Genomic DNA, 72,089 nt, shown 5'->3' with positions numbered 1-72,089 from the left:
AAAACCAATTTATACAGCCAAAGCTCCTATCCCCATTGCACTACCTTTAACAACAATGATTTAATTGAAATTTTCCCCAAATAAAAATGCCTTAAATCATGACTACATTTTCAGGCTGGCATTAATGCTGACATTAAATTAAATATATATTGTTTATATGCACTCAAGATTTAGACTATTCATCACGAGCAACCCATACAAATAATTTTTTTCAAATTGACCTTTTAAACCCCTGCCACTTCCATGTAAATCATCCATGACATGTGGTCATCCCACATACTTGGTACTGACAAACCTTTAATTTGCAAATGGGGATGAGATGACTTAATAGGTAATTTTTTTCTTTCATTTAAGTAGTAATCGTTTTTTAAAGTATTTTGTCTAAGTTAGCAACCAAAGTTAAATCCGCAGGGTATAAAAAGAGTTTCATTTACTGAAAACAAAAAAAAAATACTTTTCCACATCATTCTTCTGCAGTGCATCTGCCTCTGAATAATAGCTGGGTTATAAATAGAAGATGCAAGAATGACTAATTCTGTTTTGATTCCATCGCTTCAATGACAAAGGAAATCCTCTACAAACACATTAAGCTAAACCAGAACAGCTGGACTTGAGGAATTTTATCTAGAACAACTACATTATCAACTTAAGTGTGCCAACCTTGAAGATGCACAAATAACTCCCCAAGGAACCTAATTTTATAATCATCAACTCAGAGGACTTGTGATTTAAAAGAAAGATTTAAATACAGATTTGTTTTAAGAGAATATTCCTTTGAAATCATCACAGCTAATAAAATGAAAGAGAAATTTACCCATGCTCCCCCTCCCCCCCAATTACTTTGTCCTGGAAAAATCTGTCTGTTGTGACTGAGAGACCATATGCACGATTTATTGCTAGAACCTTCCTTTTAGAAACTTAGTTATTCCTTCAGAAATTTGTCAGCTAAATTAAGCCCTCAAGCTCTGTACAGAGAAGTGTTGTGGCAGAATACCAGGAAGAGAATGAATGAAAGACTGGATTGAATTTTCCATGGAAGCCCACAATTAAAAATGTTTTCTTTGGTATATCCCTCTCTGTCAGTTGTTTTTGTGGTCTCCAAAAGAAGAGGAAAAAAAAAAAAGTTAAGAAGCCTGATTCAGTCATTTCCAAATCTCACTTCTAGTTTCCATCTCATTAAAGACATGACTTAACTTTAATGTGTGTAACATAAACAGAATCATAAAAAGGGAAAGAATGAGAACAGTCTGGAAGAGTCAGTATCCAAAGCGGGGGAAAAATGCCCCAGCTGATCTGCTTGCTTTCAGGTTGTTGTTCTTTTGTATTGTTTACTGTAAGGAGAATTTCTCCACAGCTCTGCTGCTGGTTCCTCGCCCTCCAATACAATCACTGGGAATTCCAACTTCACAAAGTTATTACAATATGGCCACAAATAATCCATCTTGTCAAGTCCATCTTCGGGACCGAAGATAAAGTTGGAGCTGAGTTGCTACACACATCTGGAGAAGGTTCGTTACTTGTAATGGTGAGCCTCTGTGTTAATGCACCCATGAGAAAGAGGCTGACAGGCTGCATATTTCTGCAAACTGTTCCCAGAAAGAACCAATTTCCTGACTTGCATGTGGTGTCAATAATGGAGGCAGGAGATGGAGCAGTGCTTATGAAATATTAAATCTGCTTACAGGACCAGCTAGAAGCAAATTCAGACCACCTGTGAGAGAGAGGCTGGCACTGGACATTCATAGTTTGGTATACACATGGCACATGGCAGCGATGTGTTCTGATGTATATATTTGCCACAAAACTTCCAGGTTGTAGTAGTATGAGGGAATAAAGGAGAGAAGGAAAGAGACAGACAGACAAACCAAACACAGAGATGCAGAGAGAGAGAGACAGAGACAGAGAGAGGCAGTAAAATGCATTTCTGCACATTTAGAATTGAAACAGTTCAAGTCATTATTAAATTTACTGTCACAAGCAGCCAAAGTTCATCTTATTCATCAGGAAAAGAAGTGACTGATGTTTCATGACATTAGTATTAGATCATTTTGGTACTTGCCAACCAAAACAAAGCATTAGTGTTTCAATGTTTTAATATCATGATTTAATTCTCTCAATGATCTTAAGATCAAGAAGCTCAAACCAACATGAAGACCCCATCAAAATTCTTGAGTCACAAACTCGGGTTCTGCAATGAGTTCACCATCCTGACCTCCTGTTTCACAGTATATATTTTACGCTTCTGACTTTCCAAATATGGGCTCTTAACATTGCAAATATAAAGTTTTATATCACTAACTTGTATTTCAAGGGTTTGCCTAAGTAAATAGAAAAACATCTGGGCTCTTTTTACTGGCAACAGCAAGAGATATTTGACCTAAGATCAGATTCTGAGACTTGAATGTTAACTTGGTCTTTCCACAGAACGTCTCTAATTTTCCACAACTCTGCTGAGAGTTCAGCTCAGTTCTTTCAGGGGAAGAATACAACAACGAAGCATGTGTCCCAACAAGATATATGTTCCAGTTGGCTTCCCTCACCCAAACTTTTACCCACAAGACTAACCCATTCTTAGCTAAACAAAAGGTACTCATTGGAGGTTAATTTAGTTCTTCAAAAGCAGGTAGATTCTAGATTCCTCCAAGAAGGAGGATGTTCAGGATGCTGCTTCAGCTAACACTTACTTAAGCCTTCTGGTCTGTCCCAGAAGCTTTGCAAAGGTACCATATGTAATTTTGAGACTGAGATTCCTTGAGTTAAAACCAGACTCCTAGGCTTCCCCAGATCCAGAGCTATTACAGTTGGCACTGTTACCCCAGGCCTCAGTTCTATTTCTGCCTGAGCCCAGAAGAATAGAACAGGTTCTACTTCCAGGGACAGTGTGGACCTACTCAAGAGGACTACCTGTACCACACAACTCTACAAGACACCATTGCCATTGAAGGACTTACCTAGGCACACAATCCCAATGAACAGATGCTTCTTTCAGCAGATGGGCATCGTGGCAGCCCTTGGATTCCAGTCCAACCCTTCTTGAAACTTTTAATGAAAAGCAACAAACTTAATCCCTGATCTACTTTGGACAAAATATATTTCACTCGTTAACTTTTTATTTTAACTGAAAAGTCTGAAAAAGACATAAATATGTTCAATGTAAGTGTGCTTTTTTTAAAACATCCTGTCCCCTGCTAAAATAGAAAAAGTAATCATTTCTTAAGAATAAGAACCAAAGTTAGATTCAGTAATCAACCTCTCCATAAGTTTAATGTTTCTAAGAAATTTATCTTCAGAACTGGAAGGTTACATATTAATCAGTCCACAGAAGGACTTTTTATAGCACCTTTATTGATAATATCCTCAAAGTTGAAATTAACAGTGTACTTCAATCAAGAATACGAAAGTGTCAGATGTCAGTGGCTCACGCCTGTAATCCTATCTACTCAGGAGGCTGAGATCTGAGGATCTTGGTTCATAGCCAGCCTAGGCAGGAAAGTCCATGAGATTCTTATCTCCAATAAACCACCAGAAAACTGGAAGTGGCACTGTGGCTCAAGTGATAGCATGCTTGCCTTAAGCTAAAACGCTGAGGAACTGAGGAACAGCACGCAGGCCCAGAGTTCAAGCCCCCCAACCACCACCAACAACAACAACAAAAAAAAGAATACAAATATATTATCATTTTACATAGTTGAACCTTAAAACATGCTAAGAACCAGGGGCTAATGGCTCATGCCTGTAATCCTAGTTACTTAGGAGGCTGAGATGTTAGGATCAAGGTTCAAAGCCAACTGAGTCAGGGAAGTTCATGAGACTCTTATCCTCAATTAACCACCAAAAATGCCAGAAGTAGAAGTGGTTCAAGTGATAGAGAGCTAGCCTTCAGCACAAAAGTTCAGGGACAGTGTCCACGTCCTGAGCTCAAGCCCTAGGACCAACACACACACACACACACACACACACACACACACGCACACACACGCACACACACATACAAAAACTACAAAATAAAATATGCCAGACACAAAAGACTGCATCCTGTATGATTCTGATATAAAATGTCCAGAAAGACAGATCTATAGGGTTAGAGAGTGGATTCTTGGTTGAGTAGGGATAATGAGTAGCTACAAATGTGCACATCTTTTTTCACAGGTGGGTGGACATATTTCAAGTTTAGATTGTGATGATGGTTATCCAACTCTATAAATTTACTTTAAAATTGTTGTCTTGTTTTCCTAGCTGCTCCAGAAGCTGAGACCTGAGGATTGTAGTTCAAAGCCAGCCCAGGCAGAAAAGTGAGACTCTTATCTCCAATTAACTAGCAAAATGCTAGTTAAAAAGTAGAGTTGTAGCTCCCCTGCTAGAGTACCAGCTTTGAGCAAAAAAGGTAAGGGAGAGCATTCTTGTCCTTAGTTCAAGCCCCAGTAAAGACACACATACACACACACACACACACACACACACACACAATTATTGCATTTCATAAAGCAAACCTTATATAAAAATAATCATGATTAACACATATTGGGCATTTCTCTGTATTAAGAAGCTTTATCCAAGTATTTCCATTTCATTCTCTTATTTAATCTTTACAAAAAATATCCTATTACATAAGTACTATTTTACACTGAAACTCCATCACTAAATAAGTTCCCCAAAGTCAAATAGCTAGTCAATAGAATAAGAACTCCAGTCCAAACTGCCTGGCTCAAAAATTTCATCCCAAAACATATTCTTCAGCATCCTTCTCTGCTCTGAAGTTACTACAGGTGTGACATACAAGTTCTTTCTCTCAGGCAGGACCTTGGGCAGGCAGACCCCACCATCACCATTCCACCCCACCATCACCACTGAACCTCTTCAGTCCAAGCCATGGAAAAGTATCCATTTTGCATACATGCTGTAACCCAAAGCCCCACCCCAGCCTATGATCATGTTGTCTTATATGATGGATGTTCACACTCCTTACAAGAAAGTAAGGTGTTGGATCCAGAATTATACTTAGGGTTTGTGGTAGATAGATCTTTACTTATCCCTCAGGCTCCCTAGCAAGTGTGCTTTCCTGGGTGCTACAGGGCCTTCTGTGTCCTGATGGAATGTTTAACTCAATATCATGAAAGCAATTGTTCTAAAGGCAATAATTTGAGATAAAGGAATGTTGCTTTCAAGAATGTAGGATATAGACTAAAATTCATCTGGGCTTCTACCCTAACATTTTCTCCTGATTATCCAAAGCTCCAGCTCTCTGTCTTCTAGATATCCTTTTGGTCTTATTTTTTGAGACATGCTCTCACTACTTAGCCCAAACTGGTTTCCAACTTGCAATTCTCCGGAGTGCTGAAATTCCAGGTGTGGCACCATTACGCCCAGTCTACACAGCTTTCAATTCCATCCATTTCTTTCTATCTTCATTGCCGTTATACTTGTGTTGGTCATTATCACCTTCCACCTGGACCATCATAATGAGGACAATACTGGACTCTTGGCAACCAGGCTCATCTTCACCACTGACAGCCATGCAGTAGCCAATGTGATTTTCCTAAAGCATGGATAATGTCATGTTGCATCAATCCTAAAGATGTTTCTAACTACAGAGGCAAATCCAAACTCTCATATGGAGTTCTTTCACCTCCACAGTATTCCAACTGCAGAACAGATGGCTTCTAGTTCTATAAGATAAGCTATCATGTGCAGACAATGGGCCTTGAGTATGCTGTGCCCACAGCCTTCTCTGAGGTTCACAGGTTTGTCCAAATGCACAGAAAAACATCAGGATTCTGCTTTCTGCAAAATCAACTTTTGTCTTGTTACCCAACAAAAAAAGACTTTGTCTCACCTCTCCCTTCTGTACCTGGCTAACTCCTATACTCATTCTTCAGAGAGCTGGTAAACTAAGTAAAAACTTAGTTTAGGTATGTGTAATGACAGAGGCAATAACAAATAAACAAATAAACATTGTTCAGTCAAGGATGACCAGATCGGACATGAGTTTTCATTATTGGGTTATTTTACTATCACTCTTTTCATACTAATGTGGTAATGAATACATATCTGAAACACTAAGCAGTCAATTTATAATAACACTAGATATAATAATAATAGAGCTGACCCAATTATTTTATTTCCAATGCAAAGGGTTACCTTTGAATCTGAAATGTAAATTTACCTGAGAATTTGCAAAAATCATAACATAACCAACATGATCTAATCACTTAGTATGTCCAGGTGCTGAGCTAAGCTTTAAATTATTATATCCATTTTACAAAAGAAGAAACCTAGTTTAAAACAACTTTCTAGGAAGTTAAAAGCTAGAGTGATAGTTGATTCTTACGTGTCTACTTGGTTCAGCCATGGTGAACAATTGCTTGGTCAAAGGTATTTTTAAGATATAATCAAATAAAGATGTTATTCTAAATAAAGCAGATTACCCTCCGTAATGGAAATAAATCTTATTCACTCACTGAAAACTTAGAAAGAGAAAACTGAGGTTTCCTGAAAAAACTATTTCTGTCTCCCAACTGAAAACAAAATTCCAACCTTCAAACTCAAGGCAGAACAAAATTTTACTTGAACCTTTGACCTGCTGACTTACCAAAGACTACAAACTTTCTATAAATGGGACAGATATAGATACATAGACACATACATAGATATGAACACATTAGAATGTATGTCCTATAGAAGAATACATATATATGTGTATGTATATATATATATATATATCATGTGTATCTCAAGAGAGAATAAAATGACAGAACAATTAAGAAATAGATAAGATATATTGTCATCAATGAAGGACTGGGTATAATTCAGGGAGTACTAGAGAAACCTCTGTTTGTAGTTCCTGATTCTTGTCATCATCAGAGATAGAATTCAGAGGTGAAACCAAGTAAAGAATTAGCCAGCTTCCCTATGATCCAGCAGTTCCACTCTTAGGCATGTATCCAATAGAACACAAACAAGGCTACACTAAAGCCACAAGTACAACCATGCTCATTGCAGTATTGTTTACCATAGGTAAGATATGGAATCAACCCAGATGCTTCTCAGTAAATGAATGGATCAAGAAAATGTGGTATATATACACAATGGAATTCTATACTTCCATCAGAAAGAATGGTAATGTACCATACAAAGGAAATGGAAAGACTTGGAAAAAATTATATTAAGTGAAGTAAGCCAGACCCAAAGAAACACAAGTTTCATGGCTTACCTATAAATATACAAGTGCCTATAAATATACAAGTAAATATACTGGATGGTAAAAGACAAAAAACACACAGAAATAATAAATTATACAGGACTCTTAGACATTCAAATGGTGAGACCAAAAGATGATATTCTTAGGAGAGGATCACAAAGGTTCAATAGCTATGTACATAAGATCATACAAAATAATGTTTGTCAAAATGAACTCCAAGAAATGGAAACAACCAATTTTTTGTTATTTTGATTTTTGATTTTTTTTCTTCTTTGTCATTGTTTTTGCTTTCTGCACCTTTTTTCTTGTACATAAGTTTAACTGTTTGGGGGAGAGTAAGGAGAGCACAGAAAAGATTAAACAAAGGGTGAAAAAATACAACAGTGATACTCACTAGACACTATGTTGAAAATGAACTATACAATTTGTGTGTGGGAGCTGGAGATTGGGAAGGAAAAACTGGGAGAAAACTAGGGAAGACGTGACACTGTTCAAAAAGAAATGTACTCATTACCTGACTTATGTAATTGTAACCTCTCTGAACATCACCTTTACAATAACAGTTTAAAAAAAAAAATTAGCCAGGCACTGATAGCTCTCATTTGTAAACCTAGCTACATAGGTTAAGATCTGTGGATGGTGTTTTGAAGCCAGCCTGGGCAGAAGAGTCCATGAGAATCTAGTGTCAAATTAACCAGCAAAAAGCCAGAAGTGGAGCTGTGACTCAAGTGGTAAAGCATCAGCCTTGAGCAAAAAAGCTAAGACAGCACTCAAACCCTAGTACAGGCACACATGCACACACACACACACACACACACACACACACACAATAATTGGGGAAAGCCTTTTTAAAAAGTGTATTTTTATTATATTTAAGTAGCTGTTCCAAGGGGTTACCACTTAAGAGATCAGTTAGCAAGTATAAAATACCTTGATTGATATCACCCCTGCCTGCTAACATTCTTCCCATCTCTCTGAAACCATTAGGGAAAGCTTTTGTTTAACACACACACACACACACACACACACACACACACACGGTTAGTACAGCCATTCTCCACACACAGGGTTAGTACAGCCATTCTCCCAGTCAGCCCATCAGCTCAGGTATTGGATAGCATACCTTAGGGCAAACTTTAATAATGGGGAGGATTATGTATTCTCTTTCCCTGTCCTTATATTTAGTCTTCAGATGTGTCATGATTTCAGATGCATGATGGGAACAGTCCAAATGCAACTTTAATAATATGGAAATGCCATTACAATGAAACAGAAGATGGTTAGCAAGTTGTTTGTCTCTCTCAGTGGTCTTGCTCTCTGTTGTTGGAAGTCACATAAAGTCCTGCTATAATACACCCCATATCAGCCCATGACTGCCATTTCAGTTGCCTATTTCCCTGTACTATGTAGCCTGCCTCAGATACATAGGCTGATTTCTTTACAGCCAGAGATAGATAGCTGGTACATACAGATATATATTCTGGTTCTATATCTATGATCATTTCAATCAGTATAGCTAGTAAGTACTAGTGATAAGCCCGTGCTCATAAGTGTTACAAAAACAAAACACATTACCAAATTGCATCTGAGTTGGACCATGGAGGAGACCCCTTGGCTGAAGTTGGACAGGCCACCTGGGCTGGGCATGAGAACATCATGAGCATGACTGACAAGCAGTCAACTCTCCAGGATCAACCTTTGCTTCTCATTGAACAACACTGCTTCATTGTGACTCGACCCTGAGCTCCCAAACCCTTCCCAGTGCCCCCACTTAATGGTAGACTTTGACTGAAACTGAGCCCTGACAATCCACTTCACAATGTTACCAGGCACCCAAAGTGTTCTTCTCTTTCCTCTTAGTCACAGGCCCTGGGTCTCAATCATAACAGTGAGACAGAAATTACCTGTGTCTCTTTGGGAAAGCATGTTGTTATTAAGAAAGAAAAAAGGAGGAGGAAGAGGAGGGGGGGAAAGAGGAGGAGATGAAGAAGAATTAAACTACAGGAGGAAGATTTCTATTCTCATTTTTTAAAGGGGTGAGTTTCAGAAGAAAAAAAAAATCATTAAGTAAAATTATGAATGTTCCTGCCCTGAAAAAAAAAGAATTGAGAACAGGGCTGGTTTATTTCACAGCTTTCTGGGGCATGTTAGGTGTGGCTTACCATAATAGCACAGAGATGTAGTTAGGCCTTCACAAGGTTCCTTTTGGGCCCACCGCCCTTGTCCATAAAGCGGGTCCCTGGTGGGATGGAAGCAAGTACAGGCCTGCTCCCTCTTCCAGACTGAAATGGGTGCCAGCAGGCCTGGGCAAGGGACGCAGGGTGGAGAGTAGCCCCTCTCCCGGCCCTCTGTTTCTGAGCAGTCTCCCAGTATGCGAGTCCTGGCACTCAGCAAGCTTCCTGCTGAGCTGTAAAGTCATTCCAGACAAATCCCTGTGTTTACAGAGATTCCAGAGCAGCGGGGAACCTCTCCGAATACCAGTCTGGACTTGGACATTTGTGTATCTGGGCTAAACTGCTCTCCACACCTGCCCTGCCTGCATCTCCCCTCCTCTCCACACCCTTCTGCGTCTCTCCTCCACTTCCCTCCACATCTGCTCAGGTTTCCTTTACACGGAGCCATTCTGGGATGATAGGCATGAAGTCCTGTAAGAATCAAGTGAAGCCAGGAGTAAAGTGGAAAGAAAGCAAATCAGAGGAATAAATGAGAGAGAGGGAAAGATGGTGAAAGAGCAAGCAGAAGACGTCTCTAGCTCTGGACTAGAGACATTTCCATGTCTTAGGAAGGAGTCAGAAATGGCCTAGTATTGGCCTGTTACATAAAACTGCTCCTTCCATAAGCTGTCTGACCTTATCTCAATGTCACCTGGTCTCTGACCTTGAACTGGAACATTGTGTGTGTGTGTGTGTGTGTGTGTGTGTGTGTGTGTGTGTGTGTGTGTGTGTGTGTGTGTGTGTGTGTGTGTGTGTGTTGGTATGAGGGATTAATCTCAGGGCCAGGACACTGTCCCTGAGCTTTTTTGCTCGAGGCTAGTCCTCTACCACTTGATCCATAGCTCCAATTCTGGCTTTTGGTGGTTGATTAGAAATAAAAGCCTCTAAGACTTTATTGTTTAGGCCGGCTTCAAACTGCAATCCTTAGATCTCAGCCTCCTAATTAACTAGGATTACAGCCACGAACCACTAAACATGTTTTAAACCAGGGGGAAGACTGATTGTAGAACCAAAGACTGGTATAAGGCCTGACTGCAACATTCACCATCCTCACATCTCTGAGCATTAGTTTGCCAGACTCTTTTTTTCTTTGGTCAGTCATGGGGTGTGAACTCAGCCTGGGCACTGTCTCTGAGCTCTTCAACTCAAGGCTAGCGCTCTACTATTTGAGCCATAGCACCACTTTCGGCTTTTTCTGTTTATGTGGTGCTGTGGAATCGAACCCAGGACCTCACACATGCAAGGCAAGCACTCTACCAGTGAGTCACCTTCCCACCCCAGTTTGCCAAACTCTTTAAAAGGAGAATAATAGCCATGTTTGGATAATAGTATTTATGATAGGCTAAAATGAGAGAGAGAGAGTCAGAGAGAGAGAGAGAGAGAGAGAGAGAGAGGTCTTTTAACTATACAAATACATTTTTTCAACTTAACAACAGCATGGATCTCTTATTATTCTATTTTCCAACCTTTAGAAAACCTTTCTGTGCTTCCAGACAGCATAACTGGATTCTTTTTAAAGCTTACACAAAATCTCTACAATGGAAAAGAAAGACTCCAAGTTTCCATGGTCTAGAGTTCTAAGATAGCTCAAAGCATCAGAGTTGTTCTACAAAGTCTGTTCTTCTACATTAATAAAACCCAGTATCCTCAGAGGCAATAGGTACATAATAATTCCAATGTGGTAGCTAATCTTTCTAATACTTTTATAAGACTTATTTTCCTCTTTACACCCTTGTCTCAAGGAGCTTTCCCAGTGAATTCTGTCACCAGGTAATCTAGACTAAGTCTAGCCTCCTGGATTTCAGAGCCCTTGATGAGAAGAAACTAAAAAGAAAGTTGCCAGGGCTCTTGCTAGCCCACATGTGGTACTGTTTAGGACCAAATAACCTGAACTTTGGGGAATGTGCTTATATCAAATGATTATATGTCAGGCCACACCCCTGTGGGTAAGGAGTGGGGTTCCCCCTAAAGGGAATAGATGTTCCCATTGTCAATCATCCTGGAGAAAGGTCAATATCGTGGCAGGAAAGGAAAGTTCAGACATACAGTTTCAATGTTGAAAGGGAGGGACATCCCTCTCCCCCTCTTCATTCCCCTCCCTCTCCCTCTCCCCATCTCCTCTCTCCTTCTTTTCCTCTCCCTCTTTCTCCCTCTTCTTCTCCCTCTCTCTCCCTCTCCTTCTTCCTCTCCCTTCCCCTTCTCTGTCTCTGTCTATCTCTCTGTCTCTATCTGTCTCTCTGTCTCTGTCTCTGTTTCTCTCTCTCTCTTTCTCTCTCCTCTCTCTCTCTCTCTCTCTCCCCATGAGGTTAGATCACAAATGCCCAAGGCAGGGATCTTCCTGGTGCTATCCCAAGCCATATAGGGCCAGATCAAAGAAGGGCAGAAGGCCATCTCAGATTGTAGAGTAATCTAATATCTCCAGACCAATGCTTACCCTTCCCTGAAAGTCACCAAAGCTCTACTGGACTCTGACCCACTCAAGGGTTGACTTATATAAGTAAATAAATAGCCAGGCACTGGCCCAGATGAGAGGAGCAGGATCAGCTGTGCTGCACAGGACAGAGAGCTCCAGTAGTCCCTCGGTGGCCTTTAGGGATTTCTAGGTTTCCTGAGGAGCCAAGCAGTATCCAGGACTGGATATGACATAAAGAGTCTTCTGGGCTACATGTCAAGTAGCAAGTTCCAAGGAAGTAGGTGGAGGGTGAAGTCTAAGATGCTGGATTTTTATCTAATTCTCAGATGATATGAGTGCTATCAGCCTAACCTCCACATCTGTAGCAAAAGTCTAGCTTCAAGGATCAATTGGAGACTGTATGCACAAAGGGCAGCAAGAACTGGTGGAAGCCACCAGCAAACACACTAAGGCTCTTATGCCCAAGGAGAACCCTGGGGAAGGACTAAGGTCCTGTTGATGGAGAAAGTACTGAGTATAACTTGCTGGACTTTCGAGAACCCCTCGCCCAGCAAGCAATGGGCACGACTGTAATACAAATCCCCACGAACCCCATAATCACCATGTGAAAATGACCATCCTTTTTGGCTTAATAGCTAGATTGTGGCAAAACTAAAAAGTACCAATCACAGGACCAGAAAGTTGTCAGAATGGAAGACTCAGAGCTTTCTCTAAAGAATGCAGTCTTACAAGCTGAGTGCCCTTAGTACCTGCCAACCTCCTGCTCCATTCTTGGATTCAAAACTAGTTCCTAAACAGCTACTTTGTAGTTTCCATTCTGACAGGGAACACAATGCTTCAGTGAAAGAAAAATTAGTGAAATAACCATGAAGGAAATAAAGGAGGGTGATTTTTTTTTTTTTGGTTGTCTTTTCTTTTTTGACCCTGAGTATTGAACCCAGGACATTGTACTTGCTAGACAGGTGCTTTGCCACTGAATTACGTCCCAGCCCTAAGAGGGTGATTTTGTAATAGGAAGTAAGTATAGGGCAGTGGCTGCTCTACCTGGAAGTTTTGGAGGTGAGCTCCAGGGGAAGAGAATAGCTCTTTCAAGGTATTTCAGAAAGGAAATATAACAAGGGCCAAAGTTCTGTGCAAAGGAAACCTGTGGTGTGATGGAAAAGAGGCCAAGGTGGTTGAAGAAGTCAGAAGACCATTGAGTGTGGACTGGAATCTTTTGAGTTGTACATGCATGGAAGAGATGATGATGGAGATACCTCAGCAAATGTGTCTATGTTTCTGTGTGTCTGTGAGTTTGGCCTGTCTCAGGGTTTGAACTTGGGGCCTTGGCAAACTCCCAGTCCTTTTGTGCTCAAGGCTAGTGCTCTACCATTTGAGCTATAGCTCCATTTTTGGCTTTCAGCTGGTTAACTGGAAATAAGAGTCTCATAGTCTTTCCTACCCCAACTGGCTTTGAACCATGCTCCACCAATCTCAGTCTCCAGAATGACTAGGATTACAGGCATGAGCCACCACCACACAGCACACCTCTTTATAAAATACCAGATGAGGAATACTTCACACTTGAAGACTAAGAGGCAAAAATCTAGGCTATTATATAAGCACTTATACTGTCCATAGAAGAAAAAAGTTTCCACAGTTTTAATTTACCAGGTTCAAGACATAATAATTGAGAATGGGTTTTCAGTGGAGGGGGCGGTGTTCTTTTAATATACCTCTACTGAATTCTTTAGGAAGGGGTAATGTTTTGTTCAACTGGAGTTCTAAGTTAGTGTTCCTCATCAAAACTGATGGAAATGTTTTCACTTAACCCTGATCTGTAATGAGATATATTTCATCCTCGAAAATATCTGTCACAATGACAAGGTGTTAGCTTTATATCTCTGAGACCAAAGACCTGAGAAAATAAATTTAAAGGAGGGACTTATTTTAGCCCATAAGTTTCAAAAACATGGGATATGGGAAGGAAAGAAACTTACTTGAGATTTTTTCCCCCTTGTGGAGGGAATCAGAGAAAGGGAGCCACAGATAGACAAAGTCACGGTAACCTGGGAGGGAAGGAGGCTCTTATTCTTGCATTTTGCTTTGCTTTGTATTAATTTGTATTTGTTTTCAGAAACCACAAAGCCTTACACCTCTACCAGATCATTCGAATGTAACAGTAACCACAAGAGATCCATGAAGGATGATGCATCCCATATATGTAGCTTTGATTAAAAAAAAAATAGCCAAATAGAGTATTTTCAATGTTTTCATTTACTATTTCAAAATAACATCTCATTGTGAGATTTCAAGTCATGCCCAAGTATTTCCATTCAACGTAGAAACACTCCCATTAAACCCACCTGAGATCTGAACATGAAATTCATCATTACTTTTCTGTGTATAAAAATAGGAAACATATTATAAAATCGCTCTGTATCTGGAGGAAGAGGTTGTTTTGTTTTCATTTTTGTTTTTTGATTTTTGTTTTTTTCTCTTTGTGTTGGTTTTGGGATTTTTGCTCTGCTAGGGTTTGAGCTCTAGGTCACGTGCTTGTTAGGCTCTACTACTTGAGTCACACCACTAGCCTTTTTTTTTTTTTAGTTATTTTTCAGATACAGTCTCATTTTTTTGTCAGAAACCAGCCTCAGATCATAATCTTCTTATTTATTATGCCTTCTATGGAGCTGAGATTACAGATATGAGCCACCACACCCAGCTTACTTATTGAAATAGGGCCTCAATAACTCTAACTTCCCCTTTGTCCCTCCCCCCACCCCACCCCAACCCCAGAGCTGACCTCAAACTATGATCCTGTCAATCTCTGCCTTGCAAGTAGCTAGATTACAGGCATGAGTCACTGTTCCCAACTTATATCTTGATTTTTAACTTAATACTTCATGAATTTTTTTGCCAAGAATATACAGTAGTTAGTCCTTGTTCTTTTACATAGTTGAATAATACTATGAATTTTGTAATTTTAAAGTTGAACATAAGTTGATTGAAGCTCACTTGATTTTTTCTAATTAAAACATGTGAAGTGTAGGCCAAGTGTGGTGGTATAGGCCCATAATTCTAACTGTGTTGTCCCAGCTATCCTAGCTCAAAAACAATCTGGGAGGTGTACCTCAGATTTATAATAACTATATGAGAATTTGAGATAAGAGGGTCTCAGGCCAGCCTCGGTAAAAACACAAGAACTTATCTGAAAAAGAAACCAGGCCAAAGGTCCTGGTAGTATGGCTCAAGTGGCAGAGTGCTTGCCTAGCAAGTACAAGGCTCTGAATTCAATACTCGGGACCGTAAAAGAAAAAAGAAACATATAAATGTGTTATCCCCAATTGTTTTCAAGTTTGCATACACTGAGCTTAATTTAATGAGGCACTGCTAATGATCTGGTGAAAGTTTCTAGCTGTAAAGTCAAATTAAGTAAGGAGGCACGAAAGCTTTTATAGTGTTCAGCCTTCCTTTGGATATTAGACTTCTTTTTAGGATTTAAGGATAAGAAAAACATTGTCTTCTCTTATGACAAGGTAAAGCAATAAAAAGTAAAAAAAAAAACAGCAATTCAGGATAAATGTTTTCAAACTTTCAAAGTCTTCGGTCCCACCAGGAATAAGAACTATCAACATCCACAGATTATCTGTGAACTGACAGGCCTGGTGCACACGTTACGGCATTTAATCACCACCATAATCCCAAGAAACCACTTTAATTGTCCCTAAAAGGTGGAATTTCTTAATGCTAATATCTTTCCCACTCAAGTCTCCATACTTCTAAATACTCAAAGGCTCATGGGCCCAGCTGCTCTTCCTTCCTACGATTTCTTCTTATAGAATGGAGTTCTGGAACTTAGATCTAAATATCTGATTTATATCTAAATTGTCTCTAAAGTCAGTAAAAAAAAAAAAACTGAAGATCATGAAAGAGCCTCTTCAACTCAAAGAAAAATTGCCGACAGGCCTGTAACAGAACCACTTGTAACTCTCCATTCAGACTTCAAAATTCTTCTGTCCATGCCACAATGGAGTTTGCCTTATGAATACCAAGGATGATTTTCCATAAAACTGCACATGACTTAGAAGCATCCAGTTCTTCTTCATCTTTTTAAGTCGATCGCGGGGCCTGAATTCTGGGCCTGGCACTGTCCCTCAGCTCTTCATCTCAAGGCAAGCGCTCTACCACTTGAGCCACAGTGCCACTTCCAGTTTTCTGGTAGTTTATTGGAGATAAGAATCTCATGGACTTTCCTGCCTGGGCTGGCTTTGAACTGCCGTCCTCAGGTCTCAGCCTCCTGAGTAGCTAGAATTAGAGGCATGAGCCACAGGTGCCCACTTTCCCTTCTTTGAAGCTAACACTGTCCCTCCCTTGGCTTAAGCCCAAGATGGTGGCAGTAGGGACTCCTTGTTCTGGTGATCACAGATAGATCCAAGGGTAACTATCCTATGGGGGTGTTAGTGAGAGATGTTAGTGAGGGGGAGTGGGGGAGTATTTTCTGACCCTCATCTGGTATATGAACATCAGCCAGTTTCCTTCTCTTACCATCTTGAGCTCATTCTGATATTGAAAGATGGAGGCTTGAGACATGGACTGCTATCCAGGTCCCACTGGGATGCCATCTGGTGCCCTCTGGGCACAGTGACAATGATGGAGTCCTCACACTGAATTCCACAAGAGTCACCAGCCTCCAGGACCCTTAAAACAGACCTGTCCCTGGAATCAATTCCTTCCACACCCACAACTCTGTGAACTCAGCAAGATTCATCAAGTTGCATGTCATATGATGATGTTGGTTACTTGCTAACTGGGATTTGCACAGCTATTTGAAATACCTAGACATGCCTATTCAACCGATGCATGACATTTATCCTATATGCTAGAACCCTTCAATAAAATTATAGGCTATAAAAGTTTTAGCCAGATGTCATCCACCAATAAATATAATACATATGTACCTAACAATTCTTTGGCCAAAATGAGGGTTGCTATTCTGAATAGATCTACAGTATCTACATACAATATTGCCTTTCTATCTAAATACATCTGACTGTCTCTGAGGAGTTTTAGATTTCCAAATGCCATTTAAAATAGGCCTATTAAAAGTAAGTGATAGGTTGCTTTTAGTGTTTTTTAACTTCTTGGATACTCACAAATCTGTTGAGCCTTATATTTTATGACCTAAAAACATAAAGTCTTCATTTAGAATTTATGCCAAAAAAGTGATTACATTTGCAAATTAAATTTTAAAGAAGAAAAAATCTGGGCACTGGCGGTCACCCTGCTATCCTTAGGAGGCTGAGACTTGGAAGATCATGGTTCAAAGTCAACCTGGGTGGAAATGTCAAGACTCCATCTCCAATTATCCAGCAAAAATCTGGTCTGGCAGTGTGGCACAAGTGGTAGGGCACCAAAGATCACAAGGCCCTGAGTTGAAGGGCCAATATAGCATAAAATAAATAAGAAAATAAATAATAAAAAGTGTTCCATCGCATCTATGATGTCTTCAAGCCTAGAAATTTCATTTTGTTACTCAAAAGACACACGTGTGCACATACACACACACGTTGAGTTTCTACTTTGTGATTTCTACCTACATAGAACAAGCTGACATACTCAAGCAGACATGCTCCCTACCCTTATTTTCTCCAAATAGGTACACAAGCATAGGCCACAAGTTAAAACAAGGTCTAGTCATTTGTACCCCATCATCACTATTTAAGGATTCAGACTACTTTAGGGGAATGTGGTGAATCTGGGGTAGAGTGGCACCCTTGGGAAGCATCTGTCTACCTCAGAATTTTTGACATTCTGGGCTGCATGATTTTTAATTATGAATCTGTCCTATGTGTTACAAGATATTATCTCTATACACAACTGTGACATGATTGTAGCAACTACTCACACACTAATGACAAAAAAAAAGGGGGTGGGAGGTTGGTAAGGTGGCTCAGTGGGAGAGTGCTTGCCTTGCATGCATGAGGCCCTGGGTTCAATTCCTCAGCACCACATAAGCAGAAAAGGCCAGACGTGGCACTGTGGCTCAAGTGGTAGAGTGCTAGCCTAGAGCTGAAGAGCTGAGGGACAGCACCCAGGCCCAGAGTTCAGGCCCACAACCAACAACAACAAAAAATGACTCTAGCCATTAACAAATGCCCCAATTGAGAGCAAGATTTAAGCACTTCATAAATCTAAATTTAAAATTGCCATGAAAAGGAACTGGAGGGCTGGTGTGGTGACATATAATGACACACTTCTGTAATCCTAGCTACTTGTGAGCTGGAGATAGGAGGATCATGGTCCAAAGGCTGGGCAGAAAAATGGGAGCCTTCTCTGCAAACATACAAATGAGAGAAGGATGTGGGGCATGGCTCAGGTGGTAGAGTACTTGCTTAACTATTACAAAGTCCTAAGTTCTAACCTCAGTACCGTAGGAAAGAAAAAGAGACTGTGTTCGGGTCAAGAGTAATTCTTACAGATAGACTTAGCCATAACCAGAGCCATTGGGATAATAAGTGTCTCAGCCCTGTACAGACACCTGGGAAAGACAACATGGCAGCTGTAATACAACCAGGATACTACGGGAGTTCCTACCTCCCAACCCAGTACTTTCATCTCAGGAAGGTTTTTCAGTGTACAGAGTGAGTTCCAAAGAAAGAATGACTGATCTAGTTAAGTGGGGATGGGTGAGAAAGAAAGAGCTAGAGGAAAGAGCTCAAAGAAGCAGAATGATGGAGCTCTATCGCCAACTTAACTTCATCTGTTGCCTACTGTGGTAGACTAAATTTGACGTAAGTTTAGCATTATTGAAAGAGAAGATGAAGTACCTAGGAGGAAGCTTGCAAACTCTTGGAAAAGTAATTTAAAGCTCTGAACCACTTAGTAAAAAAATGAAAACATAAACGAAACAAAAACACTCCTAATAACAAAATTCACCATTCACATAGAAACTAACTTCACTATAGCAGTGCAGAATCAAATACTCCTGTTAAGAATAATTTGAGAAACTAAAAAGGCCAACGAATCTCATTAACACTTAAGTTCTAACTTAAATATATGGAGATTACTCAAATATCCTAGGCCACATGGCAGGTCCAATAAAAATAAGTTACAAATACTCTGAGCTTAATAACTTAAATCTGATATGGTTAATGTAATATACACTGAGTGAGTATCTCAGCATCTTTCATGTAAATTAATAATTAAGGGGTTTCAATTTATAGTTTCAATTTCTGCTCAGAAGAGTGATGTCAGTGTTCTAGCAATGGTGATGACATCCCATAATTTACATCCCATAATTCTACATAGATGTCCAGCCTCTTGATGTACTATAGATTACACTGGACTGAAGGAAATAATCCTTTGTATAAGAGGGTCCATATTCTACGTGCAGATTTTCAGTGGAGCAGGTTTATAATCACAGCTGGGTCCAACCAATGTTTTTTGACTTCTGAAAACAAATCACGAAAGCTCTTTCTAAATGTAAGCAAACTAAAGTTGAAAGTAGGTGACACCAGTTCATTTTTCTCTTTGCATATGACAAGCTTCATGAAGCATTAATTCCCTAGGTACATTGGTTTCGGGACCGTACAGCTGAGATGATCAGCTTTCAAGGCCAGTCCATCTGTTTGAGAACTTAACTAAAAAAAAAAAAAAAAACAATATGGCAAGCTGAGAGTATAGAAGTGAGCAGTGAGCAGAATACAAAAGAAATAGAAAAATCCAGGTACAAGTTCTTGTGTCTCCAAATCATCTCCAACTGATTGAAAAGTGTCCCTTCTACAGGGGCCTATCATGCTTCTAAGCCTTCTTTCATTTATTAATGAGGCAGGGATTCGAGAAGGAAGTTTTTGCACATACCTCTTTGAAACAAAATGGAAATATGCAATAGAAGAGTTCAGCATACCACAGGAAGCTAAATATCTGACGTCTGCCCAGGGCTCCAAGCCAGAGCTCTGACCCCTGTCCTGGGCTCTGATGGCATCTCAAGGCTACTCTTATCAGGCAAGGACCTCTGATTCATTTGAGTTGACATGTTCGCTATGGCCACTCCCTCTGGGCTTATTTTCTTTTCTTTTTTGCTGGTATTAGGGTTTGAACTAAGGGCCTTGTGCTCACTTGGCTTGCTTGCTTGGCTGGTCTCTACCAATGTAGCCATATCTCCAGCTCAGCGCTGTGTGTGTGTGTGTGTGTGTACACTAGTCCTAGGGTTTGAACTCAGGGCCTGAGTGTATTACCTAAGATATTTTTCTCAAGGCTAGCCCTCTACCAACTGGACCACAGCTCCACTTCTGGCTTTTTGGTGGTTAATTGGAGGTAAGAGTCTCTCCACTTTCCTGTCTGGGCTGTCTTCTAACTGCAGTCTCCAGATCTCAGCCTGGAAAGTAGCCAAGATCACAGGCATGAGCCACTGGCCCCCAGCCAGCCCAGCTTTGAGTTAGGCTTCTTCTTTGAAAATGCACTTGTCTGCTGAGACTGGCTTTGAATTCAAATCCTCCAGGGTAACTACACTTCGGGGAGGGAGGGTGTTCATTTCTTTGGTTGTTTGTCTGGAGAGTGTGTATGTGTGTGTGCACGTACAGGTGCACTCTCACCAACACTGGGAATTAAACTCAGGTCCTGGGAACTGTCCCTGAGCTTTTTTACTCAAGGCTCCCATTCTATCACTGAAGCCACAGCTACACTCCAGCTTTTTGGTGATAAATGGAGATAATAGTCTTACAGACTTTCCTGTCTAGGCTGGTTTCAAACCCTGATCCTCATATCTCAGCCTCCTGAGAAGCTAGGATTACAAATGTGAGCTGCTGCACCCAGTAACATTTTTAATGTATTGTCTCATCCAAGGACCCTGCTACTTTGGGGAACTGTGAATATAAATTCTGTATCTCAGACTGAAACCTTTCCTTCAAAACCCCATTTCTAACTACATTTTTAAGCCACTGTTTCTAAGTCGGAGTCAGTGTTAGCAGACACTGACAAAAATATAATAGATCCACAAGGAGACTGTGTTGTGTTCTCGCCTTTAATTAGACATTCCTTCAGACCTTTCTTTTAATAGCCATAGCTAAGTTCTCCTGAGCACTTAGCATGCATCTGTTCTAATCTTGTATGAGTCCATTTTCTGTGGTTATGACAAAAGACCACAGGTAGGCAGCTCATAAAGAAAAGAGACTGATTTGACTCACAAATCTAGAGACTGGAGATTCAAGGGCCTTGGGCTGGTATCAGCCAGGGCTTTTGTACTGAATTTGAACAGGACCAAAAGGTGAGAAGCAGAGTAGAGACAGGGAGAGACATTAGGCTGAATTTTTCCTTAACACAAGAAACATTCCCTCCCCCAAGCAATCACATAGTCCATTCATATGGGCTCCATCTTTAATAGGTTCTACCTCCTGTTGATAGGGAGTCCAGGGTCCAACACATCAATTTAGATCTATACACTAGAACAACAGACAACCCCTTGGGCCAAGTATTGCCTTTTCAATCACAGACAGCAATGCTTTGTCCTTTATTTCACAGACTCCATCGTCACTTAGCCAGAGTCTGATGGAGACACACCTTGAGCCCAGGAAGTATGACTACAGCCCTTGGGTGCCTCTTCTCCTGGCTAGACCCCTCCTGGTGAGGAGGAGGGGGTGAACAGAATGTGGAGGTACTAACACAAAATCGGCCTTTAACCTCTCAGTGAGGGTCAGACACAAAACCTAGCCACATGGTTCTTCCTTGCCAACCAAATCTCACCAAACACAAACAGATTTCATGCACTCGACCCAAAGGACAACTAGCCAGTGAGCTCATCTACAATGTTTGCAGTCAAAAGGGCTGGACCGGGAGCCGGAGGAGCTGGCTGTCCCCGAATCCCACAAGGGAATCCAGCACTAGGAGAGTTTTCCCAGTTTGAATGACTTTTGTTTTGAAATAGGAATGTAAAACTAACTTCAGTTTGCTCTTTTGCCAGGCCAAAATTACTTCCTTTCTACAAACACTCTAAAAATATTGACTGTCTGCTCCATCACCAAGTTGGTGTTTGCTTTAGTTTATGGTTCCAAGTTGAAAGAATAGTGAGGACAGAGGCAGAAAATCTGACTTTGACAAATCCTGGTCACTTGAGCTGAAAAGCTCAGTTTGATGTCCTGGGCCTTTATGCATCTATCCGCAGAGGTAGCAACACTGTGAACAACACACACGGGCCCCTGGCATGGCCATGAGGAACATAGAACAGGCTGAGCAGTCAGCCTCGTCTTTGGCTCCTGACTTACCACTTTCTATGGGGTGTGTGACATTGAACCTGTTATTTCACATCTCTAGGTCTCCATTTTCTCATTTTAAAATAGGGAAAATTATAGTGCCAACCTCCAGGAGGTTATCATAATTAAATAAGTTGTACATTCAGGTTGCTTAACACAGCTCCCAAAACACAGCTCAAAAACATTGCTGTGGCAGGCACCAGTGGCTCGTGCCTATTAGCCTAGATGCTCAGGAGACTGAGATCTGGAGGATCATAGTTCTAAACCAGCCTAGACAAAAAAAAATCCACAAGATTTTCATCTCCAACTAACCAGCAGAAAAAGCTAGGCTAAGCATGATTCAGGTGGTAGAGTGCCAGTTGAGTTCACACCCCCAAAAACTGCCAAAACAAAGCACAGAGAACATTTGCTGCTATTTTTCATCAACATCATTGTTGTCACATGGATTTCCAGAATTATTTATTAAATAAACAGATGATCAAGAACAAACTCTAAACTTATAAAGGTCTGTGTGGAAAAAAAAAGTTAGTATTTTGCTCACTGGTTTTCATCCTCAAATTCTACCACTCAATACTATTCTGCTTTTCTTTGAAATTTCTAAGTATTCAAACAATCATTTTCCAAGGGAAGAAAAAGGTACTCTTGTTTCAATTCACTGAGGTTTCCAAAATTTGTCTTTTATCTATCTACAGAAAATGATTTACAACTTACCTCTTTTGCAAGAAAAAAATCTGTTGGTAAGGGAACTAACAAACTTTAATACTTTCAATGGTATAAGGCAGTCTTCCTTGTCAGTTAGGTTAGGGCTAGAGGGCTATAAGGGGCAAACCCATAAATCTCAATCTCCTAACAGAAGTATTATTATTATTACTATTATTATTCTTTCAGGTATAAAGCAAAACAGGAAAAGTGAAAGCATGGCTCCAGTGGTAGAAAAGCTGCCTAGAAAACATAAGGCCATGTGTTCAAATCTCAGTACTGAGAAATTATAAGAAGCTGGACACTGGTGGCTCACAGCTATAATCCTAATCTTAATGGAACAAGCTAGGCATAGTATTGCACACCTGTCATCATAGCTGTCGCAGGAGGCCTTGAGTGGTTGGACTGCAGTCTAGGCATGGAATCCTAGACACAAAGTGAGATCCTATCTCAAAATAGCCAACGCAAATAAAGGTCTGGAGGTGGGACTCTGTGGTAGAGAACCTGCCTAGTAAGAGCAAAGAGCTGAAGCCAAACTCCCTACTGCCAAAAACAGATCCAGGGTGTGCAGTCTGTGTGGCCTGAGAGACATTACAGAGGAATCTCTGCTATACACAGTCTTCCAAGGATGTGGATCTCAGAAGCTCTTCTATCTTCAACATGGGGCTCCAAAGTAACCCTTGCCTTCGAGATCCAAATGTCAGACAGGGAGAGAAAGGATGGTGAAATCATATATGCTTTTCAACCACATCAACTCAAAAGTGACACTGGAGTTCCATTGGACAGACGGTCCACACAGATGCAAGTTATACATTATCTAGATAATGTCTCTGAACAGCCACGCTAAGCATAAGCAGCTGAAAAACCCCGCCGTATCCTTCTAACAATAGCTATGGCCCTAGATGGAGAGGTTTCATTTCTTTGTCTTCCATCAAATCACTTTTCCACATAAATAAGTGGCAAAGCTGACAAACAGCCTCAGACCTAAACAGATCAAGAGCTGAAGTCTAATTCCCTTGCTCGCCTCATTTTCTTCTTGTGAAAACCAATGGAGCAAAGTCAATATAAATTCAAATGTGATCATCAGTTATTACTCAACATGTCCTCTTATTAAAAGCCTAATCTCCTGCCTCCGAAAAATTCAAGGTATGTTAAACATGGTACCAGAAGTGTGATCATGCTTGATATCAAATAGTCATTACCACTTTTCAGAAATGGAAAATATGAAGTGAAAGAATTTCATATGGAGGGAAGAGTAGGAGCCTGTGGTCCTGTAACCTTCTGAGACCACATTGTTTCAAGCTCCCATGAGCAGTTGTATCTCTGACCAACTAACTGTGCCAGTCCCCCATGGATCAGATCATACTTAGTCCCTTTTAGTCCCTTACTTAGTCTGAATAGCCAGACACAAAGAAGCTCCTAGCACAGATTCTCAATTCCCAGTAATATCACTGTGGGTTTTATTACTTAGACTAAAATCCAGAGGTTTTCAAATCTTCTTTGATAGAGATTTGGCCTTTTCTCTCTGCCTCTTAAGCTTCTCCAAGGGAAAAGTCTGTTGATTGTTTTTCTTGATGGCTTACTCTAGGCCACTCTGAGCCAGCCTTTGTCCCACTATCATTTCTTCACAAACATTCGGCCTAACAGTATCTGCTCCAAGAAAGTTACATTTCCTCCTTCCTACTAAGACATTTTTAATCCAGTATTTCTTTCATCTTCTTCAAGATGATTCAACTGTTAAAATCTTTTAAAGGAAAATATCAGAGGAGAAAATGGGAAGAATAAGCATGCAAGTGAGGGGGGAGGGAGGGAAGGATAGGAGAAAGGAGGGAAGGAGGGAAAGGGAAAGGGAAAAGGGAAGAGAAGGGAAGGGAAAAGGAAAGAGGAGGGAAGGGAAAAGGGAAGGGAAGAAGGAAGACAGGCATATTCAGTGACCCTGGATTTTCAAAAGAAAAACAAATACAATAGGAAGTTAGTAAATTTATTTCTCACTGTCATTTAGTCTCAGTACCAGAATTTAAGAATCAGGCAATTCCTTTATTAAGATCACTTCCAATATGTATTTTACTAAGAAAATTTAAACTATGGTATTAAAGAGATTAATTCAAAAACAAGTCCCTTAGGAAGCATTTTCATTGTAGGTCTGGGAAGGAAAATATCCAGAACAATTTTCTCCTCCAGGTTTTTTATGTCTTCCATTTCAATTAGATAGCCAACATAACAGGGAAACCGAATCGGTTTTTCTTAAATATAAGACATTTCCATCTGTCTGACCATTTTTGTTTAGTTAGGTATTTTTCAATATGGCAGAGCTTTCTGGATTCATTATTACAAAATTCCTGCTCTTGGGACTTAAGAAATGATAAGGAAATGTCCATAGAGTTGACTGAGATGCTCGTAGGAAAAAAAGCATTCCTTAGGACCACCACAGGATATGGAAGGAAGCTATAGCAGTCCAGAGAAGTACCACCACTAGAGACAAGCTTTCATTATTTGGCCCATAGAAATTGCCATTGTAAGAACAACAATAATGTAACCAAAGTGCACCCCCCCCACACACACACACACACCACCACCACCACCAGTTCCCTGATATGCAAAGCCGATTTACTAGTGTGATCGCAAGATGTCAAGTTCAACTTAAAAACTACAAGGCAGTCTACAGATAAGTACCCACTAGTGCCATTGGAATCTACATCATACTGTTAGCCTTCTCTCAACTCATTTGCCTGTTGGCCACTGTAAGCACTCTTTTTTAATTAGAAAAAAGACACAAAATCCTCATCACCATACTGTTCTTCAAATGGAAGGCTATGCATCTCTTTGACCATAGGTCATCCCATCCTGGGAATCTGCTGACTCAACTAAAGCCAGGCCAGAATACACCAGTGGGTATATGGAAGTGTGTGGCAGATCCTCAGAACACTAGCCCATGGCAGAGAAGGGAAAGGTACTCTTTAGTAATGTGTTGGGGTCCAATTAAAACATGCCTTCTTTTGTTTTCTTACTAATCTCAGACTGCTTCTGCAATTCCATTGCCTGGTTTATTGGAGAAGGGGAGGAGGGGAGAATGTTGGAGAAAGGAGATGGCAAAGAATGGACTGTTCCAGTACTTAGGAACGTCATATAGACCTCCTTTCATTTCAAGCTCTCTGGTCCACTCAATCCCTTTTGGTCCAGTAACTTTTCAAAATCTAAATCCCTGACTGTAGTTTTTCCCTAAGAGAACTGCCCTCTCCCTGCTCCATCTTGACCATCCTAATGGGGTCAATGGAGAGGTTCTAATACACACATTACCCTCTGCCCACTGTGTTGTAGGCCCAAGTATCTCCAGTCCTTAGTCCCTGCACTTTTGATACTGTGCAGGTATCTATGGTTGGCATGGCTCAGACTCTCTCCTCTTAGCAGTGACAATGACGGATAATTGCTACTGAGATTCCCAGAGGGCCCCTTCTCAGTTCTCTTGGGTGCTGTGGCTTTGCTGAGGTGTTTCTGCTATGACTTTGCTGTGACCCCATCATGGAAGGCACTGCTTCTCCTCACCTACAAAGTCCTGTCTTCCTGCATCTAATCATCTTGATGGCACGGTCACCAGCAAGCTCCTTCAGCAATTTCCCACAGGCCTCATGAGAAAACAGGAAGACATCTGGACTCCTTAAGTGCCATACTGCCTTTACCAACTGAAGCATACTTCTCTACAGGTACACAGGCAAGTCCTAAAAGTCTCTTCTTAAGCTATAGACAGAAACCCAGGCTTAGATAGCCTCTGCTCCTAGCTATTTCCCAACAATCTGATGTCTCTGGTTCCTTTCCAATATCCCACCTTTGCCCAGACTGAGATTCAGGCACATCTTCACTCTACTTTCTCCCACTAGAAGGTTTCTGCGTCCTCCTCCTGAGTAGAAGGCAGGATCATGCCTTAAGATATCAACTGTCTGGTTGCTGACCAAGCCCACCAACTGGCTGAAATGCTCTGGGACTAGCAAGGGTTTAGGGGTTTGGGGGGGGGGGTGCTGGTGGTGGCAGAGGGAGAAAGAGCAGGCTGTTCCTAGAGGGGGCATCCTACTTCAGAGAGGTGAACTAGTTAGAGTGTCCTGACAAGGGTAGCCTCGAAATGTTCTCCAATGCACAGAACATCAGGTATCTCACTTCCTGTGGGTATACTGAGGAACAGAACTCTTCCAGTATGTATTTCCATTTTGCCCAAAGAGCCATCTTCAAAAGCATGTGTCATTAGTAAACAAAAGAATTCTCAGGAAGTGGAGCTATGGCTCAAGTGGTAGAGCATAAGCCTTGAGCTGAAGAGCTGAGGGACAGCGCCCAGGCCCAGAGTTCAGGCCCCACGACAGACAAAAAAAAAAAAAAAAGAATTCTCAGAAAGAATTATAGGGTACTCACTGCAGGAAATATATGAGGTAGTATCAGAAATTGAGATCTGGACATGGTAAAACAATTAGAAACTGGGTTTCCATCTAGGTTGGAAATACATACACACACACACACACACACACACACACACACACACACACCTACTAAAACCACACTTGGTGAAGTCATGCTGTCATGATGGGAAACTTTTCAATCATTTAGAGATTATTTGGTGTTTTAGCCTAGGGCTTCCTGGCTACCCAAAAACTTGTACCTTGAATTTTTCAATTTTTTTTTTTTTTGGTTGGTCATGGGGCCTGAACTGTGGGCCTGGGCACTGTCCCTCTGCTCTTCAGCTCAAGGCAATCACTCTACCACTTAAGCCACAGTGTCACTTCTGGCTTTTTCTGTTTATGTGGTGCTAAGGAATCAAACCCAGGGCCTCATGCATGAAAGGCAAGCACTCTACCACTGAGCCACCTTCCCAGCCCCTTCAATTTATTTTTAATTCCACTTCTACATTTTCAGCTTGCCATGTTGTTTATTGTTTTGTTTGTTTGATGAAGTTGTCAAACAGATGGAAACTGCCTTTGAAAGAAGAGCATGTAAACTGGATGGTTCAGAAACAATTGTACCTTGGGAATTAATGCTCTATAAAGCACATCATTCATAAAAGGAAGAGAACCAATATCACCTACTTCTTACTGACTTTGTGCACTTTTAGGAAGTGTTTTCATCATTTGTTTTCAGAAGTCAGAACACATTTGTTATGCCAACTGTGATAATAAGCCTGCTCCATTGAAAATATGCATATAGAATTATTTCTTCTCTCAAGTGTAACTGAAATTGATGTGTACATTAGCAGGTTCTACATTTATAATAATAGGATTTCCTCATTATTGCTAGAATACTGACATCATTCTTCAAAGCAGAAGCTGAAACTGTACATTTAAGCCTTATCTTACCTGAAAGAGATAAAAATACATGATATATGTTGTATTAACCATATTATGTTTAAGCTATTACGTTCAGAATCTTTGTAAGTTGCTGTTGTAGGGCTGCTATGTGGCTTAGGCTATTTCCAAAATCTCCATGTGTTTAAAATTGAAACTTTGATTTAACTCAATAAAGTTCTCTTAGTATTTTTTTATTGTGAAAATACTGTACAGAGGGGTTACAATTACATGAGCAAGGAAATGAGTGCATTTCTTATCAAACATTGTTGCCTCCTCCTTTGTTTCCCTTTCCTATCCCTTCCCATCTCCACCCTCCCCCCCTCCACACACACACCCCTGGTATTTGGGGGGTTTTTACATTGTTCTTATGGGCAGTAGTAGATACTACAATGCTATAGTGAAGTTAGTTTCTAGACAAAGAGTGAGTTTTGATGTTGAGGGTCATTTTTTTTTATTGTTTTGGTTTTTCTTTGGTTTGGGGTTGGTAAATGGTCCAGAGCTTTAAGTTGCTTTTCTAGGAGTTCACAACATTCTCCCAGGTACATGGGCTTCTCTTCAATAATGTTAATCCTATGTCAAGTTTTGTCTAACCTAGTAGACAACAGATGAATGCCTCCAGCATTATCCCTCCGTATTTTCAACTCACTTTCAATAATAAATTCCAAGATGATATTTTTAAACAAATCAACATAAAGCCTGAAGTACTAGCTTAATAAAATTAATTTTTAAAAAAACACATCAATTATCTCCTATAAACTTTGACACTTAGTATACCAAACTGGGATCTTCATATTTTAAGGTATATATAATTCATTCGAATTAATATCTATACAGAATCCTTGATCTGTCCACTGAGAAGGTCAAGGAACAATGACACCACAACAGTAATAAGCACATCTAACATGAAAATCTAGATTTTTTTTAAACACCATCATCCATACCTAGGAAGCAGGTTTTCTTGTGTAAAATGGCTGATTTCAGGGCTGGGAAGGTGGCTCAGTGGTAGAGCGCTTGCCTTGAATGCATGAGGCCCTGGGTTCGATTCCTCAGCACCACATAAGCAAAAAGAAAAAAGCCAGAAGTGGCGCTGTGGCTCAAGTGGTAGCGCGCTAGCCTTGAAGTGAAGAGCTGAGGGACAGCGCCCAGAGTTCAATCCCCACAACTGGACCCCCCCCCAAAAAAAAGGCTGATTTCAGATATGGGACAGAGAAGTCATAAAATGAACCATCTCCTTATGCCAGAAAAACAGAAAATGCCTCAAAAATGGCATAGGCACCTGGCCAAAGAACATAGGGACTGGTTTGAGGGCATTTGCTCTGGCCAAATCTAGAAAATTTGAACATCAAAACTATATATACAAAGTTATCTCTCATGAAGTAAAATAGAACTCTCTCAGATCATATTGATACAAATAAAAGATAAAGAAGGGAAAGCATTTCCAGACAGTAGAAAAAATGTAGGTAAATGATGTGAATAGGATAATCAACACTTGGCAACCACCAGAATGGTAGTTGGTTACAGATAGGGGGTCAGGCACCAATGGAGGCCCAGTCTAAGGTTTCTTAGGGACAGTATACATTTTGCAATATGGACTAACTGCACAAAATCTTTACCCACACAGGGAAAATATTAACTTGTCCAGGTGGGCACAACAGTGTTTCTGTGGCCCTCCCATCAAGAAAGCATAATGAGAGTCTGGCTGTATGGACATGTGGAAGGAACTCAGATTGAGGTATGGGGTCATACAAGGTCTATCCTCATTAAGACAGGAACCATTCCAGAAGAGACATGAACACCAAATCCAGTATGTGGTCGTGGATAAAATCTAAATAGAAAATAATAAAAAGATGAAAGAGATAGTTGGTTAGGATTGTTTGCAATTCTGCATGGTCCTTAATTTGGATGCAAATTTTGGGTTGTTGCCTCTAAAGAAGAGAACCACTGGCATGAAGTGAGGCTGGCCTTGTGTTTTGCCTCTTATACTCTGCCCCCATGTGACCTTCCATGTTAGAATGAAGCACCAGATCCTTACCAGTTGCAGCCACTTCATCCTGACCTTCCCCGCCGCCAGAACTAGAAGCCAAAAGGAATGTCTTTACAAGTTAGCAAGCCTCATGTGTCTTGTTACAGCAAAAGGAGACAAAGGCAGATGGGGTCTGAGGACAGGATAGCCACATTGAACCAATGTCAGCTTCCTAGTTATGAGAATTGTATGGTACTGAGAAGAAGAGGATCCATATGTCGAGCAGGCTTAAGAGTTACAGGCCACCATGTCAGAACAAAAAAATAAATAGGTTAAATCAAAAGAGAATATTCAATGACACATTAGTATTTGAGAAATCTGGGTGAAGAGGATCCAAATGTTCTTTGTATTATTCTTGCAGCTTCTCAATAGGTTTGAAATGGTTTCAAAAGTTTGAAACACGAAAACTTTTAAAATATAAGATCTGCATTGTAGTAATTTAAAACCAAAGGGTTAAAGGCATTTGCACTAAAGTTCAAAGGACAGTCCCAAATTATCTTTGCATCAAGTAACTGCGTTTTTATTGGCAGAATTGGGTACAAGCGGCTCTATAGATGGTAATAACCAACTTGTAATCAAAGGAAGATTCCAACAGAAACAGATAGAAAATGTTTTGAGAAGATACATCAAGGAATATGTTACTTTTCATACATGCTGTCACCGGACACAATCCTGCAGAAGGAACCCGACTCTATTTCTTACAGTGTGAAACTTGTCATTCTTGATGCTCTGTTGCCAGTATCAAAACCGACTTCCAGGCTGTCACAGGCAAGCGAGCACAGCTCCATGCCAAAGCTAACTAATTTGCTAATCACCACTGATTTTGCAAAGTGTTTTGTGGAGATTTGGCTGGACAGGTTTATCATCAGAGTGGATATACCATTATATTAAAAACAAGATAGAAAAGCTGCCAAGTTCTTTGGCAGGTGATTGATCTGAAATCCTTGCAAGATGCCAATGCTCAAGCCAGAGAAACATGATGGGGTAAGGAGGTGCTTTTTAAAAATCGTTCATAGACTTCTGTAAAAAGCAAGATAAATTAAAGTTATTATTACAGTGATTCTTTCAAAAAAAGAAATGCAAAACTCAGATAACTTCTTCAAAGACAAGCAGGCAATTATGCTTTTTGTTTTAATCTAAGGAATAGTGTTGCAGTGAAATGAGGTCTAGCACTATACAGGGAAATTGCTGAGGTTCTAGATCTCCAAAGGAAAGGTATGTTGATAAACAGTATATTAGTTTTCTACTGATGCATAGCACATTATTACAAGCTTCTTGACTGAAACACCCACTTATTGTCTCATTGCTTCTGTGAGTGAGGGGTCTTGGGACATAGCATTAGGGGTTTTCTGCTTAGGTTTCCACAATGCTATTTTTAAAGCATAACTGGGTTTCCATTCTCTCCCAAGCCAGTCTAGGTGGTTGGCTTTGAAATTCCTGTTTCCTTGCTTGCTATTAGCCAGGGTTCTCTTAGTCCTTTAGAAGACCCTCCAAGTGGTCCTCCAAAAGCAATTCACCACATTCTCCTTCTTGGGCCACCATGGAAAATTCTCAATGTTTTTTGTTTAGAAAATGGTCAAACTCACACAAAATAAGAGATGGTTTTTCTCTTTCCCTTCCTTTCTCTCTCTGCTGGAATTTGTCTATAGTGACAGGTCTGCTAGGCAATAGTACAAAGTTTAAGACAAAGTAATTTCAAGGTGAATGTCAACATTGACTATGATAATAATGATAATCATATTCATTACCATCATAATGAATTTCAACATAGAATATGATAACAATATTCAAGTGTACACATCAGACAGTTTCTCTTACACTCTAAGCTCCAACCTTTTGCTATGTCACTAACGAGGTAGAATTCTCCAAGGCTTCATTTGACCCTACACTCCTAAATAATGGTGTTTTGTATGTCAGCTAGTATAACAGACAAATGATGACACCTTTTGATTAGCTCAGAGTCATCTGATGAGAAACCTAAACACAAGAGTAATCTCCCAACCAAGTGCTGGTGGCTCATGCCTGTAATAATAGCTACTCACAAGGCTGAGATCTGAGGATCATGGTTCAAAGCCAGCCCATGCAGGAAAGTCCCTGAGACTCTTATCTCCAAAAAACCACTCAGAAGTGGTAGATTGCAAGCCCCACGAATGACAAAAAAAATAAAAAAGAGTGATATCCCATCCTAGTCACAAGCCACGTCCCTGTGCAAGGTGAGGGCATTGTGCAGGTGCACATCATTAGGGTTATCTTAGAATTTGTCTTCCCCACAAAACGAACTACCTCTACTTCTTGGCCTTCCCAAGCCAAGTCATTAGTCTCCCTGTGCCTCAGTGTTACCTTCTAGAAAGGAGAAAGCAAAATCATGTTCTTTTCTTGTCATTGAACCACGACACACCATAACATCTCTATGCCTTCAACTTCTGGTTTATTTTTCCAGGATCCCAGTAATAGTTTACCATCTTCCTGATCACTCCATAACAACTTTCCACAGTGTCTTAAAAAAAAGTTGGGGGGTGGGGGTGGGGCAGGTTTCTTTTGTTCACCATCGTTGTTCAGAATCCATTAACTTAAATCTGCCTTAGAATGGTGAATGAGAGAACTCAGTTTAAAATGCGTTTTCATCTACCCAAGCCCCTAAAGTTGCTGACTCTCAACTTCCAGCCCACTTAAACATTCTGGCTAAGACTGTGGTATAGAACTTGCAGCTGTCAAAATACACTTGTCTTTGGGTTGGATCAAATGATAGAGTTGACTTTTCTGACATCCACGCCTCAGTAGCCTTGAGTTGGGGCATGGCAGGCCCACTTCCGGACTGAGCAACCACGGCCGCTCTCGGGACATTCTGCCCCCCCTCTAACTAAATAAGCTTTGCCCCAGCTATGGGGGCCCAGGCACGTGATTCCCATGGTATCATTTTACTATCAACTAGTTTTATGGCTTTACCATTAAGCCCAGCATCACACAAACCTAAAGAGAGAACAGAAATGTGGAGAGCATTTGGGAGAGGGGGAGGGGAAAGACCAGGAACAGGTCATAGTGGGAGACCGCCTTCCCTGGCAATCCTCCCCAACTATGCCACAGTTCCTTGGCACAGATTCAGGAATTCCCTGTCTTACCACTCACTCGCCACATCCTTCCCAGCATTCTCCAAACGAAGGGGAACAACAGCACCCATTTCCACCTCCACAATGATTTCAGCTTGCTCTGAGACATAGACCAGACTCCCCAAGAAGAGAATTGGCCACTTGACTCTGATGTGGTTTGTACTCATGGCAGTTTCTTTTCTTTTTGTGTTCTTTTATTTTCTCAAAAAAAAAATAATAGCTGTTACCAACTAAGAGAGAAAAATTAACTCACTTTGAATGACTTGGATGCCCTAGCTACTGAGTCTTCCTTAAAAATGATCTGAACTGGCCAAGTCCTAGACATCAAACTTGTATATTCATAATTTTCAGACATCTCTGTTTTTAAGAGAACACAAATCCTTCACCAAACAGTGTACAACGGCCGGCAGTGCCATTAAATCAACCAATAAAGAATCCAAAAATTCAAGCTTTTCTGGGTATGAGTCACCCACAAAAATTGGGCTTTCTCCCGCTAAGGCCATGACCTTCCCTTCATTCATCTCTTCTGGGATTTGTACATTCGGCTTGGCAAACATTCAGTCTAGTTTCCTACAAAGTACAAAGTTTTGTGACAAAACACTGAATGAAATGTGTAATTTACAATCATACAGATCAGCCACAATTTGTCTTCTAGTCTGGGCCACCGATCCTTCTTTACCATCCCAGTGACCGACCAAACACACTTCTTTCTGGCTGATTCCTCTGGTGTTTATCTGAGCTCAGACATGACCAAGCTAAGGCACTCTTGAGTGGATGATCCTAAGCCTTTGCTATTAAGCTAACATTAGCTTTTGTCACAGATACATTCTGAAACCTTTGGTCTACATGGTCACTCAAGAATCAAAGCCTCTGCCATCTTAACATAGGGTTACCCAGGTCATCCTGACCACTGCTCCACAGCTAGCAGATGGGCAAGAATGGAGGCTTGTGTCCCACAGACAAAGTGGTTATAGACTAGGTCTAGAAATGATGTACATGACTTCTGGCTTCCTATTGGCCAGACTCTGTCACATGGTCCCTTGAATGCAAAGGTGGTTGGAAATTATAATGTTCTGGCAGGAATTTCCTAGAATCAGTGCTTTCATTTGGCATAGTAATCCAGATCCAATTCAATGAAGATAGAAGAGCTGCTGACTACAGAAGCTATCATTTAGTATGCACCTGGCCCCTGCTGAGTACTTGACAGGTAGTTTTTCACTGAATATTCCAAATAGCCTCTGAAACCTATTCTCCTTTCCTACTTTGGGAGATTTTTTTAAGTGAGTGTCAGAGAAACCTGTTACTTGCCCCAAATCACATGATCAGCTAGTAAAATAAGAATTAAAATCCTGAACATCTGACCACCTAGTCCATGTGCTGAAGTGCTACCCGCTTTAGCTTTCCTAAAGTTTGCTAACGATTTCTTGATTCATTTTGCCCTATTTGGGTAGTCTGCCTTATTACTAGAGAAGCTCTTTCTCACCATAGGACTTGGAAGAGCATATGAGTTAGAGAATCATCTAAGATCTAAAAAATTCCCTTGTGCTCTGAGACTGATCTTCATTTCATTATATCTGGTTCTCCCACTCACCAAAATCTCTTTGTCCTAGTCTGATTCTCTTTCTCCCTCTTTACCTCTTTTCTTCTTCTCCCCCTCCCTTCTCCCTCTCTCTTTCCTGCGCCCCCCCCCATACCCACAATTTCTCTCCGATTTCTGGAATGAACAACCCCAGGTCAGCTCCCTGGGGCTGTTCCTCACACTCAAGTTTTTCTCTGATGAACTGGTCTCAAGTCATTGAATGTACTACTTTGTTGCGCTTGTTCTCCATCTGTCACTTTCATCTCCTCTCCCCAAATCCAAGATGTCATAAATACCTCGTTGCTTACTGTCTCCCTGGAGCTCTGTTTTTAGGCTCTGTTTTGCAATCTCTTCCTTTGCTCCTCCCGTCAGAAATGACACCTTCAAAACTCTAACACATTTAAAAATCACTCCTTCTAAATTAGATCTGCATAACCTTCACGTTGGAGAAGCTAGGGTGAAATAAGGAAAAAAATAATAATGGAGGCGGGAAATGCCTTTTTTGACGCATTTGTTTTCATGATAGGATAGGGCACCTAACCCATGGCAACAAAAGTCAACAAAAGGTTGAATGAATGTCATGTGAATTCCACAGAAGGTTCAGTCCTCACTTTGGGAAATTTTAAAAAATTGTAATAATAAACAGCCCATTTCAGATCTGTGGTTGTTTCTTTTGATAGCAAAAACCTGACTGGCTCCTTTCTTCTTGAATCCTAATGATGCTGTCAGGAGGTTCTTGGATCCCACCTGAGCAGTAAGGTCATGGATTATCTCCATGCCTTCAGCTGGGGCTGCTGATGCAGAACACCCAACATCAGTTCTGGCACTCTAGTGACACAAATCCTCTCTGTCCTGGACTGATTCATTTGGACTGCCAATTTGACAGGATAGAGAGTGTCTAAGGAATTGATAAAGCACACTGTTAGAGCATTTCCAGGGAAGATGGGCATCTGAGCAGGGAAAGGCCTGCCCTGAAAGTGGCCAGCATCTGCCTATAGGCGCTCCCCATTCTACCTCAGGAAAGGAGAAGCAAAGGAAGAAGCTAGCTCAGTTGCTCACACCCACCTTTCCCAACCAGACCCATCAGACTCCCGCTTATGGGAGTGATTTGTACTGCCTGCTCCCCACAGGATGTCCAGGTCTTCTGCTTTAGTCTAGGGCTGCATATGGCGCTTGCTCTCATTCTAAGACTTCTGACTTGTAGGACTGGATAGTCTTTCTAGCTCTCAGCCTGGAGATGAGCACTACTGAACCCTCTGATTAAGTGAGCCTATATATATTATATTATATAATTATATATGCTATATTATATTATATAGGTGCACATATATATATATAATACAATGATAGCATACAAATATATTCTACTTTTCTGAGACATATACTGGCAATTGCAAATAAGGGAAACCATGGGACCTATGTTTCTTTGGGCCTGGCTCACTTCAAGCAGAAACAGTCAGATAAGTTGATGTTAGGTGAAATGAACCCCAAGATAAGGATTCAAATGTTTTTTTCTTTCTTGCAATTGTTTCTAAAATATTTATAAGATGATTTCTTTGTTGCTTTGTATGTCCCTCCCTCACAGTATAACCCCTGTTTTCACTGTATTTGATGTTGGTATAATTTGTGGAGGGGAAGAGAAAAAACAAATTGTTTAAATAGGGATACAGGGGGACCCATTGCAACAATGAGATGTACAAGACGTTATGTCGAAAAATGAACTTTACAACTTTGGCTGGGGTGAGGGAGGAGGGGGAGATGGGAAGGGATGACAAGGGGAAACAAAGGAGGAGGCAACAATGCTTGATAAGAAATGTACTCATTACCTTGCCCATGTAATTGTAACCCCTCTGTATGGTATTTTCACAATTAAAAAAAACATATATATATATATATATATATATTCTATTAATTCTGCTTTTTCCAGAAAAGCCTGATTATTCATCTTTCTCAGTCCAACACTCTCCTCTCTCTGTGTATCTCTGTCTGTCTCGTATCTTCTCCACCACCAACCCCCGCCCCACTCTCTCCATGGAGTCTCATTCTTCTCTTGGCTCAGGGTTTCTCACACACAGTGGCTTTGGGGTGGAACTACTGCTGATGTGGAGACCAATTTCCAACAGAGGTTAAGAGGACTGGTACAGCATTGCTTCTACTCTCTTCTATTGGTCAAAGAATTCTCGAGGCTCACCAGAGCTAGGGGAGCAAAGATATAGATCCATACCTGTTGATAAGAGAGCCAAGTCACATTGGAAGAAAAACACACAGAACAGGAAGTGCTGTTGTAGCCATCTTTGAGAAATGCGATGTGTGTATATATGTCTGTGTGGATGTGTGTGTGGATGTATGTGTATATATTCTATTTATTGTATGTTATACTGTATATTATACATATTGTATCAGTGTCTGGGGTCTCACTCAAGGAGTTAATCAAAGGTTCTGCGTTCAAACCCCACTATCATAAAAAAGTTCATTTTCTTCAAAGTTATAACGTTTTTAAGTTTAAGAACTATACCTATGGATTGGATAACAAATTTTTCCGCAGCAAACCTTTCCAGGTCTTTTATTATCTACTTTTCATTGTAGCTACCTTGATATTCCTAACTAATCTCTGTAAGCTGATATTTCTGATATGTCCATTTTAAGTATCCGCTATTAAGTCTTTATATAAAAATAGAGAACTCAGCTGCCAGTGTGAGGTGAGGCATTGGATTTTGAGAAACAGTGTCCTCAGAAAGCTTGTAGTAAACTGTAAGAATCCATTAGTAGGCCTCGGCCATACAACTCAAAGCACAGATGCTCCTGGGGAAGTTTCACTTTGTATGCAAGAACTGATGACAAATAGACGCCTTTCAAAAGAGAAAAAGAAGAGAAAACCCAATCTGAAGTTTTAAGTTCTTAAACTCTTTGGGGGACCATGGTAGCCCCTTATTGAAGCTGGATGGCAGTAAAGGCTATCAAGCTTCCTGAATAATGATTTTCAATGAGAGGGAAAGATTCAAGCAGATTCAACAAAGACAGGGAAAGGATGCTCCGCCTCTCTTGAAGGGAGCACCATTTCATCCTGAGTCTGGCCTTCCTCCTTTGGCTGCTGATACATGGCTATGCTCTCTGAACTTCAAGAACTGAACAACAACCGATTATACTGGGAGCAGGTGAGAAAAGCTAGGGCAGGTTGACACTAGCCTGAGGCATGGGAAGAGAAGGAAATATAGAGAGGGAACTGCTAATAAAGAGGGATGCTATCTCAGAGAAAGAATCCAACTGCTTTCCAGGGACTCTGCATTACTAGCTATGCGATTCCCAAAAAGAGTTCTTCTAGCCCTGAGCTTCAGGTCAAACAGGCTAAGGAACTGTTGATATCTTTGGACTGTGAAACTCATGAAGGGAGTAATGTAAGAAAACGTCCAAAATCAGCACAAAGATCCAATTCTTTGTCTCTACCCAATGGTAAGAACTGAGCAGGCCTGGGGATGCTAATAAAATAAGAATGCTCCCAACATCATAATTAGTTACAGCACATCCACATTGACTATTAAGAATGAAATGCATAATTCATTCACTCAAGGTGCTTTTTCAACAAACTGGAACTTTCCCCAGCCCCACTTAGAAGAATCTTCCCAAATGATACTAAAATGGAAAGGTCTGAATGGACCACGTGGTACCATTTTTCTCGCTGAAATCAGTGGACACAATCTCATAGTCCTTAAGTACACCCGTTAGGCAAATATCAAAAGCATGAGTGGCTTGCAGAAGGGAGCCTTGAATATTGACAAACATACGCTGAAGATGTTTTGTTAAAAGCAATGGGAACCAACTGTGGGTAATGTAAGGCAAAAAGGAATGTGTGGGGAGGATGTGGGAGAGCTCACAGACTTTTATAAACAGATGACAGCCAGGCCTCAGGAAGAGCTTGTGAATCTCCTCACACAGATGGCGGCTTCATTCACAGTGGGGTGGGGGAGGGAATCAATTTGGCATTGGGAGCCATGTGGCCAGAAACAGGTGGGGGCGGGGGGGGGGAGATGGGAGCGTTATTCGTAGAAAAGGGGAGAAGAGGTATTGAATATAACCCATAGACGATCCAGCCCAAGTCTTCTCAAATATTTCCTGTCTTTACTTTCCTCCCCATCCCCCTCCCCACCAGGGAGCTTGAACTATGGGCTGACTATTTCTGTGATTAATTAGAGATAAGAGTCTCACAGACTTCCCTGCCTAGTCTTTAGTACTCAGATCTCAATCTCCTGAGTAGCTATGAGTACGGGCAGAAGCCACTTGTGCCTGGCCCTCCCTTTACTTCTTCAGATTGTAGATCTAGTCCCCGTGTACAGTGAATAACTATGAAATAAATAATATCTAGGGTTTGTCTCTGGTGTTAGCCAACCTGGATTCCAATCCTAGTCTCATCCTAACTATAGGTCTCTGCGTGTTTGCTACAGGATCAGGGTAGCTTCACATTCTCACCCGTCTGAGCTTTGGTTTTGTCAGCAACATGGACGTAGAGTTTCTGTACGTCAGTGGGTACACCTTTGGTAATAGGTCATGAAGGCCAAGTAAGTAAGGGAAGTGCGAGTCTCACGTCATGCTAGGCTTAGGTGGCTGCGGTGGAAGGCTCCCCTGGCCTTCAGTGACTCCAGTGGCTCAAATAGCCACTTCAGTGAAAGGCTGCAGTGGTTCCAGTAGCAACTCAGCCACACACTACATGTAAGCTTCCTTCCATCATCTGCTCTGCCTTGTGAACCGTCTATCCATTCTCAGGCTGCTGTAATGCAATGGCAAGATGGCTGCAAGAAACTTGCAGGATGTCATGTGTACTCATTTATATTCAAGAAACGAAGGTGTCTAAAAAATTTTTCCAAATGCCCCTGGCCCTTTTTGGACCATCTTTGTTTGCAGACCTTCAGACACTTCAACACATGGGATAGCATCTCCACATGAGAGCAGAACATGATGGGAAATGAAAGGAATGGATACTGGAAGTCAACCACAATCCCCAAGTCCCTCCCATGGAAAAGACTCTGCAGGTATCTGGCGGATGTTACAAGTACATGGAAGAAGAAGGAAGAGGGTCAGGGATCGAGAGACAGAGGAGGAGCTTGCAATAGCCATAGCATCCCCACACGAAGATTTCATAGGAGCCCTAAACATAAATAGTTTACACCTGGCATTGAAGCACATGCCCGTAATCTGAGCACCCACGCACTCAAGACCAGCCAGGCTTACATGTTGAATTCCAGGCCTACATAGTGAGACCCAGTCTCAATAAAAATGAAATGAATGAAAACCGAGTGACTATTATTTCCAATATATGCTCTGAAATGAGTACGAGAACATCTAATGATGCCAATTTTTTCCTCAGGATGATCGTTTTGATAAGGCTTTTTAAAATGTGTTCATTGCCACATCTTTCGAAAACAATTTTTGCACCACCACTCAAGCAGAGCCTAATCTGCCTATTGATAACCCAGAATTGCATGCATGGGCAGATAGATGATATTTAAATGTACAAACAAGATCAATTTTTGTTAACATACAGTCCACAGGTAGAAAGGAACTCTACAACTGCTCTTCTTCCAAAGATAGATGAGAGAATTCTGAGACTGGAAGGGACTACAAAAATCATCATACCAGACACTTCTCAGGTGAGGTTAAAGAGACCCCATGCTAGTGAGCGAAAAACGCAGCAGATAGAAGGCACCAACAACCTTCAGCGCAGCTCAGCCAGGCCTTTCCTGATCACATTAAGTTACTTAGCAAATGGCATCGTCAGAAATGGTACAATGACCACTTCTTCCTAATCTCTCCTAAGAACATTGGCACAATTTGCGGCTTATTAAAGCCCAGATAGCATAGACATTTTCACTTCTTTGGATCACCCACAGTGAGACAGTCAAGTTGGGAGAAAATTTTACTTAGCCCAAGTTTCCCAGAGAAAGGCAGGAAGACGGAGGAGATGTTACTGCTGATGGTGTTGCTTGTCAATAAAAGCAAGAAACAGAATGTTAACAAGCTAAGGACAACTGTGACTTGTCATTTCTTTTTCTCTTTAAAGGGCCTGGGCTGTAAATCATGCCCAGAAGAACTGATCCTTTTCACAGTCTAGCCAGAAGTGTGTTCCCCCAGGGAGGACCCAGCTTTAAAATAGCTCTGGAATGAAAAGCTACCTTAGGTATGAAATCTTCCATGAAGCAAACCCTATAACCCACTTTTCTTCAGTGCACTATTATTCTCACATCTGATATGACCACAAATAGCTTTTTAAACTGGACCAGGTACAGAAACCAGTCAAAGAAAACAAGAGGATAAAATGTGGGAAAGCCTGCCATCAATATAATTTAGCCGCCAAGCATACCACCCAAACTTTAATATTCAACAACTTAGGCAGAATTTCTCCCTAACTCGAGTTGCCTTCAGTGAATTCTGTGTCAACTGACTTCCCACAAAAACAGTAGACCAAGAAGGGACCCCACAGAGCAATGCCTGTCCTAGATAATCATACCCAAGCAGCTTAGGTCTGATGCCAAAAAGCCCAGAGACAAGAGAAAAGAATTCACATACTTCTGGAGCCATTTTTCAGTGCAAGGTATTTTGCTCCTAGCCAAGCCAAGTAGCAAAATCTGCTGATGGGTCCCTTGTCCCTTCACCGTCACCAGCCTGCCCTTCCAGGGGACATTGAATGCCCTTTTTTCTGCTGTAAGGCAGACACTGAATTGCACATTGTACTCTCTGACTTCCCAGAGCCCTGGTACAATATCAGAATGCCAAACTGGATCTGAAAAGGGCTTTGTGTGGGATCAGACAAGACTCTAAAGATAGTAGAGCTGCTGAATCACGGGGGAAATGACCATGAATAGTACCACACGAAGCATCCTGGGTAGAAGCCCCCTGTACATCTCTGGGCTAATTATGGAGGGTAGAAGGGTGACAGTTAGAAGCACACATCATACTGAACACCAAGAGCAGGAAGCTAAAGGGAAGCAAACCCAAGCAGTAAGCCCTAATAAATAAAATTAAAATATATTAACTTACTAAAAGTATATTATCATATGACAAGGTAGTTTGCCCAAGGAACAGGTGCATTGCAATTTAAAAACAAACAAACAGAATTTCACAATACATGGCAGTCTGGAAATACAATGATGTACCCTGGCAGAATGTCAGATATAATGATTTTTTTCTCTCTCTCTCTCTCTCTGTAAACCTTCAATCAGTGGGAAGGCAAGTTCTGCCAAAGCTGAGGAACCCAAGCTGGAGGCGGCGAGGCTCCCACACAGACCACGGCCACCTGCCAAGACTTTCAAGGCCAAATCGGAAACAACCACATTGAGTTCATTAAAAGGACCGAATGATCAAAGGCATGCAAGCCGTCACAAAGGCAAAATTAATCTGTTTAATACTTGGCTAAATTTTCAACTGTTGAAGTAAATTTGAAATGAAATTCATCAAACTCTCCCGCTTCCTGTGGAAAAATCCTGTGAGTTCCTCCAAGTGACCAGCAGGTGGCGGAAGAGCTCTTTGTGTCAGACCATGGCCCACAGCTGCTGCTGAGTCTCCCAAATGGATAGAAATATATACATATAATTAACAAGGTGAACAATAAAAAATGTATTTCCAGGATCTAGGGAACTACATTCAAATATGTCTAGGCCTCACTGCCATAAATCTCAAAATGACTCCAGGAAATGGTGACTCAAACCTGTAATCCTAGCTACTCGGGAAGCTGAGACCTGACAATCATAGTTCAAGGCCCACCTGAGCAGGAAAGCCCATGAGATTCCATCTCCAATTAACCACCAAGAAATCCAGAAGTGGAACTGTGTTCTAGTGATAAGAGTACCAGTCTTGAGTGAAAAAAAGTGAGAGACAGCATCTAAGCCCTGAGTTCAAGCCCCATGACTAGCAACAATCAATCAACACAAATCTTTAAAAGATTCATCTTAGCTATCAATGAAGACCTCGAGGAAAATGACGTCTCCAGATGCTGCTTATTTACCTGTCTTTACCTCGGTGATCCTCACCATATCCACAATACCTTGCCTTCATTCCCCTACGTTCTTATTCCTTAAAGTTGCTGATATCTCCCCGAGTCATCTGAAATCTATGGCCTGACCACTAAGGTGAAGAAGCTGGTGATAGGCCAGCAAATCCTCCCTATGGCAGTGGCTCACTGCGCCTCAGTTTCTGCCCAGGTGAGCCTCAGTAAGCAGCGGAGCTACAGACTCGATTCCATGCCCTGAAAAATTACAGATATTGATGCTTGTTTCAGATCTTAGATTCCTCTATTTCCTGGGAAGACATGTAAGATGTTTATACATTCCATCACTGGGAACAAAACTCACTAGAAACACTGAAATCGTGAAAAGTCTTCCACTGTTCCTTTCATGAAGTGAGAACATGTATTCCCAGCACATCGAGGCAGGGGGAGAAATATATTCTGTTCTATAACTCGGATTTCACACACCTTCATATGAAATGAATCAACAGTAACTAGAAGGAGCTCAAAGATTTCCTTTTCAACAGTAATCAAATTGTCAAAACCTATTGGGCATGGTGCTGGACGTAGCTTGTAAAATCTGAAGTTGGTAAATTATGTATTTCCATAGTAATCCTTTACAAAACTAATAGGAAGTACTAAATTAGGACAAATGGCTTCCAATGGAATCCAGATGCTACATCCCACCCACACTAGGTAGAAAGTGTGAGGAATTAGGAATGGTACTGACTCTCTCCCTGAGTCTCCAGAGGAAGCCAGAGCGCTTTGGGCCTGGGAGGTAAACACCTGGGAAGGTGTGTTCAGAGGAGCAGTGCCAGCCTCCTGAGTCCCAGCTGTGTTTAACACCAGGATCCCAAATTCTCGAGCCTGCAAGGGAAGCTGGGCCTGTGAGGCGGGACCCAGGAGCCTCGTGAGGCAGGCTGACTCCAAGGAGAACAGGGAGATGCTGGTTCCAAGCCAGTGGACCAGTTCTGGGGTGAGGTGCAATAGGTATAACAAAGCAGGGCACTGTCACTCAGATCGTCTGCTCGCTTCCATTCTCAGTCACATCTGAGTTCCAGAGGCAATGGAGAGAATCTTGAAGCAAGTCCACATGAATGACCTCCTTCCCAGTGGTGGCTGAGTCAGGAATGGAGGCAACAATATAGATGGGTGGGAACTGTCTGCTGGGACACAGTGCCTTTGGGGACATCTGTGACCCTGTTGCTTCTTTTGCCATTGCTAGGCAAGAGGCATTGGCAGCAAGTGAAGCCAGAAATGTGGTGACCCAGAGGTAGAAGAAGAAAATAACAGTTGGCCAGGTGCCCATGGCTCATGCCTGTAATCCTAGCTACTCAGGAGGCTGAGATCTGAGGATCACGGTTCAAAGCCAGATTGGGCAGGAAAGTCTGTGAGACTCTTCAATAAACTACTCAGGAAAAAAAAAAGCCAGAAGTAGTGCTTTGGCTCAAGTGGTAGAGCACTAGCCTTGAGCACAAAGAGGCTCAGGGACAGTGCCCAGGCTCTGAGTTCAAGCCCCAGGTCCAGCAAAAAAAAAAGGGGGGGGCTGGAAAGGTGGTTCAGTGGTAGAGTGCTTGCCTTGCATACATAAGGCCCTGGGTTTGATTCTTCAGCACCACATAAGCATAAAAAGCCAGAAGTAGTGCTGTGGCTCAAGTGGTAGAGTGCTAGCCTTGAGCTGAAGAGCTGAGGACAGTGCACAGGCTCAGAGTTCAGGCCCCACGACCAACAAAAAAGAAGGGGAAGAGGAAAAGGAAGAGGAAGAAGAGGAAGAAGAGGAGGAGGAGGAGGAGGGTAAAGGCTCTGGTGAGGAGTTTGGCCCTGCGGCCTATTTTAAAACTTCTGATCTCCAGAGCTGTAAATAATAAACACGGGTGGTTTTAGGCATGTGTGTTCATTTGTTAGCGCAGCAATGGGAAGGAAATGCACTGGTGAAACACCCCTTTGAGAGCTTTCAGAAGGGATCTGGAGGAGAAGACAGTTCTGATTCTCAGAGAGCAAAGGAAAACGGAGCCAGGATGTTTGGGAGCCATTCTCAGTCACTGTTTCTGCAGTGCAGTTAGAGAGGAGCCCATCAGACCCACAGGCCTGCCTTTCACTCCATGCTCGCTCCCACCTTGACACAACATTCCGATATCGGCTTCTGTTTCCTATGACACTGGCTCTCACAATTTGCCAGAATATTATGTCATCATTTGGTTTTCTCTCCTCTCTTCTCTTCAGGAGCATTTAAAAGGCAGACTGTGTCATCAGGGCGGGGGGGGGGGGGGGGCAGTTACAGCTCTATCCTTATCTTGTGGATATGGATTATTTAGCATTTCTCAGTCACATGATCTAGATTTTCGTTCAATCTGTAAAATCATTCTGCTGGGGAGATATTCTGTAAATGTCGTCAGAGGTTTGTCCTGGGACAAGGAAACAAAATTCAATCTACCCACATGAGGCTCCACATTCCCTCTGCTGCCAGGTCATCAGTGTAGGTAGAAGGCATTTTCCAGAGTACAGAAAAGTAGTGAAGGTTCTTGACGGAATGGATCAGTTGTTTCCTGTCAAAAATCATTGTGGGGGCTGGGAAGGTGGCTCAGAGGTAGAGCGCTTGCCTTGCATGCATGAGGCCCTGGGTTCGATTCCTCAGCACCACATAAGCAGAAAAAAAAGCCGGAAGTGGTGCTATGGCTCAAGTGGTAGTGCACTAGCCTTGAGCTGAAGAGCTGAGGGACAGTGCCCAGGCCCAGAGCTCAGACCCCACGAATGGACCAAAAAAAAAAAAAAAAATCATTGTGGTACATGTTAACTTGTACTCAACTCTATTATCTCTGTGACTTGAAGGGTCAGGGAACACTCAAGAAGTTGCCATTATCAACTATATAATTTCCAATTTCCCATTAGCTCTGATATCATTTATTCTAATCCTCATAAAAGAGTCCTCCATTGAAAAGGGGAAGAGCTAATAATAAGCTTGTTCCAATTGCTTTTAATATTTTCTCTGACTACTTTTTGGCCTAGGAGCTAACAGGCAGTCAGATGCTATAAAGGAAATAATGGTAGAGCAAAAGCAAAGCAAACACTTGACCACAGCCAGTAAGCTAGGCCATGCTCTTTCCAGTTAGACTTGTCCAGCTCTGGACAAGCCCCTACCCTTCTGATCTCTTCAGCTCTCTTCCATGAGACCCGTCAGGCAACGTGTTGCATGCTTTCTTATATTTTCAAGTTGAAACTGGCACTGAAGAAAATGCACCTTGTTTACACTGCAAGATCTAGGGTTCCTCCAGAGAGATGAAGGCTTCCTCCAAAAAACACAGGCCTAGGTTCCTCCCTGAATCCCATGCTTCCTCCAGCCCACAGGCTGTGCATTCGCATCTTCACTGATTCACTCCACTTCATCTTCTCGTCTCCTACTTCCTTCACCATTTGGAAGCACCCTCTTCTTCCACCAACTTTTCCATACCCTAAGTCCAGCCTATTTCTCCCCTCCCCCATAAAGCTTTCCCTGACCACTGTCACACACAGACATCCCTGCTTGCAAATTCATGGCTCTCTGCCTCTGTGGTATTCAGATAGAATGCAATTGCCCCCTCTTACGTTACTTTGACTATTGGTTAACTATTGTGTTATTTCAAAGTTGTATGTGTGCTTCTGATTTGCCAACCACATCACCAACGTCACAGAGATCAGGGGCCATGTGAGCTATTATTTAATACTGCTCACAGTACCCAGGGTTGTGCCTGACACATAGGAAACCCTTGCTCAGTTATCCATGCAACCTTTTTTTTAATGAAACTATGTGGTAATTTATGATTATCAAGTAAATGAGAAATAAACCACCAAAAAGTGGAGCTGTGACTCAAGTGGTAGAGCATCAAGTGGTAGGTCCTGCAAGTCAGACATTTTCCTGCCATTATCATTGAAGGGCAATTTCTCCCTTGATAGATTTAAACTGTAAACATTCTAAGCAGGTTGCAAGCACAAATTGTGACACAAAATACTATGCATTAATGAAGTGCTTAGATCAGATATTGTAGACTTTGAAACTGGCATAATTACCAGGGTCCACAGCAATATCATTACCTCCACAAACTCATATTGTTAATACATACTAAATGAAAGCATACTTCTTTTGATGTAATCAACGTATATCTATAAATCATAGTTGCATGTGTGTTTGATTTCTTTAGGGAACAATAAAATAGGCATCCTGACTTTGCTTTGTAGCAGAAATAACATCTATATCTACCATCAATCTCAATTCTTAAATATTTAAATACTTTCAAATACTTAACTAATTAAATCAGATTAAGTTCTAGGTTACCAATTAAATTATCAAACCAGTTGCTGATTAGAATATCTCAAAATGGATTATATTCATTATATAAATTGTCTGCCTAAGGATGTAAGTCCCAAAATAATCCAAAGTTATTCCCTATTTTTTCACATATACTGTTAGAAGCCAGGTCCCTTGCAAGAGTAAATGCACTCACTTTTGGGGATGTATTGCTGCCTTTTCCTAAATCATCCACAAGGAAACTGGGGAATTGTTTCACTGCGGAATGAACCTTGGTGGAGCGCCACCTGGTGGTCACATAGATATTTTGCTGAATAGCTAGTCAAAAAGTATCATTGATAATTACCAAAAATAAGTCACTATCACCAATCATACTTCACCACAGTTAATCACGTGGAATATTGGACAACTAGGGGAAAATTCTGATCAGATTGATATGGGTCCAAACCTCAGCTCATTACCAGCTTTTTATCTTGAGTTAATCAACATATACTAAAACTGATTTAAAAAATAAGCAAAAGAAAGACATAAAAGTAATAAAATTATATTAGAAATACAAAATGTATAAATGATGCCCTTGATAAGCCAGGAAGCAATATATGGTAGCAACAATTGCTATTATTGTCATCTGCAGAACATGCTTGTGTGTATTGAACAGTTATTATATGCCAAAAGTTTAGGCTTTAAACAAATTACCTCAGCTAACCTGTGACAGAACTCTATCAAGTTAGTATTCTTATCTACCAGTTTAACAATTAAGGAGTCAGTAGAAATTTAAATGATTGACTTGTATGTATGTTTATCTAATTTGGGGAAGGGCAGGAGAATTACAAAATGCTGAAACAAGGACACAGGATGACCCAAAGCAACAATGACGCTCACAGGACACTATGTCAGAAATGAACTTTACAACTTGTGGGGAAAGGAACGGGGGAGGGGAGGGGTAGTGGGAGAGAAACAAAGGAGCAGGTAGCAATGTTTGACAAGAAATGTAATCACCACCTCATTCGTGTAGCTGCAACCCCTCTCTATAGCATCTTCACGATAAAAAAAGACATTACGCAATAAATGACAGAGCCAGGTCTCCAACTTGGCTGTGACACACCACGGCCATGATGGTCATCGCTAGGGGACACTGCTGTGGTCATCGCGAATGATGATGACAATGATGGCAATGACAGCACAAGTATATCACAGATTCCCTTAATAATATAAAAGACATTTTCAAGCCATACACTGATGGCTCATATCTGTACTCCTAGATATTCAGGAGGCTGAGATCTAAGGATTGCCATTCAAAGCCAATGTGGGAAGGAAAATCAATGACTCTTATCGCCAATTAATCACCAAAAAGTCAGAAGTGGAGCCGTGACTCAAGAGGTAGAGCACCAGCCTTGAGTATAAGAGCTAATCCTGGCACACACACACACACACACACACACACACACACACACACACACACACACACATATACATATACATATACATATATTGCCCCCTCCATTGGCACAAAGATCATTTGAGAGTCCATCAAAATATGTCTCTCCCTGTCTTCTTTTCTTCCAGTGTACATAACATCGAATGAAAGCTACCATTATTCCTAGGATGTTAGTGCCTTGTCTCTTTGATAAATATTCTTGCCTCCTGGTATGACCTCCCAGTGGAGGCCAGACATTTTTCTACTAAAAGTCATTTAGGTATGTGTTCCCTAGTAGGTGGGCCTGATATATCCTTGAGTATTATCACCTGCATATCAAAGGCATGGTGTCTGGGCTGAGGTTGAGGAAATACCTTTCAGGTCTATGGAGCTAAGGCAGGAAACGCCTCCATATTTATGACATTTCCATCTCCTCAGGAAGCTGAAAAGCTTCCTGACAACCACAAGTGGGATTCTGAAATACACAGGGAAAACCAACAGAGCCAAATCGAAAAATGTTCAAGGCTGAGCAAGGTGATATGTAGGATCCAGCATGAAAAGCAGGAATGGATACGGTGAGTATGAATACAAAGACTGTGAATCTAAACCCTCATCAGAAAGCTGCTATGTGTGTGGGGGGTAGGGGCTGTCTATAAGCCAGCCAAAGGTCTGGAAAGCATAAATATAATGAATATTTGTGTGCTGAATATGCCGTTTTCACCACATAAATAAAGCACAAACCCAGGGGCAGAAATGGGATCTTGACCTTTAGCTCATCAGAGAGCCATGAGTAATGTTTAAGTGGCCAAAATACTTCATCTATCTTATTTAGCTATGTATGTCATAAGAGATAGTGCCTACTCAATAAACACAGCGTTGGAGATTGGTGTGAGAGTGGCAGGATCTCTCCTGCCTGCTCCTTCTCATCTCTCTCAACTTAATTTCATCTTGAGTAATTAGTATTCCATGGGTCCCTTATCTACTGGACAGACTTAGCAGTGGCACACACCTGTAATCCCGGCACTCAGAAGATTGAGGCAGAAGAATCATGTGTTTAAGACCAGTATGGACTACATAGCAAGACCCTGTCTCAAAAAGAAAAAAAAAGTATTCAATTTCAAGGTCTCTGAAAGAAAAGCATCATATTGGAAGCCAGACTCCACTTCAAGGTTAAAACATGGAATGAAACACAGGATTTGAGATGCAGAAATGGCATGGTACTGCCACATGGACCTGCCCCAACCCAATTCCCATGGAGCAGGCAGGAGTATCTAGCAGTGTGGAAGTGCAGGACTGTTATCAAACTGTGCAGAGCCCAGGAACTATTCTGCCAGACCTATCTGACAGCACATAGCCCCCAGAGCATGTGCCTTTACATATGCTGCAAAGTTAGAACCATCTCAGCTCTGCAGACTGGTAAAGATCTGCACCCCCACAAAGCACCAGTCCTAATAGCAGCAACTAGTTCAGAGTCACAACAAGAAAGATGGCATAAGTTTAGCAAATTAAGAAATACTAGGTGAAGAACTCAAGATATACACCAGGTGAGCAGCTACTGCAGGCATGCAGTTAAAGGGTAATGAGCTTATTCAAATATTGCACACTCAAATTGCTATGAGCTAAATTTATCTATGGAATGAGCACTGTGGCCTGGGCGGTACCTTCGGTGCACTGGCAGGTGCATGCCTTACCCAACAGGGGCTACTTCTGATCCTCAGCCACTGGTGCCCAAGGTTGTACCCACCCAGGAAAAACACTGGCCAGGTCAGCAAAAGTCAGCATAGCAAGAACTTGGCGCCAGGTTGAAATGAGAGAGGCATTTGCCTTGAAGCAGTATAACCAGGCCCTCACTCTATGATGAGCTGAAGCCACAGCTGTGGAAAATGGTGGCATCCTTATTTTCAACACAGAGGTGAGAAATAGCAAATCAGCACTGGTATTTATGTCATCTGTGAGTCGGTATTTCTTCGCACCTCATCATTACCTTGTGACCACTGCCTTCATGAGTCACAGACCGTGAAACCTCCGCTTGTTCAAGGGAAGCAGAACTAAGGTTAAAGAAATCCAACTCCTGGCTTTTTGGTTCAAAAAGACAAACCCATTAGTCAAACACAAAGGAAGGGACAGGTGGTTCGCACCAGCCCAGCTTGATCCCAGACTCACCGATGAAAGAGCAGGTGGGCTTAGGCAGGGTGTGAGCAACATTTGACACTTAGGTCCCTTGAGGGTGAAGTTAGGGAACAACCAAACACTCACACTCAAACTGTCTTGCCAAGAAGTACCATATGGGGCCTGACGTCACTACTTCCCATCTTAAGTTTGGTATCTCTAAAAACGTCAGTGGGTAATGGGATACAGACTTCAGTTCCCACCAAGAGCTCAGCAAAATGTGCTTCCCAATGACTCAGGAGTTGCTTATCAAGGTTCTGGGGCAAGGGATAAGTGAATGGGAGACAGAAGGAGCTCAGCATGGGCCATGACTATAGACTGGAAAGGCAGCTTGCCTTAAGGTGCGGTGTCCATCTTCAAGGTCGGATGGCTATGCTGAAGGGCAAGTGATCCTCATGTTTCACTCTCACATGCAGCTGAGACTATAGGAAGATGTTATTAGGCCTAGCTAACAATTGCCATCCTTTTGATATTGGCATGCTTGCATTTAGGGGAAGGGGAGGGAAAAATATTCTAAGCTTCATATTAAAAAAAAAAAAAAACATTATAGGGGCTGGGAATGTGACTTGGTGGTAGAATGCTTGACTAGCATGCAGGAAGCCCTGGGTTCGATTCCTCAGTACCACATACCCAGAAAAAACCAAAAGTGGTGCTGTGGCTCAAGTGGTAGAGTGCTAGCCTTGAGTAAAAGAAGTTCAGAGACAGTGCCCAGACCCTGAATTCAAGCCCAGGACTGGCAAAAAAAAAAAATTATAGTTCATTATAATGTGGTACAAAGCAAAAAGGCAAATCGTAGGGAGGACTTTCTAATTCAAACTGGAGGAGCTCTGCCTAACTCAGCACATGCATAAATGGCTAGTGCTGTCATAAACTGTCCAAACTCTTCTAGAAGTCAGTTTACCAAATCATAAGTACCTGGCTTAGTGCTCACCTGAGCAACCTTGTAACAGGCAGCAGCATAGCAGCCTAGAGGCTGTCGGGCAGAGATCGCCTGCATGTCATTACTCTTCCTCTATGTCTCCGTGTTCTATCTTTCTACTATTTATTTGGCTTTGTCCTCTGATGGATGCTAACAAAATATTGTTTTCCAGAGGAATAAGAGATGGCTATTTCCATGGTTAAAATGTACACTGAACATATTGTAGCTGAAGGAGTATAAAATACAGATGGACACGGGGTTGTGCAGCACAGGTATCTGCATTGACCATTGGAATAATCGTTGAAAATTCCCCCAAAGTGATGACATTAGGCAAATAAAACTCTAATGAACATCAAGCACAGGCAGTAAGTTGATGGATCAGGGATCTATCTCCAGAGAGGTTGAGCTATGATGATCTCAGGTGCCTCATTCATTCAGTACTCTTCTATATTAACCAGGATCAGAAAATGGTAGGAAGAATCAACCCAGCACCCCAATCATTTCCCTATAAGGAACTTCTCTTGAGAAAATAACCCAGGTAAAAGAAAACGTAACCAAACTTTGAAAATGTTCTATAGAAGTGAGCTATGTAAATGTGTCCAATAACAGATGATTGAGTAAATAAATTATAACATTTCTGCTCAAATAGTCACTATGAAGGTTAGGTAGTCTGAAAAATGTTCATTATACAATCTTTAAAAGAAAGCTAAGTTCCATACATTTCAACATTGAAAAAATAAGAAACATAGAAAAATGAGTTCTATTATGGCATATTTTCACATTTTTAAGAGATGCCCATACATATATTACTATTAAAATTATTTAATAATCTTTGTTGTACATACTTCTTGTTTTTAAAAGAACTTTTACATAAGCAAATCTTCACAATCCCATCCTGTGTTTTAATATTAAGGGCTAGAACTATGAAGGCAAATGCTAACACATAATTTGTGCATTTTATTTCAATCAATAATACTACCATAATTTTCAAATAATTACCTATTCCGTACTCTGAAAGTAAAATAGCCCTAGATCTTAAAGTCTTCAAAAAAAGCTCTTAGTGCTCAGTGACTCCTCTCTCGATCGACTCTTGGAGTATTGAAAAAGGAAATAAGCAGTCAAATAAGTTGTACCAAATAACTTGTACTTCAATAAAATCCAGTGCTTCTGTTTTGAAGAAAGAAGGCTTAGTCCCCAAGAGGAAGTGCTTTATATGCCAATGTTGTTGCTGTTGTTTTTACATTGATCTGGAATTTGTTGAAGATCCAAGAATGGTGAATGCTTTCTTATCTCTCTTATACTTTTTTTGAAGCAAAGTAAAGGTAAAAATTGCCACTTTCAGACTATAATTGAAGTAGCAACCAAGTCCTGACTCAAAATTGTGTATTTTGAAAAAGTATGTATCCTGCCTTCTCTGAAGAGAAATATTCTACAATCAGGTAAATTAAAGCTTTCTATTTTTAAATAGTTCTGCTTTTCTTTTCCCCTAATGTATCCCACTTAAAACTAAAACTAATAGATTGAGGGCTGGGAAGGTAGCTCGGTGGTAGAGTGCTTGCTTTGTATGCATGAGGCCCTGGGTTTGATTCCTCAGCACCACATAAGCAGAAAAAGCTGGAAGGGCGCTGTAGCTCAAGTGATAGAATGCTAGCCTTGAGCTGAAGAGCTGAGGGACAGCGCCCAGGCCCAGAATTCAGGCCCCATGACTGGCAAAACAAAAAACAAAAAACCAATAGATTCATCTTGAACCATGATAAACCTACATGCCTATGAAGAGTATATGACTGTTCAATTACACACCAGCACTATTAAAAGGAATTGCTTTATCTCTCTCTCTCTCTCTCTCTCTCTCTCTCTCACACACACACACACACACACACACACACACACACACACATTTATGAGTTTCATAGTTTAGCTTAATTCTATAGTTGCCTTTTCAATTAGTAATCCTTCATACTTCTAGCAGTGAATCTGAAAAAATTTTTAAAGAATGTATTCTCCAGATTGTTTAGGTCAGAGGCCAGAACTTCTGGCAACATTTATTGTTGTCTCCTATTTCTATTTCTTAAGGTGAAAGTAGAGACGAGAAAAGGATGGCCATACCACCCTAGGCCCAAGTTGATCAATGTCTAAGGATTCTGAATCACAATATAGTGATTTTTATCAAAAATAACTCCTGGTTTTTCACTGGTGCTACCTAAGCAACATTTTTAGACCTCTAGCTTTTCCTTTTGCACATTAAAAAATTTATGTAACAGAGAAATGCAATATGTTAGAGTGGATGACAGCTTAGAAGCTCCATTGTGACAGTCTCTGGCTAAATTCTGTTTGTTTTAGGATTTGATTTCCTATCATGTAACTGGAAATAATTTATTATACCAACCTCATAATTTTGTTATGAATAAGTGAAATAGTGCACATAAAGCACTCTGTGTCATGTTTAGAAAAAGTATGAGTTAATAAGCATTAGTTTTTATGTCGTTGATAATGATTGGTGATAGAGAAGAGATCAAAATGTATAGGATGGGGGCTGGGAAGGTGGCTCAGTGGTAGAGTGCTTGCCTTGCATGCATGAGGCTCTGGGTTCAATTCCTCAACATCACATAAGCAGAAAAAAAAGCTGGAAGTGGCGCTGTGGCTCAAGTTGTAGGGCATTAATCTTGAGATGAAGAGCTGAGGAACAGCACCCAGGCCCAGAATTCAGCCCCCACAACCGACAAAAAAAAAAATGTATAGGATGGGAACCAAGGAGGAAGAGTTGTTTCCACAGGATGCAATGGCTCAGAGAAACACAGATTTAAAAAAAGAAAAAAACAGTTTCCAGGTGTACCTATGAGTGCTTTATTCCTACTGATGTAGCATCTGATAGCACTAAAGAGATATGGTCATCATGTCTAGAGATAAATGTTCCACCATGAAAGAGCTTCTGGAAGATTTTTGGTAATGTCTTTCAAACTAAAGAAAGCATAACCTTTGACAGAATAACTCCCACTCACACCTTCCTTGCTTCACACCCTAATGATAAATTCTTGTACATTATACCAAAAATATGTAATTTTTGGCTCAGCACTGGTGGCTAGTGCCTGTAATCCTAACTACTCAGGAGACTGAGATCTGAGGGTCATAGTTCAAAATCAGCCTGGACAGGAAAGTCTGTGAGACTCTTATCTCCAATTTAGAGCTGTGGCTGAAGTGGTAGAATGCTAGCCTTCAGCAAAAGACCCCCAGCAAGTTCCAAGACTGGCACAAAATGTGTTTTTATTTATAAATTATATACATTATAATTTGGTATAAAGAATAGAATACTATATAATGGTGAGGGTACAGCTACTTTTACCAATGTGGACAAATATTAAAAATACAAATATGTAGGCAAATGAAGAGAATAAGGGGGTAAAATGCAGTCAAAAATTCAATGCATATCCTACAAAATTAAGAAAAATTAGGGAAAAGGTGGGTTGGAGAGATGGGTGAGAATGTTGAAAGGGTGAATCGATCAAGATTGTATTCATAAGCTGCTTTGCTGATGGCAACTCCCTTTTACAACTACTTAAAGATAATAAAAATATAAAAATACAAATTTGAAGGGTAAAAAACAAATACAAATAAATACGAGCATCACGTATAATTTAATACAAGGTTTAGGAAGCAATATGGAGGTGTGAACTCAGGACTTTGAACTAATTAGCCAAGTGCTCTGCAACTTCAGCCATGCCCTCAAGCTCTTTCTGTTTTAGTTAACTTTCAGATAAGGTCTCATGTTTTTACATAGGCTGCCATGGACCTCAGTTCTCCTACTTTGTGTTGTTTTTTAAACATGCAAAAATAATATGACACTAATCAAGTAAATTAAAATTAAGGAATCAATCAAAAGGGTAAAAGAACTATTAAAGTAAGAACTATTAAACCATTAATGAGGGCTGGAAAGGTGGCTCAGTGGTAGAGTGCTTGCCTTGCATGCATGAGGCCCTGGGTTCGACTCCTCAGCACCACATAAGCAGAAAAAGCTGGAAGTGGTGCTGTGGCTCTAGTGATAGAGTGCTAGCTTTGAGCTGAAGAGCTGAGGGACAGCACCCTGGCCCAGAGTTCAAGCCCTACGACCAACAAAATGAAAATTAATAAAGGAAGTTAAACATGGTATAAATAAACAGATCACATATTCGTGGAATTGAAGACAACATTATTACATTGCCAAGTACTAGGCCAGGTATTGTAGCTTGAGTGCTTGCTAATCTTTCATGTTCAATCACCAGCACCAGAAAAGCAGTCAAATACTACATATTCAATGGAATCCCTACCAAAACCCCAATGACATTGTCGATGAAGAAATAGGAAAACTCATCCTTACATTTACATGGACTTTCAAGGGAATGAGAATATCTAAAATAATTTAAAAAATAAAATTAAGAGACTCATACAGTCTGAAATACCAACTTTTTATGACACCATAATAATCAAAAGTATACTGGCATATAGGTCATATAGGACATATAGGTCAATGGAATAGAATATAACTACACAAACATATTTGATCAAGTGACTCTTACAAGAGTTCTGAGGGAACATTCAATTGGAGAAAAAAACAGTCTTCAACTAATGGTACTGTGAAAGCTGTATATTCATATGCAAGATAATGAATTTGATTCTTACCCATTACCATATACAAGAATTAATTCAAATGGGAAAAATGACTAACTATAAAGCCTAAAACCGTGAAATTATTTTATAAAGTATATTAATTGTAAAAATGGTTTTATTATGTGTATTTAATGTATATATGAATATAATGTACTTTGATCAAATCACCTCTATTAATCTATTTTATTCTCTTATTCTCCTTGTTAACCAGTTTTAATGAATTGCAGTAATTCTGTTCATAGATGCACATAAAGTACTTCAATTATGCCCACGCCCATTACCCTCTTTTTTTGCCCACCCCATAGCTCCCATTGGTTCCTCTCCACACACAAAAAATTCCTGCTGTGACACATTATTCTTTTTTTTCTTAAGGTCTATACTCTGCATGAGAAAAAACATGTGATTTCATCTTTTTCAATCTGGCTAATTTCACTTAATATGATAATCTCCAGTTTCGTCCATTTTTCTGCAGATAACATAATTTCATTCCTCTTTTTGGCTGAGTAAAATTCCAACATAGATAGATAGATAGATAGATAGATCACCATCTTTATCCATTCCTGGGTTAATGGGCTCTATACTGACTCCACAAATTGGCTATTGTGAGTAGTGTTACTATCAACTGTGTGCAGAGATCTTTATTGTATGCTGACTGTATTTTCTTTCTATTTGCATTTATTTCTTTTTCTTATCTTGGAATTTAAGCACTGTATTTAATAAGAGTGGAGAGAGCGGATATGCTTGTCTTGCTCCTGACTTAAGAGTTTTTTCACTACTTATTATGATGTTGGCTGTAGGTTTATTATAGATAGTCTTTATTATGTGGAAGTATATTCCTTCGATTTCTGGTATCCTCATGAAGAGATGTTGGATTTTTGCCAAGGCTTTTTCTGCATCATGAGATGTTCACATTATTTTCACCCTTTACTCTGTTATATGTGCTGATATACAAATATTGAACCATCCTGCATCACTGATATAAAGCCAGTTTGATCATGGCTTTGGCTGTTTTTAATGTAAAACTACAAAATTCTGGGAAGCCAACACTGGGCACAGTCTTGATAACACTGGTTTTGGCAGTGATTTTTTAGATATGATACCAAAGACACAGACAACAGAAGGAAAAATTAGATGAAGTAGATTTCATGAAAATTAATGCCCTTATGCTCTCTAAATACTACCAACAAGATAAAAATACAAGAAACAGAAGTGAAAGAAAATATTTCTTAAATCATAGATGTGGTAAAGGATTAATATCCAGATTCCTTGGAGAGAATCTAAAAATTCAACAACAATGGAAATAAACAGACTACTCAATTCAAAAATAGACAAAGGACTTGAATAGGCATTTCTCCAAGGAAGAAATATAAATGGGCAATAAGTTTGTTTAAAAATTGGCCCAAATTGATAACCATTAGTGAAATGCAAAAACATAATGGATTGCCACCTCCAACTCATTACCATGCCTACTATCAAAAATCTGAAAGTAACAAGTGTTGTAGACAATTTAAAATGACTTAAAACCTTGTGCACTGCTTAGAATGCAAAATGAGATAGCTTCTGAAAAAAGCAGAATGACAGTACCTCAAAATCTTAATGTAGAAATACCATATTATTCAGCAATGCTACTCCTTGGTATGCTAGATCTGTACAAAGTTCAGTGGCCAGGATGGTATTATTGGGGGAGGAAAGGTGGAACTTCTGGGAGGTGAGGTCTCATGGGGGGAAGATCATTGAGAACATGACCTTGAAGGACATTGTGGGTGCTCATTCTCCTTTTGCTACCTGGCTCCCGAAGTAAGATGTCTGCTTCATTATTTGCTCCCACTGTGATGTACTGTCCTATCAGAGGCCCTGACTGGAACCTCTAGACTAGAGCTCCAAAACAAGCCAAACCTTCTCTCTTTATAAGCCAGTTGCCTTGGATATTTTATTACAGAGATGTAAAACTGGCTTAATACTAGTGTGTGTCCCCCCAAAAAAAAAATTTTAAAGGAAATAAGGGACTCAAATAGATGTTTGTACACTTGTATTGATCTCAACATTATTCACCATAACTAAAACATAGGAGCAACTTGAGTGTTAATTGATGGATGAATGAATAGGCAAAATGTGATTAATGCATACTACAAGTTATTATTCATCATTAAGAAGAAAGAAAAGCCAGGCACTGGTGGCTCATACCTGTAATCCTAGCTACTCAGGAGGCTGAGGATCGAGGCTCAGAGCCAGCCAGAGCAGAAAAGTCCAGGAGACTCTTATCTCCAATAAACCCCTAGAACACTGGAAGTGGCACTGTGGCTCAAGTGGTAGAGTGCTCACCTTGAGCTGAAGAGCTGAGGGATAGCACCCAAGCCCAGAGTTCAAGCCCCACAACTGACCAAAAAGAAGAAGAAGAAGAAAGAAGAAGAAAGAAGAAGAAGAAAGAAAATTCTTACATAAGCTACAATAGGGAGGAAACTAGAGGACATTATGTAAGTTAAGTAAGCTAGTCACAAAAAGACAAATACTGAGTGATTCTACTTCAGCTGAAAAGAAATCAGTATTATACTTAATCTTAACCAGAGGCTCAGAAGCAGTAGATGATCACACTTACCTAGCATAGTTAGTCAGAATCACAGAGAGAAGGTAAAATGGTGGTCACAAGGGTGATGGGAGTTAATGAAGATAGTGCTTTAATGGTTCTCTAAAATGAGAAGTTTTGGAGATGGATAGAAGCTATGATTGTTCATTATGATGAATTTCAATAACGATGACATGTACACTTAAAAATTGTTAAATGAAGACAGGCATAGTGGCTCAAGTCTATAATCCTAGCTACTTGGCAGGTGGATATTGAAGCTAGTCAGAGCAAAATGAAGTTCATGAGACTCCAAGTCAACTAATGGCTGGGTATGATGGCAGCTGGGCATAGAGGTTGGTGTCTGTCATCCCAGAGAAGCACAAGTCAGAGACTCACAGCTCAGTCCCACTGGGACAGAAAGCAAGACCTTATCTCAAAAATAACCAATTTAAGCCAAGTACCAGTGACTCACATGTGTAATCCAAGATATTCAAGAGATTGAGATCTGAGGATCACGGTTCAAAGCCAGCCTAGGCATAAAACTCTATAAGACTCTTCAATTAATAATCAAAAAGCTGTAAGTTCAGGTGATAAAGTGCTAGTTTTATGCAAATAAAAGCTCAAGGAGTGGGGGCTGGGAAGGTGGCTCAGTGGTAGAGCGCTTGCCTTGCATGCAGGAGGCCCTGGGTTTGATTCCTCAGCACCACATAAACAAAAAGAAAAAAGCTGGACATGGCGCTGTGGCTCAAGTGGTAGAGCGCTATCTTTGAGCTGAAGAGCTGAGGGACAGCGCCCAGGTCCAGAGTTCAGGCTCCACGACCAGACCCAAAAAAAAGCTCAGGGACAGCACCCAGACCCTGAGTCAAGCCCCAGAATCAGTACAAAAAATATAATAACCAATTCAAAAAGGAGTGGAGGTGTGGTTTAAATTTCAGAGCACATGTACAAACACAAGGTCTTGGGTTTAATATCCAGTACCATTAAAAATGTTACATTTTATGTTAAATGTATTTTAATACAATTTCAAACTTAAGGAAGTAAATTATACATGCATATACCATATGGTATATCATTAAATTTCTGGACATTTGCCCAAAAGAACTGAAAAAATAACTATACATTATTGTTGTCAATTGACAAGTCATTTGCTACATCTTTGAAATATGTCCTCATCTGTGGAGATTTTGCCAATTAATACCAAAAAAAATTTTTTTTCTGGGTCTGGTCGTGGGGCCTGAACTCTAGGCCTGGGCGCTGTCCCTCAGCTCTTCAGCTCAAGGCTAGAGCTCTACCACTTGAGCCACAGCGACACTTCTGGCTTTTTTCTTTTTGCTTATGTGGTGCTGAGGAATGGAACCCAGGGCCTCATGCATGCAAGGCAAGCGCTCTACCACTGAGCTACCTTCCCAACCCCAATACCAAATTTATTTATCAACAATAGTGCATCATGATATCCATAAAGATTATCTTGAAACTTCATTATCTCAAACTATCAAAGAAACATCTACCAAAAGAGAGAGAGAGAGAAGGAAAGGAGGGAAGTAGTAAGCAGGGAGAGAGAAAAAAACAGAAAAGAGAGAAGAGAAGACAAGACAGGAGAAGATGAGGGGAGAGGAGAAACAAAAAGACAGGAGAGGACAAGGGAGAGGAGAGAGAAGACAGGGGAAGGGGATGGAATGGGAGGGGAGGAGACAAAAGGGGAAATAGGCAACATCAAGCCAGGTGCCAGTGGCTCACACCTGTAACCCTAACTACTCAAAAGGCTAAGACTCACGATTGTTGTTCAAAGCCAGGAGGAGCAGGAAGTCTATGAGACTCTTATATCCAATTAACTAGCAAAAAGCCTGAAGTAGAAATATAGCTCAAGGGCTGGGAAGGTGGCTCAGTGGGAGTGCTTGCCTTGCATGCCTGAGGCCCTGGGTTCGATTCCTCAGCACCACATAAGCAAAAAGAAAAAAGCCGGAAGTGGCGCTGTGGCTCAAGTGGTAGAGCGCTAGCCTTGAGCTGAAGAGCTGAGGGACAGCGCCCAGGCCCAGAGTTCAGGCACCATGACCGGACCCAAAATTAAAAAAAAAAAAAGAAAAGATATATAGCTCAAGTAGTACAGCACCAGCCTCAAAAAGCAAAGAAACAGTGCCTTGACCCTTATATCAAGCCCTAGTACCAGTACAAAAATAAAAAGAATCTATCAGTTTTGATATAGTCTATTAAATAAAAAGATATATTTCAGGAAATTCTTCAACAGTTATGGTGACAATAAGAGCATCTTCAGTTTACTTCTCAGTTAACTAGCACTATTTCAATGTGCCACAAAGTTCTTCTTATTCTAGCACATCAGAATGTTGTAATAATAATCATAGCGTAGCATTATGTACTGTACTAAAATTAGATCATAATGTCAACATCGATGAGAAAAAAAGTAACAAGACTTTGGGAGAAATGCTGCTGTGATCTGAGTGTGTTACCCAAAGTCACGTGTTCAAGTCTTAATGTTGGAAGGTTGATCATCTAAGACATCCCTGGGGTTCTCGCTGGTAAATAGATCAATGCTGCCTTTTGACAGACAGTTCATCTCTTCTTGCTAGTCTATAAAGCACCATCTTGGAAGCAGTTAAAGCCACCCACTGCACTGATTCTGCCAACTTTGTGTGTTTGTATGTGTGTGCCAGTCCTAGGGCTTAAACTCAGGGCCTGGGTGCTGTCCCTGAGCTTCTTTTGCTCAAGGCTAGCACTCTACCACTTGAACCACAACTCTATTTCTGGCTTTTTAGGTAGTTTACTGGAGATACGAGTCTCCCATACTTTCCTGCCCACATTGGCTTTGAACTCCTGGAGCCTGGCTTTCTACCAGCTTTTTAAAATTCAGACTTCCCAGCCTTCAAAACTTTGAGAAAACAAACTCCTACTTTATAAATCATGTCGTTTCAAGTATTTTGTTATAGCTTCACAATGGACTAAGATAAATCCTATATTGGTATAATTCTGTGCTCACTCAAATTTGGAACAATAGGAATATCTGCAGAACTGGATGGCAAAAAGCCGCATGACATAAGCCATCAAGCCCTCTGCTAGGCATGACTGGAGAAAGCGGCAGCTACACTAACCTGAGTGAACATCATAGTCTGTAGAGAACTAAGAACCACATTCCTAGGTACCTGTCCATCTCAAAATGTGCTTTCCAAATAAGGTCTCAGGTGCTGCCACCCATCTGGGGGCTAATTCTTTTGGGGGGGGGAGGTTTAATTCCTATTTCTTTAGTCTGCACATTGCCTTTGGAATCTAATCCTGGCAGAGTATTCAGTTCTAAAGTGGTAGTATAAAACTAAATGCCCAGAATATGCCAGACCACCACTGAAACATTATCCTTCCTTAAGTAATAAAATTAAGTCATGTAGTATATAACAACATCCAAACAACTATTTTATTACCTCCAATACTTTATAGTTCCTCTAAGAGCTCTCAAGAGAGTTCTCTTGTCTTCTCAGAATGGATGAGAACTATAAAATTTTATTTGGTAAAGAAAGAATTTACAGAATCAATTGATTGCCATTTCAATAGTCAGGGACTCTTTTAGCATGAAAATAAACATCGTGCTATTGATGAACTAGCATACTTAAGTAGTTAGTTGAGGGAAAAACTGAATGGTGGCATTACAAATATGATGCAAATAATCATTACATTTGATAAAATATACTTGAAAAGGTACTTTGCCATCAATATATCAAAATAATTGGTTCATGCCATTAAAATGTAAAAAGAAACTTAGAAAAGTAGAGACATTTTGATCTTGAAACACAGAGACTGTGTTTGGATACTATATAGTGAAAGTTGCAATTATAGAATTTTCTTGCCATATCAAGTACTTTTCTCCAAAAACAAGCACTGTGATTATAAGCTTAGAGTTGCATATCGCATATTCCATTAATAATGATGTTCGAACTCATTTAGAAGGAAGAAAAATATTATTTGGCAGCAAAAAGTAAAGCTCTTGAAATTTAGTTTAGGATTAATTCAGGAAATTAATTCATGTAAAATGCCAAGAGAACAGCAGAGAGAAATAGCAAATTGCTTCAAAGCATTTTCATCAAAATGGAACTTAACTTTTAAACTGTGCTAACTGTAAAATTATCTCCCTAAATATAAGGACAGCATTTCCTAAAACTTCAAGAGCCTGAATCTTAGCTGGACATGGTAGCAAATGTCTATAAATCCCAGCATTTAGGAGTCTGAAGTAGAAGGATTAAGAGTTTGAGGCCAACTTTGGAAATAACTAGAGCATGTTAAAAAAATACAAAATAAAAATCTTGGCAGTGCCTCCTCCCGGTCTCTGCTTCCTGGCCTATTTGGTGACCCACACCGCCTGCCCCTCCCACGTGCAACCTCCACCCTGCCAGACATGGCACTGCTGTCCTCCCCACCCCCCCAGGCCCCTTACCCTCCCACCCCACCTCCATGAAGTAATGAGTTTGGCACTGAGATGAACTGAGAACTTCATACTTCTAGGCAGGTGCTCGACCACTTTAGCCACACCTCCAGCCTCATTTTTGCATTTGTTATTTTTGATATTGGAATCACTGGTGGCACAGGCCTGGATGATCCAGAAATGTTAGAAGGAAGAGCTGAGGAATATGAGGATGCCCCATTTGGCAAGCCATCTGATGCCTTGATTTGACTAAAAATGTTGATTTGTGTCCTTGCAAAATACGGACGGCAGCACACCATCATACCTTCAAAAGTCAACCAGCAGCAAACACCTGGGCTTTGAAGGAAGTGGGCTGCACACATATAAGGGCCACAGCTTGAGGCTTCTTGAAGGAGAAAGTCAGCCTGGTGATATCACCATTATTGGTCAGTTCATCAACAAGACCTGGAGAAGGCCTCCTGCCTTCTATGATGGAAGTCATTCCTGTGCAAGAAGAGCATGTCATATTCCAGTGGCTCAGGCATTTCTCCCCCAAACAGGAGAGGTCCTTATAGAGACTGCTAAGAAGCTAGGATTTCAGTGCCACTCAAAGGGGATAATGGTCATAACTGAGGGGCCTCATTTTAGCGCTTGAGAAGAAAGCTTCATTTTCTCCCACCTGTGGGGGGGCAGATATCATCAATATGACCACAGTTCCAGAGGTGACTCTTGTTCAGGAGGCTGGAATTTGTTAAGCAAGCATCCCCATGGCAACCGATTACGATTGCAGGAAGGAGCATGCAGAAGCAGTTTCAGTGGACCCAGTTATAAAGAAGGAAAATGCCAATAAAACTAAGTTTACTGCATACTATATCATACCTCAGATAGAGTCCACGGAACAGTCAGAAATCCTCCATAACCTGGAGAACATGACCCAGATTTCTGTTTTATTAACAAGACATGAAAAGAAAGCAAGACTGCCTTCAGGAAAGAAGACTTTCTACTGCTCATCCTTTTGACAATTTTATTTAACTTGCAGAACAGAAAAGAACAAGAAGGATGTGGTAAGAAAGACAAGTCATTGAACGTATTACAATACTCCACCTAAAAGACTGACACTGCTTCAGGACACAGAAGAGAAGCAAATGGCCAATAAACAGAGAAATGCTTACATTTTTAGGGGGGAAAAAAAACAAAAGAAGATCCTGTTTTACCTCCTTCAATAATTTGCAACACTGAAGTTGGAGACAGTATCCAATGTTCTTTGTTGCTCAGGAATATAAGAAAGAAAGTGAGGCTTGGGCTGTGTTTTGATATGATTAAAAAATTGAGGGCTGGGTAAGGTGGCTCAGCGGTAGAGTGCTTGCCTTGCATGCATGAGGCCCTGGGTTCAATTCCTCAGCACCACATAAGCAGAAGCAGCCAGAAGTGGCGCTGTGGCTCAAGTGGTACAGCACTAGCCTTGAGCTGAAGAGCGGAGGGACAGAGCCCAGGCCCAGAGTTCAGGCCCCACAACTGACCATAAAAAAAAAACACCAAAAAAAACTCCACCTTATAATATGGTATTTGACCCAAAAAAAATTGATACAATCTTTCTAGAAGTCAGTATGTTAAAATATATCTGGTGTTTGACAATCATTATGCACTTTGTTGAGAATTTCTAGGAACTTCTCTTTAAAATTTACCATACACATCACCAGGTGCTGGTGACTCACACCTGTAATCCTAGTTACTCAGGAGGCTGAGATCTGAGGATCACAGTTCAAAGCCAGCCCAGGCAGGAAAGTCCTTGAGACTCTCCAATAAACTACTCAAAAAAGCCGGAAATGGAGCTGTGACTCAATTGCTCACCTTGAGCTCACCTTGAGACAGCTCCTAGGCCCAGAGTTCAAGTCTCAGGACCAGCAAAAAGAAGAAAAGAAAAAATTAATCAAACACGTGCAAAAAACTCTGTATAAAGAAGGATGTTAAGTAGTGTTGCTTCTAATAACTGACACTCAAATAAATATGAATATCCAAAGATTGTAGCTAAGTTGAATTAGTTATAATTAGATTGTGAAACAATCAAATGAAGATGGCATTTTTATAATATTTACACACCTCATCATTATATTTACAAAATATTTAATGCCCTAAGGAAATGGTTAAAGTATGCAATTTGAAAAAATAAGTGTTTTGCAGTACTAGCTTTATCTTAAAATGCTTTATCAGTGTACAAAAAAGGAAAAATACATAATCTTTCATTATTATATCTAAAGGCCATGTACTGGATATTTTTTCTTTTCTTTTTTATATTATTGTCCTATGGTGAGTATAATCAAGTAATGAAGTTGTAAAAATTAAAATTGAAACTTGGCACTGGTGGCTCATACTTGTAAGACTAGCTACTCAGGAGGCTGAGATCCGAGGATTGTAGTTGAAAGCTAGCCTAGGTGGGAAAGGCCATGAGACTCTGTTAATCAGCAAAAAGCCAGGAACAGTGTCCAGATCCTGAGTTGAAGCCCCAGTACTGACATAAGAAAAAAAATTAAATGGATTTACAAAAATTAAGGGTTGTTTTTTTCGTTTTGGGTGGGTTTTTTTTGTCAGTCACGGGACCTGAACTCTGAGCCTAGACGCTGTCCCTTAACTCTTCAGCTCAAGGCCCATGTTCTACCACTTGAGCCACAGTGTCACTTCTGGCTTTCTGCTTATGTGGTGCTGAGGAATCGAGCCCAAGGCCTCATGCATGCAAGACAAGCACTCTACCACTGAGCCACCTTCCCAGCCCCAAAAATTAAGTTTTTGAAAACAGTTTTTGTTAATGAAGCAAGAATCTGATGGCAAAAGAAACAGTGTGCTATTTATGGAATTCCCAATGTTACTCACTCAATCACCGGTGAGCATACATTGTCAGATCAGGTTTCCAGTAGTTTTCTGAGAAAAGCTATGTGTTTAATGTGAGGTAGCTGAAAGTCAAACTACTTAAAACACAATACATGCACTTCAGATTTTTTTTTTATTGTGAAAATACTGTACAGAGGGGTTACAATTACATGTGCAAGATAATGAGTACATTTCTTATCAAGCATTGTTGCCTCCTCCTTTGTTTCCCCTTCCCATCCCATCCTCCCCCCACCCTCCCACCCAACCCTCCTCCCCGTCCCCAAAGTTGTAAAGTTCGTTTTCGACATAACAACTTGTACGTCTCATTGTTGCAATGGGTCCACCTGTATCCCTATTTAAATGATTTTCTTTTTCCCTTCCTCTCCACAAATTATAACAACATCAAATACAGTGAAATAAGGGGTTACACCTTGGGGGAGGGACATACAAAGCAACAAAGAAATAATCTTATAAATGTGTTAGAAACAATCACATGAAAGAAAAAAACATTTGAATACATATCTTAGGGTTCATTTCCCTAACATCACCTTATCTGACCTTTTCTGCTTGACTCAGACATATACTAGATATTGCAAATGAGGGAAACCATGGGACCTGTGTTTCTTTGGGCCTGGCTTACTTCACTTAATATAATTTTTTCCAAGTCTTTCCATTTCCTAACAAATGGGGCAATGTCGTTCTTTCTGATGGAGGCATAGAATTCCATTGTGTATATATACCACATTTTCTTGATCCATTCATCTACTGAGGGGCATCTGGGCTGGTTCCATAGCTTAGCTATGGTAAATAAGACTGCAATAAACATAGTCGTGCTGGTAGCTTTAGTGTGGTCTTGTTTGTGAACATTTGGGTAAATGCCCAAAAGTGGGATTGCTGGGTCATAGGGGAGCTCCATGTGGAGTCTTTTGAGGAACCTCTATACTACTTTCCAAAGAGGTTGAACAAGTTTACACTCTCACCAACAATGCAGTAGGGTTCCCTTCTGTCCACATCCCCTCCAGCATCTGTTGTTATTAGGGTTCTTGATTTTAGCCATTCTAACTGGGGTGAGGTGGAATCTCAATGTTGTTTTGATTTGCATTTCTTTTATGGCTAGAGAAGTTGAGCATTTCTTCATGTGTCTATTGGCCATCCTTCTTTCCTCTTCAGAGAAGTTTCTCAGATTTTTTTTAATGAATACCTGTTTCTGCTCCATTTATGAGTTGACAAGTTTTTTTGAATGAATTTGTGGTGGGTTTGGTTTTCTAATAAAAGGAAAAGCTTTTTCCCTTAATTTTTTAGCATCAATTTTCTAAAAATGCCTGTTTTCTTAAATTTACCTTATAGGAATATCTTTGTTTTTCTCTTCAGTTACCTACTTAACATAGTCTGTCAGAATATTTAAGGATCAGAATTCATGATTTTTTGTTTTAGGAGTCTGTAAAATCACTGTGCTTGATTGTGTCTAGGAGATTGGCTTCAAGATAATAAGTGGCTAATTATAAGCAAACTAATTACTCTCAAAAATTATTAAAATAAATAAAAATCCTGAATCTTTATGTCAAAAGAGATTTTTCTATTTAATTCTTATAACCATAATATAATAACAAACTAGATATTAAAAAATATCAATTCTCAACCGGGCGCTGGTGGCTCACACATGTAATCCTAGCTACTCAGGAGGCTGATATCTGAGGATAGCAGTTCAAAGCCAGCCCAGGCAGGAAAGTCTGTTGAGATTCTTATCTCTAATAAGCTACTCAAAGAAGTCAGAAGTGGTGTTGTGGCTCTAGTGGTAGAGCACTCTCCTTGGGCAAAATTTTGAAGCTCAGAGACAGTGCCCACGCCCAAAGTACAAGCCCTAAGATTAGCAAAAAAAAGAAAGAAAGAAAAATTCTTTTATATTGAATGGAAAGTTTCCATAAATTGTGTTATGTTAATCCTTTCATATATAAATCTAGGCAACTTTACAAGGTAAAGTTCTAACCATTACAGTCTGTTTACTGGAAATTCAAACACTAATCTTCCCCTGTGTTTGTGGACATTTTTTTTTCAACAAATGTTCACAAAATATGTGTTACATGTAAGTGGAGGCTATTTTGGGGACCTAATCTATACCCTAAAGAGAAAAAAAAGCAAATTGCTTTCTGTAGTTGGAATCTAGCAATATGAACTATTTCAAACACAGCATATTCTTCCTATAGGTACCAATGCTTCTAGAACATTGTCTCCTAAAGTATTTGGAAAACTCCATGGTCAAATTACTTTAGGAAACATGGACTCTTGTTCATAGAATTGTAAGTACTTCTGGAATGTGATCAAAGATGCCAGAGACCATAAAAACCACAAAACAAACCTTACATAGTGGCACATGCTTGTACATTCTAGCTGCTCAGCAGGCAGAGATAGGAAGATCAAACTTCAAGATCAGCCTAGGCAAAAAATAAATTAATTAATTAAAAACAATCATTTCTAAGTCAGGCACCAGTGGCTCACAACTGTAATCCTAGCTACTCTGGAGACTGTTATCTGAAGATCACGGTTCAAAGCCAGCCAGGACAGGAATATTCATGAGACTCTTATTTCCAGTTAACCATCAAAATGCTGGAAGTGGAGCTGTGGCTCAACTAGTACAGAGCTAGCCTTGAGCAAAACAGCTCAAGGAGAGTGCCCAGGCCTGAGTCCAAGCTCCAGGACCCTCACAAAAAGAAAAAGAAAAAAGAACTGACATCGTATGATGTTAACTAGAAATAATGGATATTTAGAAGTAACATACTTCTAAGTAAGTAACCCATGAGAATTTCAAATGATATTGAAAACATTGCATATTTAAAACTTTCAGATTATAGAAAGAGCAGTGCTTAGAATCTATAGCTCTGAACACATAAGAAAAGATGAAAGGTTGAAAATCTGTGATGTAACTCCATAATCAAGTTAAAGAACACCAACTTAAAGTAGAAAGGAAATAATAAATCACAAAAAGGAAAAAAAGATGGCTCTTTAAAAAATAAATATAAATAAAGTTAATTGAATTGATAATTATACTAGCAAGACTGACCAATTAAACAGGAAAGCAATAATGAAAACAGCACCATTAAATCTACAAATATTTAAAAGATAACAAGAGGCTACTGTGAATAACTTTTTTTTATTTTTTTAAATTTATTGTGTGTGTGTATGTGTGTGTGTGTGTGTGTGTGTGGGGTCATGGGGCTTGAACTCTACGCCTGGGCACTATCCCTCAGCTCTTCAGCTCAAGGCTAGGGCTCTACCATATGAGCCACAGCACCACTTCTGGTTTTCTATTTTTTTAATTTTTAAATATATATTTTTTATTGTAAAGATACTGTACAGGGGGGTTACAATTACATGAGCAAGGTAATGAGTCCATTTCCTATTGAGCATTGTTACCCCCTCCTTTGTTTTTCCCCTACCATCCCTTCCCTCCCCACCTCCCCTACTCCTACCCCCTCCCCCACTCACCCCTTCCCACCCCGCACTCACTCCCTCCCACCCCCACTACCCTCACCCCAGCAAAATTGTAAAGTTCGTTTTCAACATAGTGTCTTATACATCTCATTGTTACAATGGGTCAACCTGTATCCCTTCCCCTCCTCAAATTAGAAAAATGTATATACAAGATGCAGGACACGGGAATCAAATACAGTGACAACAGGGGTTGTACTATGGAAGAAGAAGATACAAAGAAAATAAAATCACATAGTACATTATAAGTACATTAAAAAGAACATCAAGAAAGATAAAATAGCCACCAGCACAACTATGTTTATCACAGCATTATTCACCATAGCTAGGATATGGAACCAACCCAGATGCCCCTCAGTAGATGAATGGATCAAAAAAATGTGGTACACATATAAAATTATGTTAAACGAAATGAACCCCAAGATAGGGACACAATGATTTTTTCTTTCTTGCTATTGTTTTTAATGTACTTATAATGTACTATGTGATTTTTTTTCTTTTGAATGTTCTTCCCTCACAGTTATAACCCCTGTTGTCACTGTATTTGATTCCAGTGCCCTGCTTAAATAAGGATACAGGTTGACTCATTATAACAATGAGATGTACAAGACACTATGTTGAAAACAAACTTCACAGCTTCAGGTGGGGAGGGAGGAGTTAGGGAGGAGTTGGGGAGGTGGGGAGGGAAGGGATGGTAGGGGAAAAACAAAAGAGGAGGTAACAAGGTTCGATAGCAAATGTACTCATTACCTTACTCATGTAACTGTAACCCCTCTGTACAGTATTTTTACAATAAAAACATATATATATATATGAAAATGTGGTATGTATATATGTGTGTGTGTGTGTGTGTGTGTGTGTGTGTGTGTGTGTGTGTGTGTGTGTGTGTGTGTGTGTATGTATATTGGAATTCTATACCTCCATCAGAAAGAATGACACCACCCCATTTGTTAGGAAATGGAAAGACTTGGAAAAAATTATATTAAGTGAAGTAAGCCAGACTCAAAGAAACATAGGTCCTATGGTTTCCCTTATCTGCAATAACTAGTATATGTCTAGGACAAGCAAAAGAAGTCAAAAGCTATGTACATATGCCATATAACCTGATGTTAAGCGAAATGAACCTCAAGATAGGAACACTTCCAGTTTTCTGAGTGGTTTGTTGGAGATAAGAGTCTCACAGACTTTTTGCCCAGACTGGCTTTGAAACGCAATCCTCAGATCTCAGCCTTCTGAGTAGCTAGGATTACAGGAGTGAGTCACCAGCGCCCAGCTTAATGCCAATTTTTTTAATTAAATGAAATGTGCCAATTGTTTGAAAAACACAACTCACCCAAAACTGGCATAAGAAGAAATAGAAGATCTAGAATTCATCATTTAAACTCTTCCACAGTAAGTACCAAGCCTATCTGGCTTTGCTAGTAAAATCTCCAACTATGACCAGGACTCCACACAACCCTGTCACATCCTCTATTCGTTTTCCAGCCAGTCACATGACATCCAGTGTCATCATTCTTAATGCCTCTGTTTGTGTCACTCACCATCTGGAGCTCAAGATCACCTTCCAACACCTTGAACGAACATGGCTCTGGAGTCCATTTCATTTCCTTCCCATTCTCCCACTTTTAACTGCCTTCACCTGAGCCCTCTAGAACTCATTGAGTCCACTACCATCTGAACTGCCTAGAAACACAACCCCTTCTATAAATAACCCTATTCCGCTGTTGCTCTAATGGGAAATTCTCTTTCTGGAGCACATAGCTCTCCTTTGAGTCCTTTGGGTGATGACTGATGATTCCTCCAAGACCTTTGCCCTGTCTGCCTGCTCCTCACTGTCATTTCATTCACACTGCCCACACCACTTCCTTCAAAGTTTTGTTTTGAAAATCAAGTCCTCAGACTCCTCCACACTGTAGCTATCTAAAGACCTCTACATCATCCCTAACATCTCTTCAAGAATATCAGCACCAAGCCAGTGTCACCTGACATGTTATTCCTAACGCGTTACTTGACAGTTTTGTATATGTGATGATAATTCTTCCAGTCTCTGGCTTGTCAATTCAGGTCTTTAGCCATTGCTTCCCAATCTCCTTCTCCACTGGACCTCAGTCACTTGTAAACACCCCCTCATTCTCCCTTGCGACCACCACAGGCAGGATTTGGTCCCCACCAACTGATTTTTTTTCTATGTCGTTGTGATCTCAAATCTAATGGCCTCATTCAACCTCACAATGGCATTTGATCCACTGAGCACATCTTCCCTCTATAATTGCTCTCCGATTAGCTTCAAAGATACCTCTCCCCGGCCATAATATTAGGCTGTTACTTTACCCATTGATTCTATGCCTCCTTTGCCTACCCATTTGACACACTAGTTGCCTCAAGACCATTCCTATTATTATCACTCCCTACCATACTCTCAACTCCTTACCCCTCTCTCTCCGCTCCCTCCCTCCTTCTTCCTTACAACTCTTTGTGAGCTAACTCCAACCTTGACCTACTCTGCACCTGTAGCTGCATGTGGGTGGAGAAGGAAAGCACACCACCTGCTGACACCTCCTCAAACAGGC

The 72,089-nt window shown here is 40.6% G+C and overlaps 1 pseudogene; it reads left to right on the top strand.

The window, feature by feature from the left end:
* The first annotated feature begins 37,880 nt into the window (after positions 1–37,880).
* Positions 37,881–64,187, top strand: LOC122106478 (annotated as a pseudogene).
* Positions 64,188–72,089: the final 7,902 nt, after the last annotated feature.

Source organism: Dipodomys spectabilis, unplaced genomic scaffold (assembly GCF_019054845.1).
Source record: "Dipodomys spectabilis isolate Male_0828 unplaced genomic scaffold, ASM1905484v1 ptg000042l, whole genome shotgun sequence".
In the NCBI taxonomy this organism is placed as follows: domain Eukaryota; kingdom Metazoa; phylum Chordata; class Mammalia; order Rodentia; family Heteromyidae; genus Dipodomys; species Dipodomys spectabilis.
The sequence above is the reverse complement of the archived record's forward strand: the minus strand, read 5'-3'. Positions and strand labels throughout refer to the sequence as shown.